General features: G+C 30.7%; 4 protein-coding genes and 1 long non-coding RNA gene across 5 annotated transcripts; 3 read left to right on the plus strand and 2 right to left on the minus strand.

The window, feature by feature from the left end:
- Nucleotides 1-10,079: 10,079 nt before the first annotated feature.
- Nucleotides 10,080-22,094, minus strand: LOC129914862 (BRCA1-associated protein). Its single transcript, XM_055994281.1, has 6 exons — nucleotides 21,849-22,094; nucleotides 21,503-21,785; nucleotides 11,458-11,628; nucleotides 11,233-11,399; nucleotides 10,547-11,171; nucleotides 10,080-10,486 (listed from the first exon to the last, which is right to left on the minus strand). Exons 1-6 carry the CDS (start codon nucleotides 21,913-21,915, stop codon nucleotides 10,189-10,191), a joined length of 1,611 nt encoding a protein of 536 aa, XP_055850256.1. The 5' UTR covers nucleotides 21,916-22,094; the 3' UTR covers nucleotides 10,080-10,188.
- A 1,929-nt stretch (nucleotides 22,095-24,023) lies between these two features.
- LOC129915802 (uncharacterized) lies at nucleotides 24,024-25,948 on the plus strand. Its single transcript, XR_008772371.1, has 4 exons — nucleotides 24,024-24,283; nucleotides 24,364-24,434; nucleotides 24,955-25,507; nucleotides 25,592-25,948. It is a non-coding gene; the product is annotated as an uncharacterized LOC129915802 (long non-coding RNA).
- A 243-nt stretch (nucleotides 25,949-26,191) lies between these two features.
- Nucleotides 26,192-27,824, minus strand: LOC129915801 (cytoplasmic dynein 1 intermediate chain-like). The gene is made up of 5 exons (XM_055995489.1): nucleotides 27,477-27,824; nucleotides 27,130-27,421; nucleotides 26,716-27,073; nucleotides 26,497-26,657; nucleotides 26,192-26,435 (listed from the first exon to the last, which is right to left on the minus strand). Exons 3-5 carry the CDS (start codon nucleotides 26,882-26,884, stop codon nucleotides 26,334-26,336), a joined length of 432 nt encoding a protein of 143 aa, XP_055851464.1. The 5' UTR covers nucleotides 26,885-27,073; nucleotides 27,130-27,421; nucleotides 27,477-27,824; the 3' UTR covers nucleotides 26,192-26,333.
- A 3,182-nt stretch (nucleotides 27,825-31,006) lies between these two features.
- Nucleotides 31,007-36,889, plus strand: LOC129916064 (45 kDa calcium-binding protein). Its single transcript, XM_055995828.1, has 3 exons — nucleotides 31,007-31,832; nucleotides 35,942-36,626; nucleotides 36,692-36,889. Exons 1-3 carry the CDS (start codon nucleotides 31,558-31,560, stop codon nucleotides 36,764-36,766), a joined length of 1,035 nt encoding a protein of 344 aa, XP_055851803.1. The 5' UTR covers nucleotides 31,007-31,557; the 3' UTR covers nucleotides 36,767-36,889.
- A 9,922-nt stretch (nucleotides 36,890-46,811) lies between these two features.
- Nucleotides 46,812-59,302, plus strand: LOC129914400 (cryptochrome-1). Its single transcript, XM_055993628.1, has 5 exons — nucleotides 46,812-47,316; nucleotides 57,423-57,757; nucleotides 57,822-57,938; nucleotides 58,005-58,798; nucleotides 58,868-59,302. The coding sequence occupies exons 1-5, from the start codon at nucleotides 47,184-47,186 to the stop codon at nucleotides 59,094-59,096; spliced, it is 1,608 nt and encodes a 535-aa protein (XP_055849603.1). The 5' UTR covers nucleotides 46,812-47,183; the 3' UTR covers nucleotides 59,097-59,302.
- The last annotated feature ends 1,646 nt before the right edge of the window (nucleotides 59,303-60,948 follow it).

Below are 60,948 nucleotides of genomic sequence, written 5' to 3' on the forward strand. Positions count from 1 at the left end.
ACAATTCTACATGTAACAGGCATAAACTCCAACAAACCATAAGGATCACACAAAAAAAAAACTTCACATCGCGTCTCTGAACAAAAAAGGATGCTTTTTTTCTCACGATTTCATCTTCTTCACCCTGACACAACCAAGCAAGGACACCCAACCATCATCAGTACAATCACTATATCCGTGAAGAAGCTACCTCACCATTAACTCGTTCCTCGTTTTTTTTCCTTTTTTTCGCCTCATTTCCATCTCAGTTTGAATAAAAAAATACTCAAATTAATTCAAGAATGAGAAAAAAAAAGGATCCCTCATGACAAACAATAGACAATACAATAGATTCTCCAGCGTTCACAGGCATACCTATAAAAAAAAAAAACTGAAAACAGGAAAAAAATCTCGCGAGGATAACATTATGTATGCATATCACACACAAAAGGGATCGCCTAGTCCTGCGACTCATTTGCATATTTGATCGCGCGAAAGAGGTCCTGTATGTGGAAGTGGTTAAGGCATCTTCTTCTTTTCAAAACAACAAATCGCTGTCGATGAACAATGGCAGCGCGATCGTGTGTATACGTTAGGTCATTACTTGAGACGGGACCTTAAAAAAAAAGGATTCTCTGACGTAATCATCCTTCATACCTACAGTCACGTATTTTTTTTTAAATTCCATCACATGGGTAGTCATGGTATAGGGAGAATTATTCCGGAAGGACCAACTCACCCTTGACGATTATAATATATTATTTGAATTTACTTCCGAATCTGCATGAACGGGTACGGTCGATATGATGTTTACCTACAAGGACGCAAGAAGTTGAAGGATGAGTTTTTTGTGAAAACTACGACGCATTCATTTTTCATGTCTCATTCGATATTCAAATTATGCGATAGCCTGAGGCGAATAATCTATCAACGATAAATTATAATTATCTTCAGTTTTCATTTTTGTGCATCCGCATCCGCAGCCAGCAGCTATCTATAGGATTAGGTTTTTCATTTCTTGAAAAATAGAACATTAGCATTCAAGGAAAATCCAACAATAAGGAAAAAAAGGACTATAGACCGACCAATTGATTGAATGACAATGTTAAGAGATCATTACCGTTCTTGAAGAAATTTGCATTTTCTTAAGAAAAATAAGCAAAAGTAAACAGAGATTTATTTAAGAAAATTTATTTTTGGAACCCAGTAATTGTGAAGAATTAAAATTTTCAAATCAAGTCTCGTATTGAGGATATTAATCAGCTGCCTGTAAGATCATTTAAACTTCCTGGTAGAAATTTAAATTATTGTGATGCTACATACAACTATTCAGCCTAATCTTTAATAGCTGACTCCTTGAAAAATATCTGAAAGGAGAAGATCTAGTTTTGGAAAAAACTTCACCACAAGCAACATTACGGAAGAAATGGAAGTGAACATTTTTAAATGTAATTGTCAAAATATATTTATTTTGCATAAAACATCAATTCAAGTAATCAATAAGGATCGAATATTACATGCAAAAAGTGAAAATCATATTCTACTGACAGAGGACCGTTGTCGTTAGTTTTATTGACGACTTACACATAAATAGGGAGGCTATGGATATACTCGTAAATTGTATCTGAGTTAGAAGACCTAGCGTCCGCGTTAGAAGTTATAGAGGTCAAAAGGTCACGAAAATCAGTTTTTCGCATATATCTCGCATATATGCGAAAAATATAATTTGCACTTTTTTTGTTGTTTTTTTTTTTAAAACATTAGTGTTTTTAAAATAGCGCAACACTCCACAACATTGCCTATATATTATTGAACTGCTGGATATGTAGAACAAACTTGCATTTCAAAAGTTTACCCAAAATTGCACCCCGAAAATAAAGACCCCTTGAAAAAAACTCCTCAAAAGCGACCCTTACTTATAGATTTTTATAAATATTATGTTGTTGTTAAAAAAAATAGTGTTCCAAATTTCAAAAGAATCGGTGCAGTAGTTTTGAAGTTATGAGGGGCACCGGCTTTGAAAACATTAGTTGTGGGGAGAACGATTTAAAGTTTTGAACTCTGGACAAACGTTCGTAAGCGAAGTATTAAAATACCCATAACTTTATCAATTTGGATCCAATAGACCTACAATTTGAACACAATATTCTTGAGATATAAAAAAATTTTAATGCAAATAAAAAAGAAAAAAAGAAAACTGGGTATCACGGGGAAAAAGTATGTATCAGTTTTTTTTTTTTTTTTGTTATTCTTTTAGAACTTTAATATTTATTAGAATGAAGTCATTAGTATTTGACTAAAAGCTACTAGGTCATTAAATAATGGTATAAATATGTCCATGATATTGCAAAATTTTATACAAAATCAATTAAAAAACGTAAACATTTTTTTTTTCTCAAAATTATTTAATGAAACAACTTAAGTCAAAAAATAAAGTAAGGAATAGATTAGGTACTAACTTTTATATAGCACAGGATTGTACATGCATTTTATGATTTTTAATATTTTTTTTTCTCCCGGCTAATCGGGAGGTAAGTGGGTAAGCACTTAAGTGGCTTTTACTGTAACAAGAAAATGAAAATTGTTCCTTCCGAATAACATTTTTGTCATTTGGTACCTATTTGATGTGGAAAATATTTTTTTTTTTTTTTTTGACGGGAGGAAATCTTCAAAAGACACTTGGCAGTATTCGACACCAAGTAGTGTGGGACTCTTAACCACTAAAACCACCTCTTTATCAGGACCAATCTTGAGAGATCGACATTAGATTTTTCTTTCTTAACTTTGTAAAATCACTTTGGGGGAAGTTTAAAAACTTTTAATACTTTCCCATGTTTTTTTTAGACCATAAGCTCATGAGGCTTGGTTCTTCTTAATCTCCGAACATGGTTTCTGGTATTCAAGACGGACACCATTTCAGAATTGGTATGACATTGCAGTCTCTGATTATGGGATACAGCGTATTTTTTAACAACTTCTGTAACCGTTTCTATTTGTAAGTCACGATGTAGATCGCTATTTCTTATGTACCAAGGTGCATTAACTATTCCACGAAAGACTTTGTTTTGGAATTTTTGGATGATTTCGGTATTTGTTTTCTTTGTACAGCCCCATAATTGGATACCATAAGTCCAAACAGGCTTTAGTACTTGATTATACAGCATTATTTTGTTTTGGGTTGATAAATCAGAGTTGTTACCAAGTAACCAGTAGGTACATTTTTCTATATTTCAAGTTTAGTTCTTCTCTTTTCTTTTTGATGTGCTCTTTCCACTTTAGCTTTGCATCCAAAGTCATTCCAAGGTATTTGGCCGTATTGGCGTAAGGTACAGCTTGATTATTAATGAATATTGGAATATTGTTTATCTTTTTATTTGTAAAGTTTATATGTGTAGATTTTGTTTCATTGAGTTTGATACGCCATTTTTCGGTCCAATCTCTGACTGTGTCGACGGCATATTGCAGCTTTACTGCTCCCCTAGAGACACATTTGTCGGGTACCAAAATTGCGGAAATGTGGAAAATATGCCAAAATATTTTTGGCCAGGTTTTAGACCAAAATACCGCGCTGTGCGTCGATAAATTCGCTGCTTGTCAGTCAGTCGTATGATACTTCACTTTATTTCTAACTGTTATTGTTGATTTTTTTTGGCAATCCGTCCCCCCCTCCAGAAAAAAATCCTGGATCCGTCCCTGTAGATACTGTTCAATTTCACAAAGAAATTAAAAAAATGCGTTTTTTAACACGTCTTGCGCCAAAATAAACCTGCCAGACGATCACCCTAGTCAACGAAATTTTCAGCCATTCAAACAACTGCAGAAATACCGTTTTTTTACATGAATTTTTTTTGGAATATTTGAATGCGCAAAATCTTTAAAATGATAAGAAATATCTGACTATAATTTTTTAATAAAATCGATTTAGTCTTTAACGAGTTATTTTTTATTTTTTTTATATTCCCACGCCTCTTTCCCCCCCAGATACCGCACGCGCTGGGGTCCATTTTCACCGAGTACGAAGTCATTTGCGGATGATTATCGTATCGGCACTTTTTAGTGTTTTTTGAAGGTAAAAACAAATTAAAAAGAACTAAATAAGTAAAGAGAATGGTAATACGAATATCAAAGGAAGGTCAAAGATTGGGACTGCTTAGTACAAGCATTTATTATATCTGTGCAAAATAAAAAAAATTTAAAATGAACAAAAAAATAAATTTAATATTTCATGTTTAATTTTCAGAAAGTGTCAAAATTTTAAAACAAAAATGTTTTAATAGTCAAGAGTGTTGATAAAAAAATAATTCAATATACATATGTACATACAATTAGGTATAAAGACATTAAATGAGAAAAGAATCAGTAAACATTGAACATAAATACAAAAAAAAAGTTTATGAGCGTGGTACACTGGTTTTTAGTATTTTTTTCAGACTAGTTTTATTAATATTAAAATCAAACAGATTAGTATTCAAATTTACAAGCTTACACATGCGAGTTAAGGGCACATGCATACCATAATTAGTACGGTGTTGGGGTAATTTTATTAAATCTAAGCTACGAAAGTTATAAGCACCTCTCCGGTAGTTAAAATTAATAGAATTAAGCAGATCCGGGCCATCAATTACACCCGTTATAAGTTGATGAATAAATACAAGGTCGTTATTTACTCTCCTTTGAGACAAGGTTTGGATCTGCAGTAAATTGATTCGATGCTCATAGGAAGGAAGGTTAAAAGGGTCCGTCCATGGTAAGCCTTTTAAGGCAAAACGAATAAAATTACGTTGGACTGATTCTATTCTTTCTATATGGATGCTGTAAAAAGGTGTCCAAACTTGAGATGCGTATTCTAAGTGGGGGCGAACTAAGCAGCTGTAAATAGCTAATGTAACGTAAGGGTCCCTAAACTCTTTCGACCAACGCTTGACAAAACCTAACATAGAATTGGCCTTGTTTACAATCAGGTTTATGTGCTCTGAGAAATCGAGGTTGGAGTTAAAGTTAACACCAAGGTCTTTAAAGCTATGCACACGGAGTAAAGTGTGATGAGATATCTTATAATCATACAGACTAGGAGTTTTTTTCTTTGAAAAGGTCATCGTCTGACACTTAGTCGGGTTGAGATTTAAACCGTTCCTTGTACACCAAATAGCAAATCTATCAAGATCATCTTGCAAGGATATGCGGTCATTCACAGAGCTAATGCTTTTGTAAATTTTCATTATACGCTAATAACGAAAATTTGACTTTTCCCAGATACATAATACGGCAACTGATATGTTTCCATTGCCTGAATTTTTTGAGAAAAACTAAAATTACAGTTTTGTTAGCCGATATTGTTGTGAGGTAAAAGTTCTAAAAATTTTAAAGAAAAACTTGGAAATTACAAAAAATTAGAATTTTAAATTGATTGACATATTTTTGAAGAACTGGGTTTTCAAACTTAGAATTTTGAAAAAAAAAAAAAAATTATTTCACATGTTTTGCCTGCCTTATTTTTTAAGTTTTTGTAATAATAATAACATAGACATACCTACATATAGTATGCATAAAGGAGAATGGGCAAAAATATATGGGAGCTGGTCCACCTAGTGAACAGAAACGCCATCTATGAAAACAACTTAGTACTATTGAGTATATCAACATTCAAATATATTTCTTGTCGAGAATAATGGGAGATGGGTAAAATAAGCCACCAAAAAATATGAAAAACACTTTGCGAAATCCAATAAACAAAGTAGAATTTTATTATATTACATGATAGTACATATTATCAAGAATAACGTTATTCATGTTGAACGCTGGTGGTATGAATACTAATGTCGGGCTCAAGATAGATACCATAAAATCGATATTACATGTGCACAAGCACCGATAGTGCGACTTTCTGTTAAACAAATGCAATAATATCTAGTGTTTAAAAGCATTTCTTCCTTCCGCTTCCGTGTTTAAAAGAAAATATTTATCTATAGTATTCCTTAGATCTACTATGCGGAGACTATATTTGCTTTTAGTAAAAATGTTCCTTGTCCTGGTTCTATGTTGTATTGATTTAAATCGCCAAGATTGTGATCTCTGTACAGGTTGATGCTAAAAATTCCATCATTAAAATGCTCAGCACATTATAAACGGGCATGTTTAATATGTTTGGTTCCCAGAGCGATCAAAACATGTTCTTCTCCTTCTAATTGTGGAAAATCTGCAAGATATTCCTGTTGACGACCATAATTATAAAAGCTCCTTAATATCGAACTGCATAAAAGTCACCAAAAGTAATCCGTTTGGTAATTTTAAGGGAAAAATATTGAAATTAATTTTTTCATTAATTGCAATCTTCGTTGCCATGTACTGCTTGAACCCCATGGTTTACAGATTTGTGTCCATTTAAAAAAATGATGTACTAAAACTAATCTTTTCAACAATGTATATCTCAGTCGTGGACGCTATGTGGACCAATTTGCCCATTCTCCTTTATCTTTCAGGTTTTTTTGGCCATTAAGCATAAAAAACAGTTCAAAAATTATTTCATTGAATTCTCTTGATAAAAACAAAATTTTTGTTAATAAATCTTCAACAGTAAAGGCTATTGACTGAAGAGTTTGAATAAAAAATATTTCAGACACTTTCATAAAAAAAAGTTATTTGAAAACGAAATACTTTTTGAACCATCTGTATTTTTTTTTTTTCTGAAATCAACAATAAATATGACCAAACATTTATAAAAGATAAATTTACAAGTGTTTTACCACGAACAATTTTGAAAAAAAAAGATAGGTAAAATTTTTTTTTATTAAAATTCTAAGTTTGAAAACCAGTTTTTCAAAAACAATTCACTCAATTTCCTTGATTTTTATTTTACGAATAGGAATAAACTGCTGAACTTTTAAAAATATTGTAGTTGTTGCCGTTCTATTCAAATATTTTTTTTATTTTTGAAGTCAATATGTGAGAAAATTGTCCCTTACTCTCTTTTATTTTTCTGCCTTAAATAATTAAAAAAATCTTTTGATATCATTTAATTTTTGTTTCTGTTCAGAAAAAAAGATTATCAAAATCGGAGCTGTTCTGTCGGGTTACAAACTAATTTTCTTTAGTTACTCGTAAAAAAAAAAATCCTAGGCTCTTCAAAGAAGAAGAAATAAACTTGATAACTTAACTGAGTGTACTAATGATTTCAGTTGCAAAGTTTCTTTTGAACCCAACCATCGTTGATGGAGTAATATGCAACGTTTTGTCTAAAATTAATTAAGCTTCATAATAATAAATGGGTAGAGTCCATTTGGTATTTTTGCATTTTACACAACTTTGAAAAGCTCTGTTTTAGAAGATAAAGGAAAAATTATAAATATAAAATACTAGCTGACCCGGCGGACTTCGTTCCGCCATTTCTTGTATTTATTTCCAATTTTCGACTTTGTAATGAACAAAAAAAAGGGGATTAAAACTTTAAAAGTTTGTAAGATGAGTCTAAAAATATTCACTTTTAAACTTTTAGCAAAAAGTAGCCTAAGTAAAATGCTCACTACATGCACTACAATGCTGCACCACACAAAATTTCACAATGCAAAGTTATTAACTCTTTCAAACGTTTTTTCCATAAATATTTCAATACGGCTTGCTACGGCACTTTAAAAAATCAGCGTTTTGCAAATACACCCTATTATCAATATCGCACTTTAACGGCTCTTTATAAATTTGAATAATGTGTATGCTATTTAGCCTGCCCTTTCTTACGCCCATTTTTACTCGACTTTAGAAAATATTTTGATCTCTCTTTTTGGTACCTACATATAGTTAAATTTTTTCGTAAAGCATGTGCGAGTCAGCGGAAATATGCTAACCCATAATGTGCATGAGCGTGGTTCGCTCAACTGGTTCGCTCGGCAAGCTATTCCTACGCTATGAAAAGCATGGCGTTATGTGAATTTCTCAAAATTGATTGTAAGCAACATGGATGCAATGGAGAGAATCAATTTAATTGTCTCTTAATAAAAACAAAAAAAACATATACTTTATTTTCTCATGCTATAAATCAATTTTTTCGATGACAACCTATAATAAATTTTAGATCATGTGAAAGCCTATTATTTCGCCTTTCACATGACGTTTTAATGATATTTCTACGATGCCTACAAAAAAAGTAAGAATTTTTTAAAGCCAACCATATCAAAAGTTCAAACTGAGATTACGGTACTTCCCACACTGGTCACCACCACTGGTGGCTGGTCATGATCAACCGATCTCCACAGGTGTTTTTAGGTATTTCTCAAGTTTTTAATTTAACATTATGTAGCTTGTAGTTGATGTACGGCTATGTGCGATATCTGCGATCAAATGAAAGGTAATATCATCAAGATGCTCAATAAAGTTAAATACAATTTTAATGTGCTCTCAATCAAAAGATGTGACGTGTTGAAAAATAGAACTTTATTTTACCGTTATTCAAGATTGTGTTTACATTTTGATACAAATATACAATTATAGTCTTGCTTATTATCTATCTACACAGTAAATTTCATTCATTTATATGTTGAAGAAAAAGAGATAAAAATAAAAAACAGTTAAAAACGGCCAAAAAAATTGGAACAAAAAAACTTGTTTTTCCCGTTATTCGGTCAAAAATCATTTTAAAAATTCAATTATTTGTACATGCATGCGCATAATTAAAACCCATATCGTCCCGTTTCTGCTTGAACCTCGTAAGTACATTTTTGTTTAAGATTTTTTTTTCTGTTAAAATTTGCTCTAGAACTTAAAAAAAGAATAGATACAAAGGTTTTAGTTTAGAAACAACTCAATCAATATGTCATAAACATAACTTGATTTCCTTTTGTTCAATTCATAATTTTAATTTTTAGAAAAATGTATATTTCTTTTAAGAACAGAACAAAATTTGCTATGTAGATACGTGGTTCACGCAGAAACGGGACGATATGTCCTATTAATTTAAAAATTTTCGCAGTTTTTTAAAAATTCCTTGTTTTTTTCAAAAATTCATATTTAAAAGTACAGGGTCTATGAAAAAAATCCGTATGAGACGCCTATTTTTTTTTAGTATCTTTCTAATGGTGTAATTCAAATTTCTGTACAAAATTTTGCCTATCTGTAATTAATCTTTTGTCGAAGGTATATCACATGTTTTGACTGCAAAAAACCCTTAACAACTTAATTTTGAAATTTTTTAGAATTTTTTCATTACCTTTTCCAAACTAACAATAAATGTATCTATCAATTTAAAAAAAATCAGATCTCTAAAACTTACCGTTTAGAAAATAGCCTCTTTTTTCAATGTACTGTTACCCCTATTTACCCTATAAAATCATCAATTTTTTTTGTAATAAACTTTCTACTCTTATTCCTCTTTTATTAAAAAAAATTAAAGAAAATCAGACAACCGGTTTGGCCGGTTAGCGAAAGTACACAAAACCAAACTTTAATTTACTATATATAAGAATATCACATCAGCCACCCATACAGTAGGCCCCAGTGTGCACCAGTGTATGAAGTTAGCAAAATAGTGAACTGACCAATATCATTAACATTACCATCATTAATGGCATCACGAAGTTGAAAGTAGGTACTCCTCAGAATTGAACTTCTTTTAATAAAAAAAAATAGAATTTAATCGTTCTTTTTTTGCATACATACCTAAATACATATCCACAGCATGACACAACAAAATCTGAATAAATTCATGTTTGCGAACTATTAACATGTACGCAAATGTTGTCAAAATCAGGCCTTAAACGATAATAATTATTTTGAAAGCCTGTCTAATAAATTTGTTTACAAATTAAGCTAAGTTTTTTTTTTTTTTTAAGTGAGAGTGTTTTTTTACTCGTACAAATTGACAGCTATGTAAAGATGCGAGAAAAGTTATTATTTTTTTTGTATACAAACCATCTCCACATTAATACCTTTCAAACAAAAAAAAAATTACCAAAATCGGACCAGCCAAACGCGAGTTTATCGGCCACACACACTAAATGAACTCATTTTTATATATAAGATATTCTTACTGGACTAAAGTTTCTAAACAAATAATATACCATTTTTTATAATATGAAATCATTTTTTATTAATTATTATTTTCAAAAAGCTTAAAAACATGTATAGAATTTTTTTTAAATTATAAATATATTATATTAAAGAATATGTAGACAGAGCATACAAAAAACTTAATCACTTTGGTACCCAAAATTCATTCATAAATTAATTCTTCTTCTTTCGTCGATTAGATTTTGGTTGTTCTTGTTCAGGAACTACAACCGAACCAGAAACAATTTCATCTTTCATATCAGACTCAGCTATTTTACTTTGGGCTTCCATGTAAAACATAATATCACGTAATTGCTCTTTGATATCAGTCAATTCTGCTTCTTTCTTTTCAGCGTATTCTTTGTAAGTCGTTTCTAGGGCAGCATATTTTGTTTGCCAAGAACTTTGATTATTCTGCAGAGCTTTTGAAATTTGACATTCATCGGTGAGTTGTTTTTGGACTTCTTTTAACCTAAAAGCAAACAAATGTTTAAAAGAAATGAAAAAAATTTTATAAATTCAAATTTTATACTTATTTGTGTTTGTAGTAAGTTTTCTCTCAAGATTTAGTTTCTCTTTCGTTAATGTTTGAACTTTCTGTTCCATGAGAGATAATTTTTCAGACATACTTATAGACTGAATCTTAAAGTCCCTCCACTCGTCTTCAAGATTTTGCATTCTTTCTTCGTAGTACTTGCGCTGAGTGTCTAATTGAGACGTTAGCAAATATGTAAATTCCAATTGCATAGAATCGATTTTTTCTTCGCCTTCGTCATTGGGCGCTGGAGTTGCAACTAACTTGCCGTCAGTTTTGTTCTGGAATAGACGATGAACAAAATTATCTCCAGCATAATCCCACACACTGGAAGTGCCTAATTGCATGGCAAAGGTATGGTTTGTGGCTCTATAATGGGCAGCAGCATGACCACCCTGATAACGGCCACATCCAACATGTCCGCAAATCAAACATATCCACAGTGCTTCTGTTCCTTCGCATTCCATGCAAACGGAGTTCTCAACAAGTTCTGGCGTTTGAACGTGACGACAAACTGGGCAGGTTGAATCTCCCCATTTGATGAGGCAGTTGGCATGGAAAGCATGATTACAGAGAATAGTGAGGACACCATCAACACTTTCATCCATTCTTTCGAGACAAACTAGAAATTTTGAAAATCTTTTGTTATTCTTTCATGACCAAATGTTAAATCTTAATTTTACCAGGACATGTTGGTAATTCAGTATGACCGATTGGGGGTATTCCGTCTTCACCGCGTTCAACTTCTGATACCCAAACAGCATGGCAAAGCGAATCAGGCTCCAAAGAGTTATATGCTGCTCCATTGAATGTTTGATAAAATTCTAAAGCTGCCTCATTGCAACGAAAACTAAAAACGATACTAAAAGTTAGATTTGGATTGATTAGGAAATTCGAAGACAACTTACACAAGAAGAACCATGAATTGATTTGGACTTCCATCTCGAATTATACGAATGTGTTTTATTTCTGAGTGACATGGAGCAACAAAGTTAAGCAAATCATGACAGCTGAGACTAGCGGGGACAGCTAATAAACATAGCTGATTGGAGGGCCCTTCTTTAATTTCTTTACGTTCACTGTAATAAAAGTAAAACTTTTGTTTACATTGCTACAACACCAAGAATGAATTCTAAAATATTTTCTAGTTCACAAAAACTATATTTTTTACAATTTCAATTATATTTAGCACCTATGGAATCTTCTTTTGTATGATTTTAGTGTATTTTTCAATGCTTAATAAAATAAAAAGATCTGTTTTTATATTTTTATTTTTTTACGACCTTCAGCTGGTTATTATAAATCTTTCTTCTGATGTATATATTTATATTTTTTGTACGCTTTCAATAAACAAACGAGAAGCCAAATCGACTTTATTCTTTTTGCATGCTCTTTGTATATGTTAGAGAAGGTTTATGTAAAAAAAAATTAAAAGTACAATTTCTTCAGAAAAACGCTCTGCGAACCGGACGAGGTTCTAGTTGACTATAATAAAGAAATCGCATCCAAATGCCAGGCAGTGAATATTAGGACTTGTATTCAATAATTTATAAACGGTAAAATCAATCGATTTAATACTAAAGACCTTTTTTGTAAAACCTACAAGAATAAATAAATCTTGCACAACGATATCGTTTCGACGATGGTGTTAACTCAATAATCACTATTGTCGCAGTAGATTTTGTTTTTTTTTTTTTTTTAATCCGTAACTCGATTATAATCAGGAGCTAATTTGTAAACAAAATGAACACTTTTTGTAAATTTTACCAATTCTATAGATACTGTTAATGTAAACACAAATAAAATTGTCTTCAGTTAAAAAATTTCTATTAACGATAACAACAATTAGAAAAAAAAACATTGCAATATTATATTCACATTATATTCCATTCTACCTTCTACTTTCGTTTCATATACACCAAAATAAAACATATTTTCTACTTGTGTAATTCCAACTGCAATGTTTACAATTATTTAGGACAGGCACCATTTTATTTTTCTCTTCATGAACCCAGTTAGAAAATTATTTTTCTTTTAAAAAACCCAATTAGTAATTAATGAAGCACCCCAAAGTATGCAATTCAGCGACTACTGCATTCTTTGGATCAATTTAAAAGTATTTGTGATATTTTTTTCTCCAAATGCGTTTTGCCTGGGTACAACAGTTGGACTCATCATGCTGTTGAACCTTTTCTAAAGCGCAAAACTTTGGTTTATTATCATACAGTCCACTAAACATAAACAAATTCAACCCTATCGTGAGTTTCACGTGGATTGTTTTCCATCTGGAATATTTTTATTCGCCCGGAATTTTAAAAGGTATCGTGAGTTTCACCCGAAGGGAATTTACATTTTCCCCCAAATTAGTTTTTTGTTCGGCACCAAAATTTAAGTGAGAGAAGAGCTGTGGACTTCCTCGAATATTACCTGAAAAAAAGTTGAAAATACCTAGAGATGTCTGAACGTGAACAACTTTTCGCCCGGAACTCACAATAGGGGAATACCTAGTGAAATTAAATTTTTCCGGGTGGAATCTTGTTCACGTGAAACTCACGAATTTATTTCATTTTTTTATTTTGGTTCTTTAGATATTTCATGTTAGATTTTTCATGGTCTTAAAATACGTCCCGGTTGGATCTTGAAAATTACGGCTTGCGGACATGCGATTTTTTAGGGTTTAGTAAACTAAAAAGCTTTTAAAAGCTAAATAAAATCAATTCAATTCAATTAAACTTTTGAGGTCAGTTATACAGTCGTCGGCATAATTATTTTGACTAATTTACAATTCTCGATCTGACAAGAATAATTTCTTACGGTTAAGCTTTTTATAGGTAAAGTTAATGGTTATTTATTAAGTATGTTTTGGTGAATCTCATTGTGGTCAAAGTAAGTCATATGAGTGAAATTTGGCTTTCAGACAGCGTTTTTTGTATTACAACTGCTATTTTTTGAGCGGCATAAGTATTTTGACCAGCATTCTTTTTCAATTTTGGTAAGGTAAAGTAATACCTTTTGCTTATTTTAAGCATGTATTCAACTGCTGAACATGTTTAGGCTCAGATTCATAAAAAAAATTGGAAAAATTTCGCAAATAAACATTGAAATTGGGGCATTTATTGTTACAAGTTAAAATTCCCGTTACCTGTTAAACAAATCAATGGAGAACTGATGTGTCAAATTATGTCTTAGCTAATAAAGAAACACAAGAGTACGAGTACTGAGTAGAATCAGCCATGAATCTGTACAAAACAAAAAATTACACAAAAAAAAAGACAATTTTTTTTTGCGTAGCTCGCTTTGAATCCCAGATTGAACCCTTATATCATGGAGCTGGAAATGAAATCTCTGGGGAAGAATTCCTCATCAGAAAGCAAAGATTCCCAGGAGACTTAGGAAACACAATTTTGGGACTTATTCAGCAAGAAAAGCACTAGTTAACTTCTTGAAAGCATGTTAAAAACTATGAAATTCGCAAAAAAGTATGTTGGTAAGATTTTTTTTTCTTGAACAAAGTTTTCTAGACCGCATCCGAACAAAATTCACTCTTGGTGATTTATGGAGTGCAAAAAAACTTTCATCGGTCCATTAAACCTTGATCCAGAAAAAATTAGGCTTACCAACGTGCTTTTTTGCGAATTTCATAGTTTTTAACATGCTTTCAAGAAGTTAACTAGTGCTTTTCTTGCTGAATAAGTCCCAAAATTGTGTTTCCTAAGTCTCCTGGGAATCTTTGCTTTCTGATGAGGAATTCTTCCCCAGAGATTTCATTTCCAGCTCCATGATATAAGGGTTCAATCTGGGATTCAAAGCGAGCTACGCAAAAAAAAATTGTCTTTTTTTTTGTGTAATTTTTTGTTTTGTACAGATTCATGGCTGATTCTACTCAGTACTCGTACTCTTGTGTTTCTTTATTAGCTAAGACATAATTTGACGCAAACAAATCAGTTCTCCATTGATTTGTTCAACAGGTAACGGGAATTTTAACTTGTAACAATAAATGCCCCAATTTCAATGTTTATTTGCGAAATTTTTCCAATTTTTTTTATGAATCTGAGCCTAAACATGTTCAGCAGTTGAATACATGCTTAAAATAAGCAAAAGGTATTACTTTACCTTACCAAAATTGAAAAAGAATTCTGGTCAAAATACTTATCGTCGGTGAAACCAGAAAAGTGTGTAACTACAAATTTACTGAAAATTAGATTTGAATGCCATCTGTTAGACAAACCTAATATCTACCGTTCCTTAAACTCAGAATCCCCTTAAAGTTCATAGTTTTTATTTTATTAGCCAATTAGAAAATGAAAACTCATACAAATGCCTTCAAAACGATTTTGTTTATTTGCTCTCCTATAAAATTTGCTAAAATGGAGTTACACACTTTTCTGGTTTCACCGACGTTATGCCGCTCAAAAAATAGCAGTTGTAATACAAAAAACGCTGTCTGAAAGCCAAATTTCACTCATATGACTTACTTTGACCACAATGAGATTCACCATAACATACTTAATAAATAACCATTAACTTTACCTATAAAAAGTTTAACCGTAAGAAATTATTCTTGTCAGATCGAGAATTGTAAATTAGTCAAAATAATTATGCCGACGACTGTAGAATGTCCAAACAAAGATACCTATACAAAAAACACTTTTAGACTTATACCATTTATTCCGAGATTGAATTCCTTTTTTGACTGGACTATTTGTGAAGATTATAAATTCTTGCAATGAGCGCTTGACGTATGTGTGAGTGTTTTGAAAGGAAGTGGGTACAGCCTATTTTTTTTATCAAAAAAGCTTTTATTTGTATGGAGTAGTGCTGAAGAGAAGAAATACTAAGATCCGATGAAAGCTACATGTTAAAAAATAGGTACTATCTCTCAAAAAATATTATTATTTTACTATTGTCGAATTCCTTTCAATTTTTTGAATCGCCTCAAAAAAATCGAATTTTTGGTGTTAAAAAGGAACATGAAAACAGACCGAATTCTTTTTGCGATTGTATGTGTGTCATTTGACAACAATTTTTACACGAACGTCAAGCTGAAACCAAAACAATTTCTGCAAAATAAAACCAGAGATTCCTTTGATCAATAATTTTGTTTATTTTCTTCGGTAATATAGATTTATTTTAATCAGAATCAAAGGGAAATTGCAGTTATTATTAAGATATGAGTGAAGATGAAGTAGAAGGTTATTATTTTGGCCGTATGCTGTGGTTTTACAGAGAAAAAAAATTTTGACGACAATTACGAGAAGAAAAGTCACAGTAATTTGACTTTTTCACAAGAACTATGCCAGGAAAAAATATATTTTGATCGCACATTGTTTTTTTTTATTTATTTCATATTTTTCCGCAATAAAAATACGATATTCAATTAAAATTTACTCTTTATTTGAAGTTAGTGTTCTCAAATAAACAAACAACACGAAGAAAACTTTCAGCTTGACGTTTGAGAAATGTCAAATGTTCCAATTGTGTGTGCAAATCCGTGTAAATCTCTCAAAAAAGAGGGATTAAAAAAAATTCGAATTCTGCTACGTTTGAGGCGAATTTTTTTTCTATGGAACATGATTTTCAAAAAAAATTCGCTTCGAGATCGCCGAAAATTCGATTTTTCAATTGAAAGGAATTCGACATATCTCTCAAAAAATATTATTATTTTATATTATATTCATAGTACAAAGTACATAAATTTACGAAGTACTGACACTTAACAGCGCGGCAACTGAGGCCATTTGGCTGAGACAACACCAGACAATGACAAAGAGAAAGACAGATAGAAACAAAGAAAGAACATACAGCCATGGACAGAGAAATAGCACACTATTGAGAAAAATCATGTGAATCGAATTTTAGATATTAGGAATGCTTTTTATAATTTTTTTTCTTTTGGTACATTCTCGAAGTAAAGTGATGGAGACAATAATATCTTAAAAGTACCGTTATTTTCTATATTTATTTGCACTAGCAATATAATGCTTTTTCTGTCTCTTTCGCTAGTGGACACAGAAATAGCACACATTTGCTTAACCGTTAAATTTTTATTCCACATTCAAAAGTTGTGAACGAAAATGCATTTATTTTATTGCTACTATTTAATTAACAAGTATTTTTGAAAAAAATATGCAGAAAAAATCATTAAACTGCGAAAAAAGGAAGAAATACTTTCGATCTTCATAGTCAAGGGAAACATCCTTCTCAATTACCTTAAACTCTTAATTTTTCGAATAAATGATGGATAAAGCCCTTAATTTAGAAAGAGCAAATAGAAATTTAAACTCTGAAATTAAATTGCATTAACTTCTTCCCCGCAAAACTTCTATACGAGTGGATAGTGCGATCCCAAAGAAACGCAAATGTGAACAACTTTTCGCCCGGAACTCACAATAGGGGAATAGTGAAATTAAATTTTTCCGGGTGGAATCTTGTTCACGTGAAACTCACGAATTTATTTCAAAAACATCTGAATAATAACATGCAGTTTTGAATGAGAGTCTTTTGGAGTGATGAAATAAAGGTTAACCGCATTGGAACCGATGACAGAACATTTGTCCATCGCCCTAAATGTAAAAAGGACAAGCCAAAGTATTATCTCAAGACGATGAAACTAGGAGGATAGGATTTGATGGTCTGGGACATCCTGACATGGTAAGGACCCATTGGTTAGGTGGATGGCAGAATTGATAAATTCTTTTGTCTTCTCGCCAGTTAATTAGATATTCATACATGACAATGACCCAAACATGCATCGAAAATAGTACAAGATAGGTTTTCGAACGAAAAAATCAATGTTTGCACCTAGCCATCTCAAATTCACGATCTTAACCCCATAGAAAATTTATAAATTGATGTCAAGGTAAAGTCTGGGGAAGCAAAATTCGAAAATTCAAACGATCTTTTGGCCAGAATCAAAGAAGTGTGGTACCGTACTCCACAAAGTGGATACCAGACGTTAGTTGAAAGTTTACCAAAGAGGTGCGAAGGAACTTTGAAAAACCGTGGTCTACTAACAAGTTACTAACTTAGTTTTGTTGAATTTATTGGAAATTGTAAGAATTTTTGCTTAGAAGTGATTAATTTTTATGATTTCCGGAATGTGTGCTATTTCTTTGTCCACAAGAAATAAAATGCACGATTGGGGTCGCACGTACTTGCTCTTGCAGTTTAAAACACTTTTATGTTAGTTTACTTGTAGATTTTAAGAGCTGCCTTTATATAAAATTAAAGAAATTTTGTTTATGTTGGGGAAGAGCCGACATTTAGGGCAAAATTTTGTTAAATGAAAAATAAAAGGTTTTTTTTATTTAATTTATTTTGAAAAAAAAAAAAAAAAATAAAGATGCAGTTTTATTGCAATTGCTTTGAATATTACGTTTGTAAAGTTTAATCAAAATCGTTAGAGCCATTTTCAAGTTATTTGGTATAATTTGAAAAATTTGTATGGGAGGTACACTTTTTTGACTTTTTTGAGAAAAACTAAAAATGCAGTTTTGTTGCAATCGCTTTGAATATTACGTCTGCAAAGTTTAATCAAAATGGTTAGAGCTGTTTTCGAGTTATTTGGTTTGAATTGAAAAATTTGTATGGGAGGTACACTTTCTAAGCGAGATATAAAAAAACAAAAAAAAAAAAACAACTTTCAAAATTCCATAAAAATCATCTGTACCAAATTTGAAGAAAATCCGTCCACCCGTTTAGGCTGTGGAAAAGTGTACAGATGGACGCACAACCGCACAGACGCACGGACGGAATTGCGAGACCCACTTTTTTGGAATTCTCCATCATCGTAATGTTGGTTTTGATTAAAACCTCAAATTTTTTTTCGACACAAAACCAATACTTGCCCTATAGAGCAAGTAAAAAGGGTATTCTCTACAAATCATAATTTTTAAAAATTGAATTGAAATGAATTGTGGAATATATTACCCGCCTCTGTTTTTCCCTGCCATTTTAATGTCCAGAGCTTTAAAACTAATGTGCATCGGTTTCTCCTTTTAAATCCCTCCCTATTTTCCTGAAGCTCGCACTGTGTTTAACATATTAAGGGTATTTAACTCCCTTTAGTGCGCGTTAATTATAAAAAAAAAAAAATATATTATTTATAATTATTAATTTTATGAATCCCCATAAGCTAATGCATGCCCTGATATAAAAATTATAATATATAAGTTAAAAGGTCCAAAAAAAATCCAATTTTTGTAAGAAAAATCAAATGTGTGCTATTTCTTTGTCCATAGCTGTATAAAATAGAACTACTTGGTACAGAGGAAGGAGACATCGATGAATATTGTCTCGTGTTATCGCACAGGTGGCTTCAGTTAAGCTGGCAATTTTTTTTGTAGAAAAACAAATGAGCCGACCGACAGTGTGGGAATTCGCTCATTTAGCGGAATTAAATTAATAGCGCTTATAAGTTTAACTTTTTGAGAATTATTTTTTTGCAAATATATATCAAATTTTATTCGTCTTCGCTTGGGACATAGCATTCTTACACACCAGCATATTTTAAGAAAAGAAAATCCACCATTATGCCCAACCTGCAACAACGCCATTAACATCTCACACCTAATCGGCCTCTCATCATGTACAGAATCAAAACAAATCAACAATATCCTAAAAAATAATCAATCCATATACTCATTTTTAAATACCATAAGCATTGAAAACATAACAATTATTAATAATTATCTTCATACAAACAATATAATTTTTAAGTATATATATTACTTTCGAGTGGAAAGCTCCTGTAGCTAGGCTCTTTCTTTTTTTTTTTAACATTAAATTTGTAATTTTTTGTTAATAAATAATAATAATAATATTTTTTTGCAAGATTAATTATAAATATATCGCGCTGGGCTCGAACCCACGATGCCGGGCTCTGCAGTCAACTACCTATTCATCTTCTGTACCATGGCCATCTGCTCTCAAAAAATAGAAGACGACCGACTCAGTTGATATTGCAATGTTCAAATGAGAAAACCCCATCAAAATAGGTAATATCATACAACGTTCTAAAAGTCTGTGAAGAATGAATAAAGAGAAAAGGCAGGTATTCTGGTACAAGTATATCGTTGCTATGCTGCCAAAATGCACTAAGTCAAAAAACATAGTTTTGAGTAAATCGATTTTTAAGATTATTTCTCTTGTGAAAATTCAATGTTAACTGTTATCTGTCAGATAATCACTTTAAACACAAACTCAACATTTTGACATTAGTTTCCAAAAACTGTTTTGGTTTTTGAAAAACCAAAATGATAATTATGTGAACGAAAGTAGAAAAAGCCATGACTTAGTGCCTTTTACCTGTAATGATTTGCAATTATTTGTTCGTAATGAATACTTTTCTGGCATATGAAGTTAAAGAAAACAACATTATAGCACAAAAGTAAAGACAAAATCTCAATTATACCTAGTTAAATCAGAAATTTTACAACGCAGAAGAATAAAAAACAAGTAACTAATAAAAGAAGGCTTTAAAAATGGAAGCAATTTAAAATGATCTCTTTCACTTAATACATCTAGTTCTGGAAGGAAATCTTTTGTCTAACATTGTGATGGTAATGATGAAAACCAAGAATGATAAATTTCAGGAATAACACCTTTCTTACAAATGAGGCGTTTAGAATAATAAAGGGTGAAGTTCACTTCTCTATACATAAGTCGGATTTTTAAAGGTCTTTAAAATTAAGGGTTTTGTTCTATATAAAATTGTATACAAGAAAAAAATCTGTGAAACCTTTATTTCAAAATTTCCTTTAGTTCTTGACAAAAGGCTTTTCAAAGTTCAAAATAATGCACAAATTTCAAATGGACTCTGAACACCTCAGGTCTTTCTTCTTATTTGTCCTTATTTAAGAGGTTCGGTGTACCCTGTACAGTCTTGGCCATTTTTTTACCGGCAGATAATTAGGAACAGGGTTTCTCCCTCTTCGAAAGCTCTTAAAAACGTTCAAGCTTCGAAAATTGTGGTCAAATTCATATTAAGTTTGAAGTATTTCCGGTTTATTTTTTTCGTATCGAAAACATTTAATTTGAAGCCAGTTAAGAACGAGAATTCTAATTCATTTTTAAAAGGTTATTAAGATTCATATAGAAAATTCAAGTCGTCTTTACTCGCTGATAAACTTACAATTTGTATTAATCTGTTTACATTTGACCGCTTTTTTCTTACATTTACCTCACAAGATACTTTGTAAGTCATTTTTCAAATTTAAAAATGTTGTTTTGAAGACAGGAAAAATGCACTAAGTCTCATTAATGCTTTCTCTTGCTATAAACTAGTACTGATTTATTTTTTCTTGCGTTACAGGTAAAAAGCACCAAGTCAACTTAGTGCGTTGTGCCTGTATTAAAGTTGTTTTTTCTGACTTCGTGCAAAAATATACCTCAAATAATTCATAATGTACGCCAAATATTTCTTAGTGTGGTATTTTACTAGATCGATATCATCATTCTGAACCGTTTTGCATTTAAATCTAAAAACCCCTAAAATACTTAGTGCGTTTTGGCAGCATACCATCGTCGGTATTTATGAATCGTCAGCATTCTAATGGTCTTTGAAATGAAATGGAGGTTTACCATCGTTTTCTGAAGTCAACCCACCGAAACCAACAGACATAATATATATATTATATATAAATAGTGAGAAGCGGGAAAAGCACGAAAAGTTACTCAACATTGAGATCATAACAGCGCTGAATAAGTATGGAGAAGATTTTTGTGCCTTTTTAGTGGAAAATGAATGAAAATGAAAAGTTCTAGTGAGATTTTATGAAGTTTATTCCTACTCTTTTTCATGAAGTGATTACAAAAAATACGTGGTCAGTTAATTCGATTTTATCACTCTCAACTCAATTTATATTCCAACTTATCCTTTAAAAACAAGTTATGATTCAACAAAAATTTAAATTTAATTTCACCAAAGTATGACATCCAGTCAATTAAACTTACTTCTTTTTATAAAGATGAATTATCCCATTAGTAACTTCAACACTTGGATTTCCAGAAAAGAATCCAATTTCTTTTGGGAATTCCGAAGCGAATTGGGCTTCTTCCAATGGCGTTGCCTCTCTGGAACTAGTCGGCAAGCCATCTCCTCGCAAATTGCTATTCATTATGCGATTTGTGTATGTTTCTATTCGTATTTCCGTAGACGCTCGAAGACCACGATCACGCTCACGTTCTTTTAGCAATCTAGGATTTGTCGGATGTTCAGATGAGACAGCTCCTTGTTCTATATAATAAAATAAATTAACTTGTTTTGTTATTTCAGACATTCTTGATTTTTCTATTTTACCTTGATGGTCGGTCAAAGATGTGATGATTTCTAGCTTAACAATGCATACTGATACCTTATTGGGCATTTAGAATAACTCTATGCATTACCGAATTGATTTAAAATACGAAATTATCTTTTAGTTGCTAAATGATTTGTAATAAATAACTATAATTTAAATTGAAATGAAAATAGTTTTGCAATTTTTCTGATTTTTTTACCGATTTTCATTCGTTTTCACAACAAAGAAAATTGCACTGTCAAAATAAGAGGGTGAAGTGCTGCCAAATTTATCAAACAAAATTTCCTATCTGAAATCGAAATGGGGAAATTCTAATTAGATCTGTTTGGTAACTACGTATTTGCAGCAAAATGTTTAGGATGTATCATAAAAGAAAGAAAATGAGAGATTTTGCTCAAGATTTATATGTTTATAATAGCCTTTTCACACCAAACCCAAAAACGCGGTTTATGGTAAAAAGTTTTCAAAAACCTGAAAAGCGTTCACACCACAAGTTTACAGGTTTTTGTTTAAATAAATAAATAAACAAATATTTACATATGACATATGAGTTTAATCATAGCTGATGCGCCAAAATCGGCGGGACAAACACATGAACCCGGTTTTTACAACTAATTCTTACATGTTACATCCCGTTTGCGACAAGGGAAAATATTTTCGTTGAAATTTGCCAATTGAGCTTTGAAATGAGATAGGTTAAGGTCACAGTACACATAAAAAGGTAATATATTCCGAACTGACATTGGTCGCCAACATGTCAAAACATTAAAATTTGGCGACCAATGTCAGCTACTCTAATTCTTAATTGTTTTAAATTACCGACGAAAAACGTACAAAAACCGAAAAACCACGCACACCGCTAATTTTTTAACAATTATTAACCATTTTCCGCGAAGAAAATTTGTTATTTTTCAATTTATAATTTTTTCAAATGACATTTTATAAATTAAAAAAAAAAAAACAAATTTTCTGTTTACTGCGATTGAAATATAAAAATTAAAGGCCGATCTGACAGATTGGTGGTATGTCATTTAACCTCTTGAAGTTTTTTAGTATAGAAAAAATTGGGATATTTAAAAGAAAATATTAATAAAAACATAAAAACAAAGTTAAAATAAATCTTTGTACAAAAGCATTTTAGTAACTTAATCATTTTCAAAAACATGAATTTTGGATTTTTAAAAAATATTTAATTCTTCTTAATCAATAGGTGTGTTTTCTTCTTTATCTATATAGATTTTGCACAAAAAAACGACATCGGGATTTTTGAAATCCATGCAAATATTTGGCACCTGACTTTGGCAGCTGTCTGTCAAAAACGTTGCTTTTGTTTTTTTTTTAATTTAACTACGTAGTGGGAAGGCCCTACATCCATGATGGATGCAAAAAAATTTGTTCACAAAATAACAAAAAACATTTGCATGATGGCAACATAAAACCAAAAATCATTTGTATATTCTTAGCTACATTTTAAGACCATAACCATTAACATACATAAGTTGCGTCGTTCTTGTGTTATACTATGTTTCCACCTGCGCTAAATCCGAGATTTAGCTAAGTAGATTTAGAATAAATCTCGAGATTTATTTTAAATCTTCTTCGCTTAATCTCAGATTTGGGTTCTACTACCCTAAATCTAAGATATTCACCTACTTTCAATCCGAGATTTAGAATAAAACTCGAGATTTATGCTAAATCTACTTAGCTTAATCTCAGATTTAGGGTAGGTGGAAACGTAGTATTACAAGCGTTTGAAGGAAGCCATATTGATTTTTTTTCTATTTTTTTTAAATCAAACATGGAAACTTTTTTATTTTTATTTGTAATTTTTCGAAAAAACTTTGGTAATTTTATATTTATATTTGTTCAACAATCTTATCTATTAGCATTCATTTAAGACTTTTATCTGAAAAGTGCATTGCGTATATCTCGAAATATTTCCATTTTAATGCAACCATGTCAAACAAATTTTTGATTATTTTTTTCTATGAAAGCTTTTTCAAAACCTCATTTTCTCCGCTTTTTTTCTTGTTAATTTTTTTTAAATATTTCTGTTTAAATTATCGACAACACAACAATTAAACTACCTTGGCACTACTGTTTTTATCGAGAGAAAGTAAAATCGGATAATTAGGTGTGTTTTTTTGTTTATCTATATAGATTTTGTGCAAAAAAACGACATCGAGATTTTTGAAATGAAAACAATTTACGTGTTAATTACAACAAAAACTTTATCTGTATAGATTTTTGAAAAATCCAGATAATTATCCAGATTTTACTTTCTCTCGATAGAAAACAGTACTGCCAAGGTACATTACACTTATTAAATGTCAGATTCCAATAAACGACAGCTGCAGTTGACAGATATATGACAAAAAAAAATTTAATATTTAAAATTGAATTCAATTAGGAATAACAAACAACACAAATCAATGTAAGTATAAGCATATTTTTTGGAAAAAGATGAAAATTGTACGATAAACTTTGGTTTTTTTTTTAATTTAATAATTTTAGGATTCACGTGTTTGCAAGAGTGCGATATCTTCCCCAAAATTAAAGAAAAAAACCTGAAAAGGAGATGGAAAGTAAATCAATTTATTCTTACGGCTCGCGTACACCAAATCCGTCATCGGCCGAATTATGCTCGGGCGTTATCGGCCGAACTCGGCCGATAGAACCAAGCACATAGAAAGAAAAGAGAGTGCGTACACCACTGAAAGTGACATCGTCCGTTGTAGTACGTTGACGTCCGATAATAACCGATCAACCGGCATAATCCGAACTTGTTTGGATTTTTCGTCCGTTGTCGGGTTGATTTATACATAGATATTGCTAAAAGCCTTTTCTTTCCAAAAAATTGGCGGTATGAACTTTCAAAAATATAAATTTCTACAAAATATTCCACTGAAAATAATTATTATATGCACTTCAAGTTTCGCAAAGTCAGACTACAGACCGGCAGTGACGTCCTAGATCGGAAGCAGTGTATGCAGACGATTGTCCGAGAAAGTCGTCCGAGTAGTTCCGACCCGATGTCGGCCGATAATTCGGTTTTAGTGTACGCGAACGGTTACAATGAACTAGCGTATTAATCTTTTTTTCTAGGAATTATTTCACAAAAGAAGAATTCTGTGTACTATGCGCTTGGGTCTTAATCGTGTCGGTACCTTCAACCCTCACAGCCAAAATGTAATGTCAAATGCTCTTGGAATGCGCGCTCGTTTGCGAAAACGTCTATTCTTAGACGATCAACATGAATAAATGATAACAAAGCTCTTGTTGTTAATAAATTGCATCGTTAGAATGCCCACCACAAAAACAGTCTCTTACATTTTTAAAATGATACACGTCATGTATGCGTGCGCTGCGAAGAAAAGCAAATACAAACATACCTCCCGACACATATTCCCCCAGGAAACACTTTTCATCCCAAACAGCAGACAGCAACAAGCAAGACAATCCTAACATTGCATTATGCAGCTCATTCAACACCCAAAAATCCTTCAGCTCCCGTTGATGAAAAACCATTTCATAAGAGATCGCTTCACTGCGTTCAAACTTGGACGACATGTGCATGATAAGTGAAGTGTGGAAACAAATGGCATGTTGAAAGTGGTAATTGTTTCAGAGCATCATTTAGCTCCCCAATTGGTTGCAGGTAATATTTTTATTGATTCTCCTTTTTTGGTTCGATATATTCCTTATGTACTCTGCCTGCATTGATGTCGTTTTGTTTCTGTAGGACATGTCTTCTACAAATGGGTCTAAAGCCCCCATCGAGCTCCCGAGAAAATCTGCATGAATCTTCTTCGCAATTGCTTTCCCCTCCTAAACAGTTATGCAGAGGGAGGAATTAAGGCAAAACACATGGATTCCCAACCCAACTTAACCAACCCTACAACTGGACATCCGGGTCTGAACAACTCGAGTACGGCAGACTTTTTAAACTAAGTTTATCCATGTATTATATTTGTTTATATTTTATAACTTTGTCATTATTATTTAACGTTAGACCCCCTTTGTGCCATCAAAATTTTAAATGTATCTTAGAAATAAGTTATTTTATTATTAAATTGCAAATTGCAAAATTAAAACGTAATCCGTTTTGCTTTTTCTCATTAAGATTTATCTGACAAGTTTCCAATCCGATATGAAAATTAAATGAACAAATTTGTGCGCGCCTCACTGCATAATCTCGGAACTGCACTTTTACATCAGACTTACAAAATGTTTCCATAAAAAATTCAACACATAACTTTGTATTAGTTTTTAGAAATAAAAAACATACTCAAAGAAAGAATTACTCAGCTTTTGACAAAATTTACCTATATATTTATTTAACATTTTTGTTTCATGTTTTTTTTTTTTTTCATAAGTAGGTACCTACTCAGTAAATACTCTTTTACTAATTTTCATTATCATACATACACAAAACAAAAAAAAAAACAATCACCGATGCCGAGGGCACTTCGGTATTCCATAAATCAAGGCGACCACTGCCGTCGACAGAAGCGAACAAGGCGGGATGAATTGGAGACCATAACATAATTTGAATTTTCTTCAAATGAATATAATGGTTTAGTGTCCTACAAGTAAATACAAAAAATGTAATACATATTGGTCGTTATAGTAGATATTAAATTTCACCTTAAGACTCCATAACTTTATTGTCCAATCAATGGACGATGTAAGAAACAAATCACCAAAATCTGTTGTAGATTGATTTGGATGAGTTGATATTCCCGTCACTGGACCCAAATGTTTCTCATAGACTTCAGACACACCCGAACGTATTCCATGTCGATAAGCTTGAGTAGAAACAACAATTTATTTATAAGCAAATGAAAAATCACAACAAACTTTTACCATAATAAACATTGCCATCTTCACTACCCATAACCAGATTGTTAATCTCATTCGATGGAAAGGACATGCAACTGATAGCAATTGGGTTCGATTGCCGTGGCTGCAATTCCAGTGTATCTCCATGAGCAAAGCTTGCCATCGGATGAGATCGATAACACATTGTCTGCATTCTGTGTGCCAACCATTTGCAAACAATACACTGGATGCGTATGTGCAGTTGCACTTAGAGGTGCTCTGCTGGTTTAGCAAAGCATGTTGACATAACGGCACTTTGACAATGGAATACATCTTCGGGTGTTTGTTTTTTATATTTTGTGTTCCAGACCATTACAACACCATCTGGTTCATTGTGACTCTCCTTAAAAAATTTAGTGGGTTTTAGATAGAATCGTAGAAAAAAATACAAATGCAAACCTCATGATTGTGATATGAAACAACAACCAGTTCAGGAAAATGTGTTGGCCAATCCATTGAAGTGACGCATCGATTCTTAGACCATCGGTCTTCGTGGAAATCTCGATTCAATGACAACCTAGCATGTGTCCTCTCATCGTTTGACTCCTATCACCACCTCCAATGTATTCGGTGTAGATGTCGACATTCTCAGATAGAGCCCTTTCGAAGACACGTCCAGCGGGTAAAACAAACCTTTGAAAGTCCGCCGACAAGATGATCATCTGTTTTTGTTCTTCCGATAGTTCCTTAACTGAAAGCACAAATGTTAAATTAATGTAAAGAGAGGAGAGAAAAAATTCACTTACTTTATTTTTCTCTTCAGGTTCTTTTTTGTGTTCAAGTGGTGTTATGGCTGATGCAACTTCCTTCATAGTGGGCAAACCATGTGGTAGAATTCCTGGTGGTAGTTTGGAATGGAACCCATTGTCGATGTGTGGCAGCGATCTCTGTTCGTCATCTCCTTGGGCATCATAAGTAAGCATAGGTAAAACAGGAACAATTCTACGATTTTTTTTGTTTGTTTTTTTTTTTTCTCTCATTTTGTTTAGAGCTTTGTTTTATTAAATTTTAATTTTTTAAATAAAAAAGCAAAAGCAAACTTTTTGACAGACAGTTGTCAAAGTAAATGTTCAGTGCTGCCAAATTTTAACACGGATTCCAAAAATCTCGATGTCGTTTTTTTGCACAAAATCTATATAGATAAACAAAAAAACACACCTATTATCTGGATTTTTCAAATATTTCAAATATGTTGTTGTTTTTAATACGTAAATTGTTTTGATTTCAAATATCTCGATGTCGTTTTTTTGTGCAAAATCTATATAGATAAACAAAAAAGCACACCTAATATATTCAAAACTGGTAATTCAATTTTCTTGAAATTTGAATTTTATTAAAATGGATAAATTATTTCTTTAGCATGACGTACCAAATATTTTTTGGAAAAAATTTGTATACAAAAATTAGTTATTTTAAAAAAAGGGTGATACAATTTCAACAAAAATCCGTATATTCTTCGTATAATCAACTGGCTTACGTCATTTGGAGATTAACGGCCATATTATTCACTAGTTTAAAAAATACATCTGGATGTAAAGAAATTGAAATGTCAAAAATAAATCCAAATTAATGATATTCACTATCACACAGAGAAAAAAAATAGTCATTTTTTACTATTTTTTAACTATTTTAATAGCTAAAATCGGGATAACTATTTTGCATTTGGATTTATTTTTGACATCTGACAATTTTACATCCAGATGTATTTTTTAAACTAGTGAATAATATGGCCATAAGACTATTTAAAAAATAGTTACTGTCGGGATTACTATTTTAAATAGTTAAAAAATAGTTATTTGTCACTATTTTAATAGCCAATCGAAGTACGCGTATTCTCCAAATTAACTATATTAGTCAATTTTAATTATAAAAATAGTTAAATTATGATTATTTAAATTTTATGTAGTCAATAAACGAATATTTAAAACAGTTATCCCCATTTGAATTTTTTACATTTCTTTCCAAATTAATCATAAAATTGAACTAAAATTATTATTTAATATTATAAAAAGATTTAACATTCTTAGCAACTATATAACCAAAAGAGAAAGCGACTCAGCCCTGGGGTCGAATCACGGCGTACGATTACGACATATAGCGACCATACGTATGCGAACGTATGCCGTAATTCGGCCTCTGCATTTCATTTTTACTTGCGATATAGGTACTACATATAGGGCAAGTTTAGGATTCGTAAAAAAATTCGAACTCGAGATCACAATTTTACATGACATTACGATGAAGGAGAATGCCAAAAAAGGGGGTCCGGGAATTCTGTCTTTCTGTCTGTCTGTCTGTCTGTCTGTATATACCTCGTGCTACAGCCTAAACGAGTGAAGTTATTTTCTTCAAACTTGATAGTTAGCAGTTTTTGGTGATTCCCTGAGGGGAAATTGAAATTTTTTTTTTATGACCAAAACTAACGGTACCTGCCATATAATAGAAAAGTTAATTTTATTCAAAAACGGCTTTAAAGATTTTGATTAAAATTTTTGTGTGTAGTATTACACATAAGAGCCAACTTTTGAAATAAAAAAAATATTTTTTGTACCGTTATTAACGGTACCTGTCGGTGTAGAACGGTTTTTTTAGTTTCTGAATATCTCGTACAAAATTAACCCGATTTCAACGAAAATTTTTAAGCAAAAGCGTTTAGATAAAGGTTATATTTTCAAAAAGTGCATTTTTGGATTTTTAAAAAATATTTCAAAATTTTTTTTGAAAAATCAATTTTTTGAAAAGGGGTTGGTGAAAAATTTTGAAATTTCGTTTTTATGTGTAAATTAATTATTTCTTCAAAATGGCATACCAACTTTTTTTTTTGAAAAATGTTAGAAATTTTTTATATAAAAAAAATTATTTTTTTTTAAAACGGCTCTAACGATTTTGGAAAATTTTTTTCCAAAAATATCTTTTTTTGCAAGTAATAAAATGGCATACTTGGTTTTTTGTAAATCATAATTTAAAACGGTGTTTCTTGAATAAAAAGCTTTAACATTAGAGTTACTTTTAGCATAAGAGCAAGTATGTGCGACCCCAGTCGTGCATTTTATTTTTTTTAACGTTTCAGTCGTTTTGAAAAAACAACCTTCTTCCCTTCTGTATAATAAAAAGTAAAGTACCATTTATTTTTGGGCCTAAAAAACATTATTTCCCCTGACCCAAAACCTTTAACCATCAAGTTTAAAGAAAATCGCTTCAGTAATTAAGGCTGTAGCTGAAGATCGAGATATATATATCTCTATAGATATAACTCGGCTCCCGTGGGTCGTAGAGAGCTAATTTTTTTTTAAATTGTAGATAATTTAAAGGACTACAACAGTATTTTATTTTGTTAGCCAATACTTGCACCGTTTACAAAATAATAAGGCAAGAGTTTGCTAAACAAAAAAACGTCTTTGACTTAATATTACTTATTTTTTATTTGTTTCAACAAAAATAGTGTGCACCAAATCGATAGGAAGTTAATGTTGTGACGAACAATCAATAGCTTTATTTTTTGTCGTAGGACATTCTGAAGCCGAGTTATTCCGAAAAAACCATATTTTTGGGTGTTTTCGCACCGGTTTTGCATGCGTTCATTTATCAACTGCTCGGCCATCTTTGGTGATAAAGATCTGATTTTTTCTGTAAAATGCAGGACATGAATAGGCCAACAAAACAAGTTAGAAAAATGTCAATCATGATATAAGCTTTTTTTGAAATAATGACAAAAATGTGTTTTTTAACAACAAGAATTTGACTTTAAATGGCTGCCATTTTGTATTTACTCACTCCAATACAGTGAAATTACATACAACGATAGAAAATATTATAAGGAAGAGAATGTATGTTTATTTTTTGGTCTACGACAATCTGGAGCAAAGATATTAGCTTAGAAGTAAAATATCCCAAAAAATGCATTTTTGTGAATAACTCCGCTAAAAAGAATGATCAGGTGGTGAGAAATTGGGTTTAAGCCTTTTTCAATACACCCCTATCGATCTATGAAATAAAAACTGGCAGTGCCTCTGTGCGCAAGGTCAAATGACGCTTTGACTGGAGTATTAGGCTAAACTCTGGACTGAAGGCTAAAAACTAAAGTTAGTTTATTAATTTGCTCCCAAAGAATTTCGCCCTATATCTTTATTCTTCGAAATTTCCTTCACTACACTAACACTCTTGTTCAACGAATAATCTTCTTACAGATTTGTATGCTATTCGAATGTAGATGGCATTCTTTTGTTTTGTAGCTTTCCCTTTCGTTCAACATCAAAACTATTTCTTTCGCACCAAAAAATTTACCCCTACAGAAACTTCAACTGCTTTGCAGAGTGTGCAAGTTTTTTTTTTCTCACAGTTTGCTATCATTTCACTGTAAAATATTTCAAATTCCTCAACAAAACAACGTTACCTATTATGAAATAAAGAGTTGTTTAAAATACATTTATTAATATCCTAACTTAAATATTGATGAACAAAAAACAATACTATTACTTGAAACATTCAACCATCATCGATATCACAATAGACCTATTAATTACCATTTGAAAAATCGATGCTTTGTCATATTAAAAGTATGAAGAGAAACAACAACAACAACACTAACACCAGCCAGTCAACCCAACTTTCACTTTCAAAAACCTGTTAGGTGGTGTGTAGAGACAGACAGAGACGTCCGCCTCTATTACGCGAGATGAAAATTCGGCATCGTATCGTAACGAAGAAGGTGTGGAGGTAGAATTTGCAAACTATTGCATTTGGGCTTTAGGAATCGGAATCGGATGTTGATGTGATCGAAATCGGTCTTGTTTTCTGCGCGGCGGGTATCAATTTAGGTTAAAAGATATGGCTAATCTTTTCTTTTATCGACCCATTCGATGGCTAAAATGGTCAACACTTTTGGCAATTGTTTTTTATTTATTCTTTATTGGTATCACATTCAATGTAACAATTGGATCGATGAATAAATTAATCTATTCTAAAAAACACAATACCTTGGCTCCAAATTCGGCAGAGGAAAAGGACATTGATACGTCAAGTGAACGCCTGGAACCGGAAACTGTTATTTTGGCGGCAAGTTCAACAGACGAATTAAAAATATTGGAAAAGGCATTTAAAAGGTAAATATTGGAGTGGAATTTAGATTTTAAGTAGGTAGATATGTATGAAAATGTCAAAAGTTCAACATCATGCTTTGTTGTTTTAGTTGTATAGTTGTATTTGAATCGCTAAATTACTTAATCGGGGAAACTGGTTTTGAATGTCACTTGAATTTGTCATGGCGCTAATAGCGGTGAAGAAAGAAAAAAAAAAAGATCTTGTGTTATTTTAATTTTTAATTGATCTTATTGGCAAATGGAAAGGAAAATGATAATTGTTTTGAGAAATTTTCGTAAAAGTGGTAATAGTTGATTAACTGAACAGCTTCGATTTTGATGATTTTTTTTTTTCAAACGTCGGTAACCAAATTTTTTAATCACTATGGATTAAAAATTGCCGCTGTTGCCGTGTTGTTATTTAAAATTAAAATCAAGATTTTTGTGAGCAACTTTTTTCTCAAAATGTTAGGTATTCAAATTAACTATATTTTAAAACTAAAAACATAATTATACCTACTTATTTCTTCTGTTGTTTTTAAAATTTATTAATGTATTTTAGGTGTTACAGTTGTGTTCAAATATTTTTGTTATGATTGAAGTCAACTTGTAGTCCTGTGCATTTATAATTTGACCCAGAAGTTTGTACCACCCCCAAATTTTTTTTGCTCATTCGATAGAGCATTGGCTGAATATCATTACCCTGATTTTTCACACTTGCGAAATTCACCTTTCGGCTGCCATCTTGGATTTTAGTTTTTGTTGAATATCTCGATTTCTATTTATCCTACATAAAAGTTGTGACAAAAAACGTAGGCAATTAAATTTCGCATCTTTTATGTTAAAAAAACTTTTTCGATATTCTGAATATTAAAAAAGTTACAATCCAAAAAAAGGAAAAAAAAAAGACGAAAAAATGACAATTTTAAAGTTTTGAGCACTTTTTATCAAAATTATGAAAAAAACCATCCGAGAAAAGATTATTTACCTTAAAATTCTCTACAACTCAGCTATACAACTTTTTTTTTGTATCAAATTAGGGGTTTTTTTGTATTATTTTGAAATAGTTTTTCCACTTAGGACCTTGATTCTCAAAAAGCCCTTAAATAACGAGCGCCCTAATGTAAATATAATTTTTCATGAAAAAAATCGAAAAAATGTACTTTTTTTCTTAGTACATTTTGTCAATGTTTTTACATGACAAACTACCTACTAAAAAATCACTACCATCTACGATCTGAACGCTTATTAGGGATGGCGGTTGTTAGTACAAAAACCGGTTTTCGGGTTTTCCGGTTTTTTTCCTTTCATTTAAACCGACCGGTTTTACCGGGCCAATAAACCGGTTTTTGGCAAAACCGATTTTCGGTTTTTTTTTTGCTTGATTTATAAAAAAACAAAATTAATCCTAATTTGTCAACCAAAAAAAAAAACAACTTTTCGAAGAAAATCCCTGAGCAAAGCTCTTTTTAGTTTGATTTTGTTATAAGGGCCAATTTATTGACTCTCCATTAAACTTAAATCGCCATTAAAAAAGGGAATTTCAAAATTTAAAACCAAATTCGTTTAATTCAGTCTCTTTTAAGGATTTTTTTGAAGTTTGGCATCATTAACTAATTGAGCATTAAATTTAAAAGTCGTTTTAGTTAAAACACCAAATTCGACCTTTTAAGAGGGATTTTTAGAGCAAACGAAGGTTTTAAACAGGATTTCTATTTATTCACTCTCCATTAGCGTCAAATGTCATTTCATTTATTATTTTATCAAACAAAGTTTCAGTCTAAGTTAACAATTAAAAATGAATAAAACATGCATGAATATGGAAAAATGGGATGGTGAAAATGTGTTCAATCAATTTCATAAGACCATAACGTTTGGTAATTGGTAACTTTGGTTTACAGAACAAGTCGTTTTTGTGTTTTTTTTAGTTCAAACGACATGTACTTTATAGGGATGAGTTGCTTCAGGTTTTGGCCACTACTGGCATATCTCTCTCGCCAGACAAGAATATATTTATAGGTTTGCCAGAAATTTTTGAATCTATGGATATGAGGGTTAAATACACAACACTTCATTTGAGATTTTTAATAGAAACAAAATTCAAAGAAATTAATGCATTTCTTATCCACTTCACAGAGCGCAAAAGAGCACAGAGAATATAAACACGACTAGTGAAACTAATCAGGGTTGAGATGCTGCGTAATCCTTATCATCTCAAAAATTACAATATTTTCAGCCTTTGGTTTTTAGCTGCAAATACTTACGGGACATGATTTTTGTGTTTTGATATTGTTTATCCTTCAAATCTTCAAATTTAAATATATTTTATTTGACAAAAATTTAGCGGCGAACCCCACAGGCGGATCACTAGTGTGAAGCAGTTACGTGGGATAGTTATGATCCCCTCGACATCGAGATCATAACAGCGCCGAGAAAAAGGAAGAAGAAGAAGAAGACAAAAATTTAGCTTTTGACAGTTTGATTTTTCAAAAAATAACTCTGGGATATTTTTAATGGAGTTTTAAATTTAAAGTTTCCATTAAAAGTAAAGACTTTAACTAAAGCAGAGTGAATTAAATGAATTTTTAATGATGGAAACTTAAAGACGTCAATAGATTAACAAAGCTTTAAACTAAAACGACAAATTTCAAAATTTAATGGAGGCTCAATAAATTGGCCCTAAGAGTTCTTAACTCACTCTTAATAGGAGTTTTGAGGAATTTGTTAAGCCGAATATGAATGAAAATTTATAATTATATGGTAAGTTGAGAGAGGGAATGAATGTTTTGAGGGTTTTCACTTTTTTGTCTCGTCGGATCTTTTTTTGTTGGACGTTTTTTTTTCAGCCGGTTTTTTTTTAGTTTTTCGTTTTTTTTTTGTAAAAATCGGTTTAAACCGCGAGGACAAAAAACCGAAAAAAACCGGTTGACCGAAGCAAAAAAACAGAAACCGGTTTAAACCGGCCGGTTTTTCCCATCCTTAACGCTAATCCTAATAGGGTTATAACAACAAAAACATTACTGTTAAAAAAAAGAGCAAAGTTTTCCTATGTTGAAATTATGGTGGCACAAAAAGTACTAAAATGTAAAAGTGTACCAAGTTCTAAAGGTTGGCTTCAAATTTGTATATCAATAAAATTTTGATTGTTTACTTGACAATTTTTCTTTTAATTACCGATTTTTAAAGTTATTTCAAAAATTGCCAATATGAGGAGTTTGTTTTTGACTAGTTCAACAAATGGAGTGAGTTTGAAATTTCTGGCATATTTGGTATAAAAGTTAGAGGGGGGTCGAAAATGGCCTGAGTTCTTTCCTGTAAATAAGGGTGTATTGCCAAAGTTTTTTATGATGATAAGAAGATTTTCATATTAAATATAATGGATTTCCGCTTAATTTAAGATGGAATAAACCATGCAGAAATCCGCTTAATTTGGTCTTTTTCTCTGTGCATACGTAAAATGATTTTTTACCGAAAAACGGGGAAAATTAATTTTTTTTGTCCCAAATTTTTGACGTTTTCAACAGTTTTTAATGTGCCCACTGGAATATCAATTTTGAGGGATGAAAATAAAAATTCGCTCAAAATTAGTTCTCCCGAGTTGTCTCATACATATTTTTGGTGTTTGGTATTAACATAACTGCCAAAATGGGTATGTTTCATTTATGGCTTTCAAAAATCTATAAATGTTTTAAAAAGCTTTTATCAATTTAAAATGCTATTTCACTCTATTAGGCTAAATTATTTACTCAATTTTTAATTTTTTCCTTAAAAAAGAAGTAATGAATTATAGCTATAACGTTCCAACACGAAATAAAAAGAAAGGTAGGCCTAAAAACTCCTGGTACAAGCAAATGCAAAAACACCAGCATTCAGTTGGCCTCAGAAACGGAACAATACAAAACCGGGAGGCTTGCCGCCGATTTCTGAGGTCAACCCGGCGAACCCCACAGGCGGATCACTAGTGTGAAGCAGTAACGTGGGAAGGTTATGATCCCCTCGACATCGAGATCATAACAGCGCCGAGAAAAAAGGAAGAAGAAGAATGAATTATAGCTATGAATTCCTCACTTCTTTTGATTCCAGTAGCAAATTATAAACTAACCGAATGATATAATTTTATTTTAAAATTCCAGCGCTGATAAAAATCGAGACTCATTTCTTGGTATCCAAGAACTGGCCAAATATATTAACCGAAAAATAATCGAACACATTGAGTGGGCCATCGAAATGAATCCAATTGAGTTCAGCAAAGTAGACAGAGATCCTGGTGACGGACTGATAACATGGGAAGAATATCACACTTATTTTCTCAAAGAACATGGTGTCGATGAAAACGAAATTAAAGATCATAGTGAAGTTAAGCATACATCACTGGATCGTAAGGCAAAAGAAGAAATGATGCGTGACAAAGCACGTTGGTCAGAGGCGGCTCGTATTGATCTCTTCAGCTTAACACTCGATGAATTTTTGGCTTTTCGTCATCCCGAATCGAGCACTGCCAATTTGCTCAGTTTGGTAGATGATCTTTTGCGACTCTTCGACATAGATGGAGATGATCAATTGTCAATTGAAGAATTTTCTGATGTCACAGTAGACGATGATGATGATGTTTATAGGAGATCAGTTATTTCCAAAACTGTCGAAGAACGTCGAGAAGAGTTCAAGAGGATTATCGATAAGAATAATGATGCTAGAGCAGATCGAGGAGAACTACTCAATTATGTTAACCCTAGACACCCAAGATATGCTGTACAAGAAGCTGCCACGCTTATAAGTTTAACTGATTCTAATAAAGATGGAAAGTTATCTCTCAAAGAGGTAAGAAGTTATTTGACGATTTTTTATAATAATCTTATTGTTTTTTTTTTTATGTACATTTTTAGGTTCAAGATAGCGCAAAAATATTCCTTCAATCTAAAATGATCGACACTGCTAATAGTTTTCATGAAGAATTTTAGGCACGACAACTATAAAAAAGCCTCCAATTCATAAATACTCTATTGACTTTCAGCACAATTTGATTCTCATGTTCAATTTTAATCACCGTCCTGGGGCAATATTTTTCATATATACTCGTAATTAAAATACAGGGTGTCCCACAGTCACCGCCCCAAATGAAAACCATGGATTCCTGAGGTCATTTTAAGTCGAAAAACTTAAGAGGTAATTTTCTCTTTTTCGTCCCGTTTTTGAGTTACCACGGTTTTTATGATTTTTTCTCTTTTGTCCTTTAACTGGCCTTATCTTTGCCAAACTACGTTTGATTTGAAAGATTTTTTTTGCAACCAATCAAAAATTTATTGCAGTTTAAGTTTGTCTCAAAACTTTTTTTTCTGCGGACAACCGTTTCTCCACAATTTTGCATCAAACACAACTTTTTTCGTTTTTTAAGTTGTTTTTTACACTTTCATATTATTTAAGTCAAAAAAACACGTTAATGAGTATAAATTTTTTGTGCATTTTATTAAAGCCCAGTTTATTTTCATAAAAAAAAATAAGTTTTATTTCATAAAAAAGGCTACTGAAAGTAATTAAAAAAAATAAACAAACTGAGTGAATGAAAAAAAAAATAATTTTTAAATAAAAAATTAATTTAAATGAATTAAAAACTTTTTCTGAGCAATTGTGGTTAAGAAAAGAACAAATAGATAAAGCTCAGAAAAAGTTTTAATTCATTTAAATTAATTTTGTATTGAAAAATTATTTTTTTTTTAATTCACTCAGTTTGTTTATTTTTTTTAATTACTTTCAGTAGCCTTTTTTATGAAATAAAACCTATTTTTTTTATGAAAATAAACTGGGGTTTAATAAAATGCAAAAAAAATTAATACTCATTAACGTGTTTTTTTGACTTAAATAATATGAAAGTGTAAAAAACAACTTAAAAAACGAAGAAAGTTGTGTTTGATGCAAAATTGTGGAGAAACGGTTGTCCGCAGAAAAAAAGTTTTGAGACAAACTTAAACTGCAATAAATTCTTGATTGGTTGCAAAAAAAATCTTTCAAATCAAACGTAGTTTGGCAAAGATAAGGCCAATTTAAGGACAAAAGAGAAAAAATCATAAAAACCGTGGTAACTCGAAAACGGGACGAAAACGAGAAAATTACCTCTTAAGTTTTTCGACTTAAAATGACCTCAGGAATCCATGGTTTTCACTTGGGGCGGTGACTGTGGGACACCCTGTATATTTCAGCATTTTAAATGTATTTTTACTTCAACTAATCGGTCAAGTGATACTATAATGGGATCGTATAGTTTCTAAAAATAAATAAATAAATAAAAAAAAAAAAAAAAAAAACAATGTAGAGCTGTAGACTTACAATTTTGTTATAAATGTATTTTTCAATGTAATAGTTTTTAAGATATTATTAAAACAACAACAAAACATAAGACGGATTGTTATAATTTTTATTATTATTTTTAATGCAATATTAAATCATTGCGTTTTGCAGCAAATTTCCGGAGATCAATACTGTAAGACTCATTTTAAGAGAGTAAGTAAGAAAGATTAGAAAAATGTATTTTTTTTTTTTCATAAATCCAATATCCAAAAGGTCAATGGTAAAAGTTACTTAGTGGCTGATTAAGCTTTTTATATACATATATAATCTGCCCTCAATTTGCCCAGTGTAATTAATTTGTTAATTTAAACCAAATAGTTACATATATAAAATCATATTTGTGCGGCTGTGAAATACATCTTCTATATTTTTCTGCCTCCAAAATTTTCTTGAAAAACCTTCTTAAAAACGTTTTATGTCTTTGTTTCGAGCTTCCTGTGCTTCCTCTCTTGGATGGAAATTGAATTTCGACGTCCAACCAGGGTTTTAAACTTATTTTGAAAAGCTCTTTAAAAGGGATTTCTTCCACATATTAAAAACGAAAATACTACATGAAATTATATAACTTTTTTTAAATTCTTTTCATCAAACATACCCCATAGCAATAGAACCCATATTGTTTTATTGTAAAAAAAATAAACAGAGCCAAAAAAAAAATTACTAAGAACAAGCTTCTTGGACTAAAAAAAATCTTCAAATCAAATGCGGCTTAGTTAAAAGTTCCCACTTTTAAGACTTTTATTTTAAAACAAAGTTACACATACACCCCAGTTTCCCGTAAATCGAATTACTCAAGAATGTAGTATTTGCTATGAAGAATCGAGAACTCCAATTCAGCGTTCGATTAATTGAAATAGAAAAACAAAAACAATTTTTCACCCATGATATTTTGAAGAACTTTTACGATTCCTAATTATTTTATCATGGTAAACGAAATATTCGTGAACTCAACAACAGAGTGCTGCCGGTTTTCTGAAATACCATACAATCTTTTTTTCCACAAACTTATGTTTTTAGTATTGTTACATTTATCAAAATAAATCGTTTAACGATATGTTTAGCATGGGCAAGAATTATGGAAACACCTATAGATGTCAGATATCTAAGGATTGAAATAAGATATCGACATAAATTAAATGGGATCGGGTCAAAATTCTGGCTTCAAAATTCTGCTTTTCAAAATTCTGCCTTTTTAGCGAAAATTCTGTTTTTCAAAATTCTGCTTTTTTTCTACTCAGTTTTTCAAAATTCTGCTTTTTAAAATTCTGCTTTTCAAAATTCTGCAAGCATTATATTTGAACAAAAAAATTCTGCCAATTCTATTTTTTTTATAGCATATGCACTCGCACTGGCTAAAGAAAAATACACCTCATTAATGTAATTCAACATTGGTACTTTCCTAATTTTTTTTTTATTTAAGTGTCGCAAATATTTTTTGAATTCCATATACTGACTTTCTTTCAAATAAAATATGTAAACTAATTGGAACCGATGTTGTTTGATACAAAATATTCCTTTTCTTATTCAAATTTTTGAACATTCATCTTTTTTTGATAAATTAATAAATTTTTAATTATTTTCGGAAATGTTTTGTATTAAACCTTTTCTTAAAATTTTCAAATTTATTCATTCATAAAACAAAAATTACCTAATAAGCATTTAAAAAATGACAAATTTTCAAAAAGATGATTTTACAGAATTCTGCAATAAATTAAAAAAGGGTTTGGAAAATGTTAAAAAGCGCGCACTTTTTAACATTTTCCAAACCCTTTTTTAATTTTTTGCAGAATTATAAAAAGCAGAATTTTGAAAAACAGAATTTTGAAAGCAGAATTTTGACCCCAACCAAAATTAAATTCAGTTACCAAGGTTAGTATTTTATCTAAAAAATTAAATTATTAACGATATTTTTAAGTGTAGTATTAGAATTGCAATTTCTGTTGAAATGGGTCAGGGTATGTCATAGTAACGTTTTCTTAAATCCCTCATAAACTACATCATTATTGCAGAAAAGTTCTCAGTTTGGGTCCTTCATAGGTCATAACTTTAAAGGTTCTAATAGGTTCAAATAAATAAAGCAAATACTATTAAATTGTGAAATAAAGTTGTTGTAGGTGGGATTTTATACAATTTAAAAAATCTGAATTTTTGGCGAAAATGTGAATTTTATCAGAGCATCCCCAATTCGTTATTTCCATTGACGGCCCATAAAGGGGATAGGATTTGGTCTCAGAGACCACTTAGCATAAGTTATGAGCAGTACGTAGTGAATTGAAAGAGAATAAGTCAATTCAGATGGGTTCTAAAAACTCACAAAATATCGATTACCGTGAAAAACGAGCTTCGAGGCTTTTCCATTGTGAAATAAAAAAAAGTATCAGAATATGTTCAAAAGACCACAACGCATTATCCATGATCTGAAAGAAAAGTCCAAAATCGCTCCACTCTACTTAACAAGATGTATTGGCTTACCTCAGGATTTATATTAACCCAAATAACTTAATTCATAAATTTGTTGGAGAGCTGAAGTATCTCTTTTAAGACTGAAGACTACCTTGTTCCAATATAAACCTTGTTCCGTTCTGTTTATAATAAAAACACTGCAAATGACTTAAAAAACATTTATCCATTCTACAAATTGGAAATGCAAATTCAAAATAAAAAAAAAAAGAAAAAAGATGTTCATACCCACACGAATGACGTTCGTGAAGTATCAATAAATTCCTAGTCGTTGCATAAAACATTTCACTATAAAAAAAACCTTGGTTTTTTGAAGCCACCCTAATGCATAATTATTCTGTATATTAAAGTGCAAGTACATAAACATTTTTTACAAAAACTAAAGCCATTGGTTTTGTGGAATTTTCCAATTGATGTCATGTAAGATTTAAGAACCCCGCTGTCAACAGGATAGAGATGACGTTATTAATAATGTTCAGACGCATAACATACTATCGATATCAGTTCATTTCAGAGATATTAGACAGGTATTTGAATCTTGACAGGTGTGGAAGCGGCAGTTGAACCGAATTACTTTAAATAACTTTATGCACAATACTTAAAATGCCTTTATTTTTTTCATTTTTCGACTAATAACCGCATTTCCCTTTTTTAGAAACCCAAATGTTTTTTTTAAGGATTTCGAATGCCACAAGTGGTTTGATTATACAGTCTGACTTTTATTTTTGTAATTTAAAAATTTGCTTTTAGGGCTATTTTTTAAATAGTTCAGTCAATGAGGAGTTAAATGCAGGGGTCTTGAAAAAAGTTGTGACGCAGTATTGAAGAGAGGTATTGAGTACTAATATCAATTTGTTAGGTCTTTGAGGCGTCTGGCATTTTGAAAAACATATAAGGCTCAATATCTGGAGAAAAATTTGTTGGGCAGAAAAGCAAGGTATTTTACTATAGGAGTTCATGATAAACAGAAAACAAGGTATGCTTATAGGAAACATCATGACTTCATGACCAATGACTGGAGAAATTTTTGATATTTTATGCATTTTTGAATTGCAAAAGCCGAAAGGTCCAGAAAAGCTTTTGATTGGGTCTTAACTAAATATGAGCTACTCAGTTTAAAGTCAGAACTGATTTTTTAAAGTACCTCCCAATAAATTTAATTCACAAAATTTGTTTTTAACAATTAAAATATCTGCAATGTATTAGATCGATTGAGTTGTAATATATTACATGTATGACCCCAACACTTGGTTCAAGGTCAAGTAAAATTTATTCACTAACATTGTGTACAGGATACCTTCCGTCATTTACTGGCTGAAATATACATATTGACATAATAACAACACACATACACATACATCATAAAATAAAGAAAAAAATATCTTCCGAATAGGTAACTTACTCATTCTAGCTTATGATTAAATAGATTTGGGTTAACGGAGTGTTAAGGGTTGCCAGAAAAGATTTGCAAATATTAAAGAAAATAAAAGACATGAAAAGAAAAGAAAAGAAAAAAGAGAAAAAAAAGAAAGGAAAGGAAAGGAAAGAAAAGAAAACTTAAGTTCTGTTTTTGGGTCCTCTATCCCACTCATGCAAGTTCATTTCTTTACTTAGCGTCGCATGGCAAGCATCTCGGTAGTATTTTTTGTTATATAAACAGTTATTGTAGGTGAGCCTAACTGAGATTTCGGGGTTTGGTTGCTTTTTTCTCGGCTATTCGTCGTTTTCGGGATTTAAGCCTATCACACACATTTAAAATATTTAAACGGTATACGCCAGTGCGCAACTATTCGGAATTATTTTTTGGTTAGCAACTTAATTTTTTTTTAGTCATTATTTACCTAGATTTTCAAAGGTCACTGTGGCGTATGTGTAACTTTTTTTCTTTGAAATTGTTTAACCTGAGGTATATTAAAATATAATTGGTCAAAAGCTAAAATAGATGGTTTGTTATAAGGTCAGAGCCATCAACCTCGGGATGTTTACCAAACAGTTATCCAGTGCAATTTTCGCTCTTTCAAAACATTTTGAAATCTAGTATTAAAAAGAAAAAAAAATATTTCACTTCATATTCACTTAACCTTTATTTTATTCACCAACTTAACCTTCTTAGGCTCCATCTCACCTACATATGTATTTTAAAAAAAGCCACTCTCAATTAAGCCGCGGTCCGAAATTTATTCCAAAATTAGACATCCGTATTAAAAAATTTCAATGTTACAGTTTTAGATATATTAATAAAAAAATCCTCAATATTTTTTCCAAATAAAATTTTAAGAAATTATTTATTGCAAATAAAATAAAATGCACGAACTTGCTCTTGTATTTCAAAATACATTTATTTATTTATTTATTTAGCTATAAATTACAATGATTATAAGCTTTGAGATTACAAATATACAATTTAGTTTTTAAACAATTTTTTGACACATTAAAATCAATTAAATTAAAATACTTATTAAACAAAGTGCAAGCAGCATACAACGGCTCATGTGAACCATAGATCGTTCTATTAAATCTTTGATAAATAAAATCTACTGATCTTAATGAACGTGAATGAGAGAGTTTATACATATTTGTGACAAAAGATAATTTGAATCAGTTTCACCATCATCGGCGAATAAAAGTGGATGGAAATGTTTTATTATATTATTTAGATCATTGATAAAAATTAAAAATAAAAAAGGACCAACGTGGCTTCTTTGAGGAACACCCGAGACCCGAGTGCACTATTATCATTATTGAAATTTCATTTTTAAAACAAACATGCTGTGTTCTTTGGTGAAGGTAAGACTCTAACCAAGTTAAAAACCATATATGGAATCCAATTATTTTCACATAATGCACACAATCAAATGCTTTGGAGAAGTCCAGGTATGCGACATCAGTTTGGCAACCATTTTGGTTCTTCGTAATAACATCCGAGCAAAACTCCATAAGATTGGTCGCAGTGGATTTATTCTTCATAAATCCATGTTAGTTAGGCGATGATTTTGGACAAGTTTTTCAAATAATTTTGGAATGCAGGATAACTTCATAATTCCTCTGTAGTTAGCAATGTTGCATTTGTTACCGTTCTTAAAAAGTGGTACAACATATAAGGACTTCCAAATGTTGGGGAAAACACCCGTACGAACTGATAAATTAAACAGATAACACAAAGGACGCGCTAAAACAGATGTAAAACGTTTAACAATGAAAGGTGGTATTTCATCTGGACCATATGATGATGAATCATCAAGCTTCAGTACATGGTCAATTATATCAGTTTCTTCAAATATTGGTTCAGCTACGTCTAGTTGGGGAAAACTTTCTAAAGTTTTTAACTAATTTTCGATTTTATCACAGTTGTTATCACAGTTCAATTTATCACAGATTTTATGGCAAGAGTTATCGCAGGTTACAAATAACTATTCCCCTTTATTATTATACAAACCTTTTATAAATAAATTTTAAACAAACGCGGTTAAACCATAAACGATTCAGGCGAAAAACCGAATATAAATATATATATGTATTAGGGTGCTTCTTATATGGTCGAAAAATGTTTTTCGATTTTTTAATGGGACACCCCTGCATTATGTTCTACCATATAAGCATAGTATATGGTATTTTTTTCCGATTTTAATATTAAAAGATTTACCTAAGTAAAAAAAAAAGATCAATTTCAACAAAAACTTTTTTGTTACAATACAAAGTATCTACGCTTAAGACCCGATTTTTCAATCTTTTAATAAACAGTCAGTTAACTGTCTGACGAATAAAGATATTAGGCTCATAAACAATCAGATAAAAACATTGAATTTTTCAATTAAGCAAGATCACTAAGTTGGCTATTCTACAGAATAACACAAAAAAAAAATGTCGAATTCAAAAATATTCAAAAATTTTTATTCCGCTGTATTTTGTATCAAATATAATATATATTTAATATACAGTACTTAATTCTGATAACAAATTTTAAAATTTTGGGGAAAAAAAAACAAAATTTGGTGTATTTTTCAAAACTTTGAATTGTGGTAGCGACCCCTAGAACGTGTGTAAACTGGCCCAAATTTTACCCAATTTATATTTCAGGCAGAAAGAACAAAATGAAAGGGTGTCCCGTTAAAATTTCGAAAATTGATTTTTAAGAAGCACCCTAACATGTATGTATATGTATAATGTACTTAATTTCAATTATCCGCATTTTTTGAGAAAAAACTAAAAACGCTAGTCTGTTAGCATTACTTACAGCATTAAATAAGGAAGACAAATTAAATTTAAAAACACCTTTTTAACTTCACTTGAGTCGGCACAAATTTGTTCAGAATTTAATAAATTAAAGGATCTTCCTTGATTAATATATATAATAATATACCTAATACCTTCACCATTGGTCAGAAAATTGTTTATTTGCAATTACATTGTTTTTTTAATGCAAAATAAAAATATACGATGTTTTTAATGCAAATATTTTTACAAACATATTTTATTTGCAATCAAAAATTTTCTTTAATGCATTTTTTTTTTTATTTGCAATAAATATTTAAGCTATTTTTTACTTGCGATATATGTAGGTACTATATATCAAGTTATGCATTCGTACAAAAAAAAGTTGAGATAACATTTTTCCATGACATTACAATGGTAGACAATGCCAAAAAAGTCCCGGAAGTCCGTCTGTCTGTCTGTCTGTCTGTCAGTCTGTCTGTCTGTATAAGGAGCTACAGCCTAAACGGATGGACCGATTGATGTCAAACTTGGTATGTACCGTTATTTGGCGACTCTCCAGAGGGATTTTTGGAATTAATTTTTTTGGATAAAAAATAACGGTACTTGTCATATACCGATTTAAGTAAAATTGAAATATCTCAAAAACGGCTTCAACGATTTTGTTTAAAAAATTCAAGTAGTAGTTTTAAGCTAAGGTCTATCTTCTAATGAAAAAATTTTTGTTTGAAAATCATTATTAACGGTACCTGCCATTGAACCGTTTTTTTTTTTCAAATCCGATTATCTCCGAAACTGCTTATTTGATTTCAACGAAACTTTTTGTGAAGAAGCATTTATATAATTTAAATATGAACCAAGAATTAAATTTCAAAAAAAATAATTTTTGGATTTTTAAAAAAAATTTGAAAATTTTTTTTTTGTAAAATCAAATTTTCGAAAACGGGACATTGAATTTTTTTGAAATTTTGTTGTAAGATGTTGATTAGTAATTTCTACAAAATGGCATACCAATTTTATTTTAAAACTTTTTTCCCAAAAAAATTATTTAAAAAAAAATTAGTTTTTTAAAAACCGGCTCTAACGATTTTGAAATTTTTTTTTTTTTAAATGCATCTTAATATATCAATCAAAACTGCATACTTACTTTGGAGGGCAATTTGATTTCAGATTTTATTTAATTTTTTTTTAAAACGATATTTATTTTTTTCCAAATTTCTATATAAAAAGTCTTAAAAATTTAAGCAACTTTAACTCTAAGAGCAAGTTCGTGCTACCCAGTCGTGCATTTTATTTTAATTTCAAATGCATTTTTTTAATTGATATTTTTACAACTCTGCGTTAAAATAATCTACTTCCTTTTTCAATATAGCCTACATGCAAACATACCAATATTTTTGTTCACAGAACATTTTGGGCAACATATCGCTGGTTGAGAATAAATAGGGTTATACCTATTTTTATGGAAAAGCCTACCAACAGACAACCTAATAATACTCAGCCATGGATAAAATAGGGATTTCTAATCATTTTTATTAGTTGGCAATCCTTGAAAATTAGAAATGTTTGTTTGCATAAACATTATCCTTACATCAATAGAGATACCTACATTACATTTTGCCGGTTGAGAATTTCCGCGAAATCAACCCTTTGTGTTTATTTACCTACTATTGATAAATAAATAAACCACAGTCGTACAATAAACGTGACTTTCCTCTCAACTCTTTAGTCTTTCTAAAAAAAACATTGAACACATCTACTAGGATTCAGTTAAACATATTCCAGGAATTAATAGCTTTAATATACAAGTACATGTGTAACCTTTTAAGTATCTAAATGCTGTCAAGTTCTCTGTAACAATTTTGCTTCAGTTGAAGTTTGTGGTTGCTTGGTTGCTGCTGCTACACAAAACCCTGAATCCGTTCTCCATCTCATTTCAAATTATACCTCTTTGATGAGAAGACGGACGCAACCATAATATAAATTTTATTATCACAACGACGACCGATGACGACGAGTGTTGTTAAATAAGTGCAACCAGTGATATTCACCCTCTACCGCTGGTATTAGAGGGTTCGGTGGTTTTCACATTGCAAAAATTATGCAATTTTTATTTTCTAAGTAGGAGTGAGAGAGAATACTTGTAGTATTGAAAATAAATCGCGGTGTTTTTTTTTTCTCGATTTTGTAAAAGTATTGAAACTTGAAAATCAACCCTTGTAATTTCATGCTCTGTGAAAGCTATAGTAGTCATAGAACCGATGTTATAGAAAAGATTAATGCATTCGTTCTCGGGTTGTTATCAGAGATAGTTCACCTACTTATAAATTGAAATATATTTTGAAAAATAATATTTGGAGAATGAAAACAAACATTATTTGGTTTCGACACGGACTTAGAATCCATGATAATCCGGCTTTGTTTGAGGCAGTTGCTGATAAAAGAAATGAAACAAGATTGCTACCTTTATTTATATTTGATGGCGAGAGTGCAGGTAAGTACAATTGAGAGAAATATAAATAAGTAAAGACTCAGCAATATTGGTATAACAACTAAACATTTATACATATGTGTATCTATGTATTTGATAATAATAAGAAAACTAAACTTGTTTATAAACAATGAGCAAGTTGAATTTTTTGCTAGAAATGTAAGTACCTACATTTAATTACTTATTTTATTTTAATCAGCGTTGTGACGGACAAAAATGTGCTCGTTTGTACATTTTTATATTAAAAGATACTTTTTTATTTGCTTAATGTAGAGCTAGTATTTGTTTTATTTGATATTTTTTTTTAACTGTCTCAATTAGATTGCTAATCTTCTATAAAACATTTTGAATTGAAATTTTCTCGAAAACGGCTCAAATGATTTTGATACAAAAATTCGAATAATATTTTTAAGATAAGTAGTAGAGAAACTAAAGCAAATTATTAGGGAACCCGGCCGAACAGCTCTGATTTTGACGATTTTTTTTTTTCAAACGTAGGTAATTAAAAATACTTTAAAGTCTATAGATTAAAAATTGCCGGTGTTGCCGTATTGTTTTGTTAAAATTAAAATTAAATTTTTTTTTAACAAAACCATTTTTTTTTGCTTAAATTTCATAAAACAAATGATAGCAAAAGATTCTCTAGGTAATTTAAGGAACATATATAAAAGGCAGTAAGGGACAATCTTCCATCGTTTAAGCGATAAATGCAATTTTCTAACATTCTGACCTCAGCACCTACAGTATTTTAAAATACATTTTTAAAAAGCCAGAAGCTCATTCTTATCTCTTAAATTTAAATCCACTAAATTTAATCAAGACTTTTTGAAAAAATGGTCCTCAAACTCAGAATTAAAAAAAAAATGTTATTAGAAAAATTTAAAATCACTTTTTTCCAAACTTTTTCTAATAAAATATGAATTTATTTTAAAAAAAATTTTGGCAAAAAAGGTAAAATATATCACACTTTTGAAAAAAAAAAAATGAAAAATTACTTCAATTTCAATGGTTTTTTTTTATTAAAACTGAATTTTTGCATTGAAATAATTAATTTTCTCAAAGACTGTGGTAAATAGGAACTTTAAATTTTTGCTATTTAACTTTCAACAGTAAGGGTTATTAAATGAATTAAAAATAATTTTATGTTTAGATGTTGAACTTTAAAAAAAAATAAGTTACATTTTTTTTCAAAACTTTTATTAAAAAAAGTTCTTCGAAAATGAAATACTTTTTAATTTTTTTCATAAACCCTAATACATATTGACATTTCCTTTTATAATTTGAAAATAAATGCATTTTATATTACGACCAAGTTTAAAAAACGGCATGTTAAAATTTTTTCAATAATTTTTTTTTTTTTTCAAAAATCTGAGTTCAATTACCATTCTTTCAAAAGCCGTTCATTCAATTAACTTAATTTTAATTTTACATATATGACTAAGCTTCTAGCTTTTAAAAAAATTTTATTTGAATATTGTAGGTGTTGCCGTTGTGTTCAAATATTTTTTTTTGTGTTTGAAGTCAATTAATAAGAAAATTGCATCTATCGCTTGAATTATGGAAGATTGTCCCTCACTCCCATATATTTTTTTTCCTTGAATTTCCTAGACAATCTTTTGGCATCAATTAATTTATAAAATTTAAGAAAAATTTTTTAAAAAAATTTGTTTTTGTTCACAAAAATCTTCAATTAAATTTAAAAAATCAAAACGGCAACACCGGCAATTTTTAATCTATAGACTTTAAAGTATTTTTAATTACCGACGTTTGAAAAAAAAGATCATCAAAATCTAAGCTGTTCGGCCGGGTTCCCTAATATTGCCAATTTTTGAGCTTTAGTTACTCCACTAAAGGTTTTTTTCGAAATTCACTATTGATGTAGAGTGTTTATTTTTTTAAATTTTCTGTCTTTGTCCCAAAAAAAAAGTTAATTTTTTATAATTTTTTCGAAAATTGGTTTAAGAAATTGATTATTACCGCACCACTAAAAAACAACACAACTTATATTATATTAAAATATTATATTTTTTTAATGGTTACAACCAGTGACAGTTTTCAGGATTAGCGAACCCCTTTTATCTTTATATTGCATTTTATAAGTTGTAAATTTGTCTTTTTTAGTAAAAACTGAGAAAAAATCAATTATAACCGTTTATATTAATCAACAGAATTGTGTAAAGTAAAGAGTCTGTGATATTATTGGTTAATTTTGTTTTGCTTTGTCTTGGTTTTTTAATTAATTTAATTGTTTAGTTTTTCCGTTCATTTAATAAAATAGTGCTGTTAAACTCAATAAATTATAAAAATTACTAATGTACCTAAACAAAGTCCAATAAAAAAATAACCCCTGAAGAAGTTGGAAAGTAACCAACGCAACGTCGGGAAAAAATTTAAAAATATGGATTAATTTGTTTTATTAATGAAAAAAGTAATAGATGTTCTTTTTCGGCATATTGCGTCTTATTACTGAAAATTTAGTTTTTTGATGCCGCTTTCGATCAGTATGCAGATAGACCAAAATTTTAGCCCTTATACAAAATTCTCTCTAAAATTTATTTGAATTAAGATTTATTAATGAATATCAGCTGAATCACATTTTTATAATAATCACAATAAGGCACACGGAAAAAAATTGAGAACGAAGGAGACAAACGGCTGTGAAAATTTAGCGCGATTTGTGTTATAGACTTAGGCCGTGTGTGAATTGCGTTTAATAGTTAACACCGTGTAAAATTTTTGACACTATTGAGGTTAATAAAAAAAAATTCAAGCTGTATGGATTATTGTTTAAAATTTTTTCTGCCATAATACCTACTCCTTTTTAATAAAAAAAAAAAAAAAAAACAAAACCATCTGCAAAAAAAATTTAACCAGGTCCCAGAGCCCAATAAATTTTGAACAGCTGAAAATTTTGTATTCACCTCAATAGTGTCAAAAATTTTACACGGTGTTAACTATTTAACACAATTCACACACGGCCTTAAAGCAACAAAAATGAATGTGTTAGAAATTTGGTGAAAAAACTATACTATTATGGTTCTAGTATTTCATGTAAAATGCACTGCATCACTTACATAAGAAAAGTAGTTTTGCTTTGAGTAACGCAAATGCTGGTAGTTATTATTTTTAGTTCAAATCGTATCAATATCAAATATCAAATTCTCACAAAAAAAAAAAAAGAAAAAAAAAAAACAAAGTAGTTTGTTATAATTTTTATACCAAATTAAGAAAACTAAAGTTTTTGAAGACTTGTGGGCAAGTAAATCTTAAAACGTATGAAATTATTTTTGTACTAATACGAAATCAATTGCAGTTTTCAAAGTCACATAGATCAGAGAGAAAGTGTTTTTTTTTCAGAGTTCCTAATTTTTTTTTTAAAAGAAATGGCTTTTTTTATTTTCTCAAATAGCTTTTCTGTCAAATAGATTTGGAAAAAAAATTAAAATCTACTAAATTAGAAATGAGTTATGATTAAAATACCCCTATACTTACATACAACAGTCGGAAAAAGTATTTTGACAAAATGAACATTTTTCTAACTGATGAGAATAATCTGTAAAGGTTAATAATAAAATAAGGAAGTTGACGGTTATTTATTAAGTATATTATGGTGAATCTTATGATGGTCAATGTCAATCATATAGTTGGTATTATGCTTCGAGGCTGCATTTTTTGTATACAAAGTACTAATTTTTGAGGGAAAAAAGTATTTTGTCAAACGTTCTTTTTCAACGTTGCACACAGGTAAATTTTCCCAAAAACATGGCCAAAATTATTTTTTGTGTTTATTCAATTTATTATTGCATGATTATATCAAAATAAGATAATTTCCATAAAATTCACCATTTTTAAGTAAATTTACAAGAAAATTCACAAAAAAGAAGCAAAAAATGAAAAAAGTCGTTTTTTTTTTACTTTACGCCATAGGATTTCTTTCATTTGACATTTAATAATACAATATTTATACATTCAATAGATTGAAAAAAACAGTTGAACAGTCGTTATTATACATAAATAAATAATGCAGGCATAGATAACAACTATATACATAAATAAACATGAGTGTGAGTTTCATTCAATGACTTGTGAGTTGTGAAACTGTAACTATAAGTCTGCTTGCTCGATCTCTGGTTCTATTAGAAACTGAAGTATTTCAGAGGGAAACGCATTTTTTGTTTTAGGATTTAGTTTTCTCAAACCACTTATTAATGGGTCAGAAGAGACCAAGAGATTATAAAACACATCTTCCATATTTTGCTGCCTCGAAAATTTTCTTGGGAAACTTTCTCGAAACGCTTTATATCTTTGTTTCGTGATCCTTGGGCTTCTTCGCCGAGCTGTCCAATGAATGAATAAATTTTATTGAGGCTTAAGTTTGGATACATATGGTAATTATGAAACTAACTATGAAACAACTATTGAAAGTGCTTCTTCTGCTGTATATGGAATAATTTTCTGGTCAATTTTTTTCAAAGATTTTGATATTTTTCAGCACGTGAAGGAGTTGAAAATATTATATTTTTCATTACATTTGATGAACAAGTTTCCCTTTTTCTCGCAGTTGCATGGCGCAGCATAGCTTAATTCTTCGGCATTATAGTTAGAACGTAAATCTTCTGTTTTACGTCTCTTTGACCGTTCGCTTAGGTCTGAAAAATCCATTTGAGGCCGTCCAACAAAGCCATGGGCTCAGCATGGAAACGATATTTCATATTGCAACCAATTTATATTTTGTTTTAAAAAGGTGTTGTTATTTCTGGAGGCACTCAGCCATCTTCTTCTATGTTCATATATGCAAAATCAAAATCCGTTAAATTTTTCTCTATTTGCTCCGAAATTTCAATATTTCAACCTTTGGTACCAAAAAAATTAATTTTTTCTGTAATGTCACGTGACGAACAGCTTTTTAAAAATTCAGAAAGCTTATTTCTTAAAAGAAAAATGAAAGTTAATTACGATCCTGTGTCAAAAAAGAAAAATCTAATTAAAAAAAAAAAAAAATCACCGTCCCCAACACCTTTTGAAGCCAATATTATAAAAAGTCGCAAAAAACCGCAATGTTTTAGGATTGTTTCCCATAAAGGAAACATTTAACTATTTTTCAACACTATTTTCAGTACAGAAAAACGCAAATCAACTTAACTTTTTCATTATCAAAGAAAAAAAATTTGTTTGTTTTTACTGCTCAAACACATTATCTTAAAAAGCTTTAAAATTTACTTTAGACTTAAAATTTTGCATTATCTTTGTCATTATCTTTTTTTAACATACCACTAGCAACAGAATCCATGTTAATTATTTTAAAAATCGCCAAAAAAAAATTAAATAAAAAATAAAGCAAACTACTTCTTATAAGAAACCAACCTTGCTACTGCACTCGTTAATTAAAATGTTCTACTTTGAAAGCATCTACTGATTAAACAGTTACAATTTGCATCGCATGATCAATCAGGTTCTAAGCTTATGTTATTTGTAAACAACTTGGCATTAAAAAAAAACAACAAATCGCAAATTTTTTTTTTGTAGTTTTGGCCATGAATTTGGGAAAATTTACCTGTGTGCGTTGGTATGGTAAGGTAATGCATTTTACGAGTTTCAAGCACGTATTAAACTGACGGACTTATTAAGGCTCCGATTTGTAAAAAATTGGGCTAAACGGCGGAACTTATCATTGAAATTAGTGCATCTTCTGTTGCAAGTCATAATTTCGGTGTGTCTGTTAAAAAATCTGTGGAGAACTGAATTTATCGCGGGAAACTAAAAATTACCAAATATGAAGACACAAAAATATAATTATACAATTATATTATTCAAAATTTACCATAAATGGACAAAAAATGAAAAAAATGCACAAAAAAAAAAATAGACGCATTTTGAAGAATTCACTATATAGCCCAGTCATTTTAGTCATTTTTAAGCCCAATCTGCGGAAAAATTCCTACTGGGCTGAATTTTGGTATACAGCTTAATGACGGCTTTGTTATGAAGATGTGAAAAATCGACATTGATATCGTGTCCGCGTTAAGAGTTATAGGGGTCAAAAGGTCACAAAAACTGGTTTTTCACGATTTTCAGCAAAACGGTAAGTCTTATCAAAAAATTTTCAAAGCAAGAATTGTAGACCAGATTATTATATATAAAAAGTGTCATGACACTTTTTTTCCTAAGACCCACCGTTTCTTAGGTATAACGATTCAAAAAGTTGGAGTTTAGTTGTAATCGTCATAATCCTATTCCTGAAAAAAAAACTCCTAACTGAAAAGTTCCTGAAATTTCATTATTTTTTTAGCTTGAATTTCGTTCCTCAACTGTTAAGAATATGGGGAAACCAAAAAAAAATGGAAATTTTCGCCATTTTTCCGATTGGGGCCCTTCTCCCGAAACCATTTCCCTGGGAATTTTTGTTTAGAATATGTCTGAAAATATACAGGGTGTGCAATAGAGAATGGACAACCCTAAAACGGCTTATAGCTACACTTATGATTGTTCTAAAAACAGATAGAAAAAAGTTCTATCGCAACCAGTTCATAAAATATGGACTTTTTTTCGTTCAGTGTATTTTAAATTTTATCATCTTATGTTTTCGTTCACTACAACCACGAATGAATGAATTGTATTTATTTCTTTTTTTTATAATTTTCTACAATAATTGGATGAGTACATAAACACTTTAAAAATTTCATAGCTATTGCACATTTTCGTAAAAAAAATTTTGAAATCTGTTTTTTGATGCAAAATGTAAAAAAAGTATTTTATGAAAAATTTTAAACACCTGTGATATAAAATAAATCTATAGAAACCTAGGTGGCCATCTTTCTTAAAAATATTCTCCTTATACCAGAATATTTTTAAGAAAGTTGGCCACCTAGGTTTCTATAGATTTATTTTATATCACAGGTGTTTAAAATTTTTCATAAAATACTTTTTTTACATTTTGCATCAAAAAATGTGCAATAGCTATGAAATTTTTAAAGTGTTTATGTACTCATCCAATTATTGTAGAAAATTATAAAAAAAAGAAATAAATACAATTCATTCATTCGTGGTTGTAGTGAACGAAAACATAAGATGATAAAATTTAAAATACACTGAACGAAAAAAAGTCCATATTTTATGAACTGGTTGCGATAGAACTTTTTTCTATCTGTTTTTAGAACAATCATAAGTGTAGCTATAAGCCGTTTTAGGGTTGTCCATTCTCTATTGCACACCCTGTATATTTTCAGACATATTCTAAACAAAAATTCCCAGGGAAATGGTTTCGGGAGAAGGGCCCCAATCGGAAAAATGGCGAAAATTTCCATTTTTTTTTGGTTTCCCCATATTCTTAACAGTTGAGGAACGAAATTCAAGCTAAAAAAATAATGAAATTTCAGGAACTTTTCAGTTAGGAGTTTTTTTTTCAGGAATAGGATTATGACGATTACAACTAAACTCCAACTTTTTGAATCGTTATACCTAAGAAACGGTGGGTCTTAGGAAAAAAAGTGTCATGACACTTTTTATATATAATAATCTGGTCTACAATTCTTGCTTTGAAATTTTTTGATAAGACTTACCGTTTTGCTGAAAATCGTGAAAAACCAGTTTTTGTGACCTTTTGACCCCTATAACTCTTAACGCGGACACGATATCAATGTCGATTTTTCACATCTTCATAACAAAGCCGTCATTAAGCTGTATACCAAAATTCAGCCCAGTAGGAATTTTTCCGCAGATAAAACCTAAAATTACTGGACTATATAAATCGGGGATTGACTCCAAAAAGTCTGAATTTGGAAATGGAAAACAAATTTGGAAAAACAAAAGTACCCTTTGCATTGAGCTCGAAGAAGAAAATTTTGCCATGTTTATGGGAAGATAATACAGCATTTATCTCATAAAACAGAAATTGAAAAAAAATTTAATTCTCAAAGGGATATGTTGTTGTGCTTTTCGCTTCTGGAACAAACTTGACCAACATTTTACAGAGCTTCAACAGTTCCTTTACGTTTCCCGGATCATTGGGATAGAAATTTGTGAAAATGTGGTCAATAAAACTTTGTTTTTGAATGAAAGAAGCATACCAATATGTTCCTTTGAGAATTCAGTTTTTTTCAATTTTTGTTTTATAAGGTAAGTACTGTATTATCTTCCCATAAACATGGTAAAATTTTCTTCTTCGAGTTCAATGCAAAGGGTACTTTTGCTAACAAAGTTTTTGATGAAAGAATGGCATTTCCAAATTCAGATTTTTTGGAGTCAATCCCCGATTTATAGTGAATTCTTCAAAATGCGTCTATTTTTTTTTGTGCATTTTTTTTTCATTTTTTGTCCATTTATGGTAAATTTTGAATAATATAATTGTATAATTATATTTTTGTGTCTTCATATTTGGTAATTTTTAGTTTCCCGCGATAAATTCAGTTCTCCACAGATTTTTTAACAGACACACCGAAATTATGACTTGCAACAGAAGATGCACTAATTTCAATGATAAGTTCCGCCGTTTTGCCCAATTTTTTACAAATCGGGGCCTTAACAAGTCTGTCAGTTGTATACGTGCTTGAAACACGTAAAATGCATTACCTTACCTTTCCAACGTTGAAAAAGAACGTTTGTCAAAATACTTTTTTCCCTCAAAAATTAGTACTTTTTATACAAAAAATGCAGCCTAGAAGCATAATACCAACTATATGACTGACATTGACCATCATAAGATTTACCATAATATACTTAATAAATAACCGTCAACTTTCTTATTTTATGTTTAACCGTTACAGATTATTCTCATCAGTTATAAAGATGTTCATTTTGTCAAAATACTTTTTCCGACTGTTGTATTTTAACTTTAAAAAAATAAAATGTGAAAAAAAAAATTAAAATGACATGTGAAATAGGTATGCCATTTTACCCGAGCACTAAGTAGGCCATTTTGCCCATTTTGAGTTTTTTCAATTTAATTTTTACACCAAAAAATTTAAAATCGTTTTAAACCAACTTATTTCAGTAAATTAATAAGAAATACTTCATGCGTAGGTACACACATTAACTTCTTTTTCCAAAATACAATGTTTTTTATACTTTTTTTTTTGCAAAAAAAATTCACAAAATTTTAACGAGTGTACTTTTTGATGTGGATAGAGACAGTTTGACCTGTCGAATTTCAAATAATAGCTTGAAGTTCCTGAAATTTCGTATATGTTGGTTTTGCCAGATAAACTAAAGAATCGCGTTCATAAAAGTTTCTAATTATTTTCGATTCTACGATTTCTAGCAAAAGAGCCATTTTTCCTTGGGGTGCCATTTTAGGCCACTTTCCCCTACAATTTTTTAATGGAAAAATTAACAAGATATACAAAAAAAATTCTTACCAAATTGGTTTTTAGCATTGGCTAAATGAATTTGAAAAAAATTTTAATTTTTCAAAAATTACATTTGCATGAACCGCAAAATCTTCTTAGAATAAATAGTGCAAAAGAATCGATTTTATCAAAAATTTTAATGTTTTACATCAACACAATCTAATGATCCAGTCGATAACACAAAGCGAAAAGATACTAACAATTTTGAGATATTTCGCTTCTTTTTTCGAGACATAAATACATAGTTAAAAAATAACCCTTAATTTTCGTTAGAAAATGTATGAGAATATTTCAAGTTCACCTAGAGTGTGTTGAAAACTAGAATTGAGAAGCCAATGTTGGTAAGAATTTTATTACTTATATTCAATTTCAATTACAATTCAATTTCTTAACTATATGGCAAGGACCATAAAAATATTTAAGTTTCGAGTCTCGAAACTCAATTCGAATTCGTAGTCAAAACGTTCCCTAGCTCCTTTTTTTTTTGTTGGAACTGCGTTATGCTGTTTTCCACAATATAAAAGAAATATAATGGCTTCATGAGCTATCAGAATATTATTTTCGTTTTCGGAATTTTGGGTTTTCGAAATTCTTGATTTTCGAGATTCTTGGTTGACTGGATTCAGAATTTCAGAATTGTAACGGTCTCCCAGATCAAATTAATTATTTGAGATACCTATATGATATTTCATAATTTTAAATAAGAAACCTACTACTTCTAATGTAGGTACTTTTGTTTTATATTCTGTGTTTTTGATTTTCCAGGTACAAAATGCGTTGGTTACAACCGCATGCAATTTCTTCTCGATTCTCTAAATGATATTGATGAAAAATTTCGCGCTCACGGTGGACAATTGTATCTTATTTGTGGTAATCCAGCTAGTATATTTAGACGTCTCCATAACCAATTGGGAATTGGAAAGATTTGCTTCGAGCATGATTGTGAACCTATTTGGAGTAAACGTGACAACGATGTTAAAGATCTTTGCATTGAGTTGGGTATCACAGTAGTGGAAAAAGTTTCGCACACCTTATGGGATCCAAGGATGGTTATAAATACCAATGGGGGAATAGCTCCACTTACTTATCAAATGTTTTTGGTAATTTTAAGAAACTGAATTATGGCAAGAATTTTGAATTTAAATCATACATATAATTAAATAGCATACTGTTCAAGTAATTGGACTTCCTCCAAGGCCTAAATCGGACATTGATTGGACAGGTGTTAATTTTGCCCATCTTTCTGATCAGCTTCGTGGCGATTTGGACATTTTTAAAGAGGTTTTTATTGAAAGGAGTTTAATCAGATTCATGATATTTATGATATTTATGACTTCTTCATTACAGATTCCTCGACCCGAAGATTTTGATATTTTCCCAGAAAGTTTAGGTTATGTGGCTAAAGTCATATGGAAGGGTGGCGAAACAGAATCGCTACGGCTTCTCAAAGAGCGATTGAAAAAAGAGGAAAATGCTTTTAAAAACGGCTGTTATTTACCGAATCAAGCTAATCCCAATATTTTGGAAACACCAAAATCAATGAGTGCTCATTTGCGTTTTGGTTGCTTATCGGTTCGGCGCTTTTATTGGGATGTACATGATCTGTTTGAGAAAGTTCACCAAAGCTATGGTTATAGTTCGTCTGGTGGTGCTCACATTACTGGCCAATTAATTTGGAGAGAATATTTCTACACCATGTCTGTAAACAACCCAAACTATGATCGCATGGAAGACAATGAAATTTGTTTGACTATACCTTGGGCAAAACCCTGCCAAGACCAATTGACCAAATGGAAAATCGGTCAAACCGGATTCCCATTGATCGATGGAGCAATGAGACAGTTATTGTCTGAAGGATGGTTACATCATTGTTTGCGTAATACGGTGGCAACTTTTCTTACTCGTGGTGCATTGTGGCAGTGTTGGGAACATGGACTTCAACATTTCCTAAAATATCTCTTAGATGCTGATTGGTCGGTTTGTGCTGGCAATTGGATGTGGGTATCGTCTTCGGCCTTTGAGACTTTATTGGATTCTTCGATTTGTACTTGTCCGATTGCTTTGGCTAAGCGATTGGATCCAAATGGAGAGTACATTAAGCAGTACATTCCAGAGTTGGCTAACATTCCGTCAAAATACATGTAAGTGTCATGTTTGTATGACCACCTCGTACATTAAATAATATGATATGTTTTTTCTATCATTCTCAGTCATGAACCATGGAAGACTCCACTGGAAATACAAGAACAAGCTGAGTGCATTATAGGAATTCATTATCCAAATCGAATTATTGACTTGAATGCGGCCTCAAAACAGAATAATATGGCCATGACCACATTGAGACACGCACTCATTGCAGATGGTGCTCCTGATGAAGGTCCACCACATTGCAGACCATTTAATGAAGAGGAAATTCGTCAATTTTTTTGGCTTAATTAATAACTTAATTAATCAATAAATAAATAATAATTACGGAAAGGTTTTAAGAATTGATCAAAATAATCTCAATATACCTACATTATATTTTTGTTTTTTAAGGGCTAATTTTGTATCACCATTAAGACTCTATTAAATGAATAACGTCAAAAAGTATATTCCTAATTAACTGAGATTTAACTGATTATTAAACATTTTATCAGAATCATAAAGCTCAATAGAAAATAAGAATTTTTGTATTCATTTTTTTAAGTTTTTAATTATTGTACTTTCAAGTTCTTACAAAAAAATAAACATATAGTTAGTAAAATTCATAAAATAAATTAGTTTGAAAATTATAAAAAAAAAATCTTGAATATGGTTAGAAAAAAGAATACAATTAATAAAGAAAACTTATCCCGAATACCAATATATGAATTTCAAAATTTCCATTCGTTTTAATTTTAATAACTCACACGATCCAAAAACACAATTTTTGAAATATCTTGAGTGTAACTGCGTTTTTCTGGATGGGGGAGGGTGGATTTTATAGGATGGTCGTGAAAATTTAACAAAAGCACAATAGAGAAACAAATCGTTGCCGTCGGTGGAAAGCTATAATTCGTTGTGTAACACACACAAGTTGTTGTGTTCATTTCAAAGCCTTCAATATAAACTGATTACGCAAGCAGGTGCCCTGCAAGTATGAAAAAAGTCATACAAAAAACCTCTTCTAATTGTTCTAATTCCTTAAGAAATCCTTCCCTTCATAGCTTATATCTTAGTGTTATGGGACAAGTTGTTAAATTAAAGAAATGGAATGGGATAGAACCTGCTGTCATAGGCCTGCATTAAGTGCTCAAACATAAGTGATAGATATCCTGGATTTGCAAGCGGTGCCAATCACATAGTTGGTGCTGATGCCCAATAATACACGAGCTCTAGTACCCAAGAAATCCGGTCTTAAATTCAATAGACCTTGTAAGTAAGCTACAAAACATTTTATTTTCTCCCAAAATTTGGGCTCTCTTCCTTAATTTTTCTTTAAAACGTGATCTATATTAAGTCAAAATTCAGAGCAAGCTGTTCCGATGCACAATTGTATGCCCATGTTTAAACTGAGCAAACAAATATATTTTCTACTTTGCATTAAAAAAAAAAAATTATTTTTTTATAGCCACTGTTCCACGGTTATAACATTTTTTTAATGGTTTAATATTAAAAAAATTATTGTAAAATATGACTGAACAAAAAAAAACTGATGTAATCCATGCATTTGTGGCTGCAATGTGAAAAAACTGAAGATAATACAGTAAAATTAATTTATTAAATTAATAGGTGTTTTTGCATTTTAGATTTTAGTACCAATAACTTCCTAATAACTTTAGATACCTATGTTTATTTGGCAATTTTTGAAATACATAACTTTAAAGATCGATAATCAAAAGAAAAATTGTCAATTGTTATTGATACAAATTTGAAACCGAACTTTAGAACTTGGTACACTTTTATATCTCAGTCCTTTTTGTGCCAGCATTATTTTAATATATTAGAACTTGGCTCTTTTTTTAACAGTAATGTTTTTGTTGTGATCATTCACAAAATGATCAACCGCAGAGCACTCAGAATACATTTATGAAAATGATGAATACAGACTTGCTTCAGACCCGTATAGTTGTTGCGAATTAAGTTCATATTGTACAACGCTCTCAGCACGTTTATAATTTTACACGAAAAAAAAACTACGCGAATAGTTTCTTTCGTTAATTTTTACCAACTTTCAAAAAGGAGGAGGTTATCCAATATGTTGTCTATTACCAAATATTTTTCTGAAACTCAGATAGAATTTTTCGTTCCTTTATTCATTTTTCCAGTC

Source organism: Episyrphus balteatus, chromosome 3 (genome assembly GCF_945859705.1).
Source record: "Episyrphus balteatus chromosome 3, idEpiBalt1.1, whole genome shotgun sequence".
NCBI lineage: Eukaryota > Metazoa > Arthropoda > Insecta > Diptera > Syrphidae > Episyrphus > Episyrphus balteatus.

Excerpts from the sequence above, each read along its gene's own strand:
- LOC129915801 (XM_055995489.1), bottom strand. The coding sequence starts at position 26,884 with ATGCAGACAATGTGTTATCGATCTCATCCGATGGCAAGCTTTGCTCAT. Across the intron at positions 26,658-26,715 it reads AGATGGCAATGTTTATTATG|CTTATCGACATGGAATACGT; the intron begins GTAAAAGTTTGT and ends TTTCTACTCAAG. Across the intron at positions 26,436-26,496 it reads TAAAGTTATGGAGTCTTAAG|GACACTAAACCATTATATTC; the intron begins GTGAAATTTAAT and ends ATTTACTTGTAG.
- LOC129916064 (XM_055995828.1), top strand. The coding sequence starts at position 31,558 with ATGGCTAATCTTTTCTTTTATCGACCCATTCGATGGCTAAAATGGTCA. Across the intron at positions 31,833-35,941 it reads TTGGAAAAGGCATTTAAAAG|CGCTGATAAAAATCGAGACT; the intron begins GTAAATATTGGA and ends TTAAAATTCCAG. Across the intron at positions 36,627-36,691 it reads GAAAGTTATCTCTCAAAGAG|GTTCAAGATAGCGCAAAAAT; the intron begins GTAAGAAGTTAT and ends GTACATTTTTAG.
- LOC129914400 (XM_055993628.1), top strand. The coding sequence starts at position 47,184 with ATGAAAACAAACATTATTTGGTTTCGACACGGACTTAGAATCCATGAT. Across the intron at positions 47,317-57,422 it reads ATTTGATGGCGAGAGTGCAG|GTACAAAATGCGTTGGTTAC; the intron begins GTAAGTACAATT and ends TTGATTTTCCAG. Across the intron at positions 57,758-57,821 it reads TTACTTATCAAATGTTTTTG|CATACTGTTCAAGTAATTGG; the intron begins GTAATTTTAAGA and ends ATAATTAAATAG.
- LOC129914862 (XM_055994281.1), bottom strand. The coding sequence starts at position 21,915 with ATGCCCAATAAGGTATCAGTATGCATTGTTAAGCTAGAAATCATCACA. Across the intron at positions 11,629-21,502 it reads ATTCATCTTTATAAAAAGAA|TGAACGTAAAGAAATTAAAG; the intron begins GTAAGTTTAATT and ends CTTTTATTACAG. Across the intron at positions 11,172-11,232 it reads TGAATTACCAACATGTCCTG|TTTGTCTCGAAAGAATGGAT; the intron begins GTAAAATTAAGA and ends CAAAATTTCTAG.